This window comes from Triturus cristatus, chromosome 5_1 (assembly GCF_964204655.1).
Source record: "Triturus cristatus chromosome 5_1, aTriCri1.1, whole genome shotgun sequence".
Classification (NCBI taxonomy): Eukaryota; Metazoa; Chordata; class Amphibia; order Caudata; family Salamandridae; genus Triturus; species Triturus cristatus.
The window spans coordinates 191,837,878-191,909,966 of record NC_140587.1 but is presented as its reverse complement, the minus strand read 5'-3'; positions in this window follow the sequence as shown (position 1 = coordinate 191,909,966).

Sequence of the window (72,089 nt, the reverse complement as noted above, 5' to 3'; positions counted from 1 at the left end):
TCCTTTCTTAGTAAGGATAATGGCTAGCCACAGGATTACTGCTCAGCAGGTTGTTGGTATGCTTTTTGAGTCTTCCTCTGACCTTGGTTCAGAGACTGACTCTGATTCTGAGGCAGAGGTGGGAGGGGATAATTCAGGCAGTGAGTTTTCTCTCCACATGGAATCATCGGATGATGAAGCTTCTCTCAGTGCGGATGAAGTGCCTGTGTTAGAGGAGGACATTGATGTGCCGATAGTGCGGCAAGAGGCATCGGGGCTGCAGCCTGCGGCTGCAAGGCTTCACGTTCATGTAGTGCGGCAAGAGGCATCTGGGGCTGCTAGGCTTCCCGTTGGTGTAGTGCGGCAAGAGGCATCTGGGCTGCAGGCTTGGGCTGCAAGGCTTCCCGTTGAAAGTGATGACCTCTGGGTCATTAGGCAATACATTCCTAGTAAGAGGGCATGCTATGGAATTAAGCTGTATATGCTGTGCGACAGTGGGACTGGATATGTCTCTAATTTCAGGGTGTACACCGGTAAGGAATCCAGCATTAACCCCCCTGGTTGTCCGTCCACTTTTGGAGTGCAGGAACTTGGTAGAGGATTATTTAACAATGGCCACCATTTATATGTAGTTAACTTCTACACTGGTGTGTGGTTGTTCAGGGAATTGGTCAAAGTGGGCACTGTTGCTTGTGGCACAATCCGCTCTAACCGTAAAGGTTTCCCAAAAGAACTTGGTTGTCAAAAGCTTGTGCGGGGACAGTGCAGTGCATTGCGTTGCGAGGAGCTTCGAGCTGTGAAGTTTTCAGACAGGAGAGATGTCTACATGCTGACTACCATCCATGATGAAAGCACTGCACCTGTGACTGTTTGGGGTCAGGTTGCTGAAGTGCGCAAACCTGTGTGCATTTTAGACTATAATAGGCACATGGGTGGTGTTGACAGAGTAGATCAGAGGTTGGAACCTTACGCTGCTCTTCGTAAGGCTTACATTTGGTATAAGAAGTTGGCTATCCATCTTTTCCACTTGGCAACCTTTAATGCTTTTGTTGTGTTCAAGGATTCTTGTCCTGAGTCAAAGATGACTTTTGCTAAGTTTCAGGAGTCTGTAATAGGCAGCCTTGTTCTAGTGGAACAGCCAAGTGTTCCTAGAGTTGGAGTGGTGGAGGATGTGGCTAGATTGAAAGATTGCCACTTTCCTGAATACCTTCCTCCCACAACCTCAAAAGACTTTTCCACTAGGAGATGTAGAGTCCGATGGCGAAAAGGTGTGCGGAAGGAGACTCGTATGTACTGCCCCGACTGTCCTTCTAACCCTGGACTGTGTGTGTCTGCTTGTTTTAAATCGTACCACACGCATAAGAATTTTTGGGAGCATCCATGAGTGGTAAAGTGAACTGCCTGGCCTGTATTGTTTAACATTTTTTATTCTGTTTCAAGGTTGGCATTAGTGCAATCTATTTAGTTTCAGATTTTGTGTTAGTAGATTTGTATCTGTTTGCAATTTGTTTGTGTTTTTTTTGTATAAATAAATCCTAAATGTGATGGCGGTGTGTGTAGGCTGGGGCTTGGCTGGCGGTGTGCGTGGACTGGCGCTTGGCTGGCGGTGTGCATGGACTAGCGCTTGGCTGGCAGTGTGCGTGGATTGGTGCAAGGCTGGCGGTGTGCGTGGACTGGCACGTGGCTGGCGGTGTTTGTGGACTGACGCTTGGCTGGCAGTGTACGTGGACTGGTGCTTGGCTGGCAGAGTGCGTGGATTGGCACTTGGCTGGTGGTGTGCGTGGACTGGCGCTTGGCTGGTAGTGTGCGTGGATTGGCGCTTGGCTTCCGGTGTGCGTGGACTGGTGCTTGGCTGGTGGTGTGCGTGGATTGGCGCTTGGCTGTCGGTGTGCGTGAATTGGTACATGGCTGGCGGTGTGCGTGGACTGGCGCTTGGCTAGCGGTGTGCGTGGACTGGCGCTCGGCTAGCAGTGTGTGAGTAGTGACTTGCTGCTGGTCACTATACACACTGCTAGCTGAGCGCCACTCCACACAATCCATCAGCTTGTGTGGTTGCTGTGTCAGGAATGTGGGTGTGTGAAAGTGATGGGCCCTTGAATGGCGCTGTCTGCTGGTGTGAGTGTTGTAATGTGCTGGGCCCGCGGCTGGTGATGTGAATGGTTTTGTATGTGTCACACGTATGAAAGGTGTATGAATGGCCTGTAAATAGGTTGGTGCCTTGTCATGGCTTTACAGCTCACGAGCTGTGAGGCAATGGCTCAGTTTCTCGTCCTTTCAACTATTAACAGTGCATTTCATTTTTGTGAAATAACTCGCTAATACAATTGTACATACTGAACCATCACTCACCCTCATGCCAAATCCAACCAGTATGTGTGTGTGCTTGAGGATTAGATGGCTGTGCAGTTATATATATATATATTTCTTTCTGAAGCAGAGTGTACCTTGTCCCTTTTTGTGACTGTTTTAATGTGTTGGTTTCATGCCTGGTGGTGTGAATGGTCTTGTGTGTGTCATGTATGAAAGGTTTGTGAATGGCCTGTGAAGCGGTTGGTGCCTTGAAGTGACTTAACAGCTCACAAGCTGCGAGTCACTGGTTCAGTTTTTTGTCCATTCAATTATTGACAGTGCATTTCATTTTTGTGAAATCTCTTGTTAATACAATGTTATCTATCTTGTATTTCCTTTCTAGGTACCGATCAGGAGTGGCGAATACTACTACGCTGTAACCACAGTGAGGGTATACAGGTTTCTGCCCTGATCTACTTGGAGGGTATTTTTATTTTTACTTTTATGTTTCACGTGCACCTTCACTTTAGTTCTGGTCCTGAGGAAGCGCACACGACCGTTATGGCGACAGAAGCGCGAAACATGTCGACCTATGACCTAAGATACCTGGGCAAAGTCTATCACCAGGGGAATATTTTATTAAGCAGTTAGACTCTGCTAAGGGTACATCTGTTCTACATTGGCTGCATGATGATCCCTTTCTTAACCTTTTTACACAATTGCACGCACTGTTTTCACCCTCCACTGAGGACCCACTCACCACACACCCACATGCAACATCCGGCAGTCCTCAAAAGATCTCCGATAAAGTGACCCTTCGGGGGGCCCGTAGGGGATTGCAGCGCCGGCCCTACGAGGAGCACTGCCCAATGATGAAGCATGACACCCTTCGGGGTGTGTGAGGGCATCAGAGGACAAAGAGTGGTCTTCCATTAGCTGAGTGGGTCCTTCACCTAGGATCTTTTTTCACTCTTCTTTCTCTTTTTTCTTTCTTTTTGGGCCTGGGTGACATTTTGCGCCTGGCCGTAGGAACAGTGTCCTCTTGTGCGTTTAAATATTGTTACAGGGAGCATGGACACTGGACCTTAATTAGCTCTCCGGTCCCCCCCCTCTTATTTGTGATACATATTAAGTACGGCGGCTCAGCCGTGGGACCTACTTGTTGTCTTTTTCCTCTTTCATTGGTTCACGAACCTTCACTACATTGTTGCTGGTGCATTGTTTGTGGACGCATATGTAGCGATACGACCCGGTTAGACAGTGTTCAGAGGGCATAGCACAATAAGCCTTACAAGATGTGGGTTTATGGGTTTGCTTCGACCTTGATGTCCTGTGTAATCCTATGTTCATTAAGGATAGGACATGGTTTTTTTTTTTAAATAATATAGCACTGAATGATATGAAATTTTATTTATATACAAATTGTGTAGCAAGGGTATGTCCAAGATCTAGATCCCCTTCTGTTCTGCTATGTGTTCATTATTACGGAGCACGCGTAGCGTGGGCACCCCCACGACTATGCATAGATCAGAGGTTATTACAGGACAATTTTTTCCTACACGGCAGTCCAACGCCTGATACAGGCGCTTTGTAGTACGTGTGACATCTCACATTGCTCCCCTCTGGATATTGCTGGTAGTGACAGACAGATGAGGTTTTTTAGATCAGGGTGTAGCGGAACATTTTTCCGTCTACACGCATGCGCCCCTTTGCACTTCAGTTGCACATGCGCAACTCGTTTTCAGCTTCCGGTTCCCCCGGTAAAGGTAACCGCCCTAGGCCTCTCCCCTTTACTATTTTTAGCCGCGTTTGCTGCTACTTGCAAGTTGTTAACCGGCAGCCGCATTGATGGGGTTGGCCATTATGGGCTACGACCGGGGAAGAACCGTGAGTTGACTACCAGTCTCAGATATTTTTTAAAAAACGGAGTTTGTACTGTCAGCTACTCATTGATTAGTTGATATGTAAGTTACAGACTTAGTATTCATATCTTTTTGTTTGTTCCAATAGCTCGCGGACAGCCCATGCTTCTAGTTTGTGGAGCGACCGTCTCAATATCACCTAGTAAGAACTCTCTGCTCCCTACATGTGGCATATCCTTTTTGGGCTGTAATTGTCAGGGCTCAGGCGCTTTTTACCCACACCGTATCTTGTACCTTTTACTTCACAATTTCATGCACTGTCATATACATTCTAAAGCAGTATTTCTGTTATCCAGGGTTGTTAATCCACTCAGCACCATCAATGTACTGGTGTATCTCGTGCCCCTATTTTATTTTTATGTGGTTGTTGTGCACACAACTGTGGCACACATATGATGCATCAAGTTTCACTGATGCACATGCCTGTTATCTATCTTGTATTTCCTTTCTAGGTACCGATCAGGAGTGGCGAATACTACTACGCTGTAACCACAGTGAGGGTATACAGGTTTCTGCCCTGATCTACTTGGAGGGTATTTTTATTTTTACTTTTATGTTTCACGTGCACCTTCACTTTAGTTCTGGTCCTGAGGAAGCGCACACGACCGTTATGGCGACAGAAGCGCGAAACATGTCGACCTATGACCTAAGATACCTGGGCAAAGTCTATCACCAGGGGAATATTTTATTAAGCAGTTAGACTCTGCTAAGGGTACATCTGTTCTACATTGGCTGCATGATGATCCCTTTCTTAACCTTTTTACACAATTGCACGCACTGTTTTCACCCTCCACTGAGGACCCACTCACCACACACCCGCATGCAACATCCGGCAGTCCTCAAAAGATCTCCGATAAAGTGACCCTTCGGGGGGCCCGTAGGGGATTGCAGCGCCGGCCCTACGAGGAGCACTGCCCAATGATGAAGCATGACACCCTTCGGGGTGTGTGAGGGCATCAGAGGACAAAGAGTGGTCTTCCATTAGCTGAGTGGGTCCTTCACCTAGGATCTTTTTTCACTCTTCTTTCTCTTTTTTCTTTCTTTTTGGGCCTGGGTGACATTTTGCGCCTGGCCGTAGGAACAGTGTCCTCTTGTGCGTTTAAATATTGTTACAGGGAGCATGGACACTGGACCTTAATTAGCTCTCCGGTCCCCCCCCTCTTATTTGTGATACATATTAAGTATGGCGGCTCAGCCGTGGGACCTACTTGTTGTCTTTTTCCTCTTTCATTGGTTCACGAACCTTCACTACATTGTTGCTGGTGCATTGTTTGTGGACGCATATGTAGCGATACGACCCGGTTAGACAGTGTTCAGAGGGCATAGCACAATAAGCCTTACAAGATGTGGGTTTATGGGTTTGCTTCGACCTTGATGTCCTGTGTAATCCTATGTTCATTAAGGATAGGACATGGTTTTTTTTTTTAAATAATATAGCACTGAATGATATGAAATTTTATTTATATACAAATTGTGTAGCAAGGGTATGTCCAAGATCTAGATCCCCTTCTGTTCTGCTATGTGTTCATTATTACGGAGCACGCGTAGCGTGGGCACCCCCACGACTATGCATAGATCAGAGGTTATTACAGGACAATTTTTTCCTACACGGCAGTCCAACGCCTGATACAGGCGCTTTGTAGTACGTGTGACATCTCACATTGCTCCCCTCTGGATATTGCTGGTAGTGACAGACAGATGAGGTTTTTTAGATCAGGGTGTAGCGGAACATTTTTCCGTCTACACGCATGCGCCCCTTTGCACTTCAGTTGCACATGCGCAACTCGTTTTCAGCTTCCGGTTCCCCCGGTAAAGGTAACCGCCCTAGGCCTCTCCCCTTTACTATTTTTAGCCGCGTTTGCTGCTACTTGCAAGTTGTTAACCGGCAGCCGCATTGATGGGGTTGGCCATTATGGGCTACGACCGGGGAAGAACCGTGAGTTGACTACCAGTCTCAGATATTTTTTAAAAAACGGAGTTTGTACTGTCAGCTACTCATTGATTAGTTGATATGTAAGTTACAGACTTAGTATTCATATCTTTTTGTTTGTTCCAATAGCTCGCGGACAGCCCATGCTTCTAGTTTGTGGAGCGACCGTCTCAATATCACCTAGTAAGAACTCTCTGCTCCCTACATGTGGCATATCCTTTTTGGGCTGTAATTGTCAGGGCTCAGGCGCTTTTTACCCACACCGTATCTTGTACCTTTTACTTCACAATTTCATGCACTGTCATATACATTCTAAAGCAGTATTTCTGTTATCCAGGGTTGTTAATCCACTCAGCACCATCAATGTACTGGTGTATCTCGTGCCCCTATTTTATTTTTATGTGGTTGTTGTGCACACAACTGTGGCACACATATGATGCATCAAGTTTCACTGATGCACATGCCTGTTATCTATCTTGTATTTCCTTTCTAGGTACCGATCAGGAGTGGCGAATACTACTACGCTGTAACCACAGTGAGGGTATACAGGTTTCTGCCCTGATCTACTTGGAGGGTATTTTTATTTTTACTTTTATGTTTCACGTGCACCTTCACTTTAGTTCTGGTCCTGAGGAAGCGCACACGACCGTTATGGCGACAGAAGCGCGAAACATGTCGACCTATGACCTAAGATACCTGGGCAAAGTCTATCACCAGGGGAATATTTTATTAAGCAGTTAGACTCTGCTAAGGGTACATCTGTTCTACATTGGCTGCATGATGATCCCTTTCTTAACCTTTTTACACAATTGCACGCACTGTTTTCACCCTCCACTGAGGACCCACTCACCACACACCCGCATGCAACATCCGGCAGTCCTCAAAAGATCTCCGATAAAGTGACCCTTCGGGGGGCCCGTAGGGGATTGCAGCGCCGGCCCTACGAGGAGCACTGCCCAATGATGAAGCATGACACCCTTCGGGGTGTGTGAGGGCATCAGAGGACAAAGAGTGGTCTTCCATTAGCTGAGTGGGTCCTTCACCTAGGATCTTTTTTCACTCTTCTTTCTCTTTTTTCTTTCTTTTTGGGCCTGGGTGACATTTTGCGCCTGGCCGTAGGAACAGTGTCCTCTTGTGCGTTTAAATATTGTTACAGGGAGCATGGACACTGGACCTTAATTAGCTCTCCGGTCCCCCCCCTCTTATTTGTGATACATATTAAGTACGGCGGCTCAGCCGTGGGACCTACTTGTTGTCTTTTTCCTCTTTCATTGGTTCACGAACCTTCACTACATTGTTGCTGGTGCATTGTTTGTGGACGCATATGTAGCGATACGACCCGGTTAGACAGTGTTCAGAGGGCATAGCACAATAAGCCTTACAAGATGTGGGTTTATGGGTTTGCTTCGACCTTGATGTCCTGTGTAATCCTATGTTCATTAAGGATAGGACATGGTTTTTTTTAAATAATATAGCACTGAATGATATGAAATTTTATTTATATACAAATTGTGTAGCAAGGGTATGTCCAAGATCTAGATCCCCTTCTGTTCTGCTATGTGTTCATTATTATGGAGCACGCGTAGCGTGGGCACCCCCACGACTATGCATAGATCAGAGGTTATTACAGGACAATTTTTTCCTACACGGCAGTCCAACGCCTGATACAGGCGCTTTGTAGTACGTGTGACATCTCACATTGCTCCCCTCTGGATATTGCTGGTAGTGACAGACAGATGAGGTTTTTTAGATCAGGGTGTAGCGGAACATTTTTCCGTCTACACGCATGCGCCCCTTTGCACTTCAGTTGCACATGCGCAACTCGTTTTCAGCTTCCGGTTCCCCCGGTAAAGGTAACCGCCCTAGGCCTCTCCCCTTTACTATTTTTAGCCGCGTTTGCTGCTACTTGCAAGTTGTTAACCGGCAGCCGCATTGATGGGGTTGGCCATTATGGGCTACGACCGGGGAAGAACCGTGAGTTGACTACCAGTCTCAGATATTTTTTAAAAAACGGAGTTTGTACTGTCAGCTACTCATTGATTAGTTGATATGTAAGTTACAGACTTAGTATTCATATCTTTTTGTTTGTTCCAATAGCTCGCGGACAGCCCATGCTTCTAGTTTGTGGAGCGACCGTCTCAATATCACCTAGTAAGAACTCTCTGCTCCCTACATGTGGCATATCCTTTTTGGGCTGTAATTGTCAGGGCTCAGGCGCTTTTTACCCACACCGTATCTTGTACCTTTTACTTCACAATTTCATGCACTGTCATATACATTCTAAAGCTGTATTTCTGTTATCCAGGGTTGTTAATCCACTCAGCACCATCAATGTACTGGTGTATCTCGTGCCCCTATTTTATTTTTATGTGGTTGTTGTGCACACAACTGTGGCACACATATGATGCATCAAGTTTCACTGATGCACATGCCTGTTATCTATCTTGTATTTCCTTTCTAGGTACCGATCAGGAGTGGCGAATACTACTACGCTGTAACCACAGTGAGGGTATACAGGTTTCTGCCCTGATCTACTTGGAGGGTATTTTTATTTTTACTTTTATGTTTCACGTGCACCTTCACTTTAGTTCTGGTCCTGAGGAAGCGCACACGACCGTTATGGCGACAGAAGCGCGAAACATGTCGACCTATGACCTAAGATACCTGGGCAAAGTCTATCACCAGGGGAATATTTTATTAAGCAGTTAGACTCTGCTAAGGGTACATCTGTTCTACATTGGCTGCATGATGATCCCTTTCTTAACCTTTTTACACAATTGCACGCACTGTTTTCACCCTCCACTGAGGACCCACTCACCACACACCCGCATGCAACATCCGGCAGTCCTCAAAAGATCTCCGATAAAGTGACCCTTCGGGGGGCCCGTAGGGGATTGCAGCGCCGGCCCTACGAGGAGCACTGCCCAATGATGAAGCATGACACCCTTCGGGGTGTGTGAGGGCATCAGAGGACAAAGAGTGGTCTTCCATTAGCTGAGTGGGTCCTTCACCTAGGATCTTTTTTCACTCTTCTTTCTCTTTTTTCTTTCTTTTTGGGCCTGGGTGACATTTTGCGCCTGGCCGTAGGAACAGTGTCCTCTTGTGCGTTTAAATATTGTTACAGGGAGCATGGACACTGGACCTTAATTAGCTCTCCGGTCCCCCCCCTCTTATTTGTGATACAATACAATTTTATATCCTGATCCATCACTCGCCCTCGTGCCAAATCCAACCAGTATGTGTGTGTGCTTGAGGAATAGGGGACTGTGCAGTAATCTTTGTCTGTTTTGTCTCTCTGCCAAGCTGTACATTTCATTTAAGAATAACCTAACAACCGTAGTTTTTGTGTTAAACTAAACACCCATGGGAGTGCATGGTGATGTCTCTCTTGTGGATCCCAACAAGTTATCTTACCCACAATGTCCTGTAAACCTCAAAATGTGACTGTGACATTTTCCTTGCATTTTTGTACCCACATTTTCACACGGCGGAAAGTAACAACAAATTTCCAACCCCCCAGCATTTCTACAAGTATCCCAATAGAAATGGTACCTTACTTGTATAGGTGGGCCAAGTACCCGCGGAAGGGAAGGGCCCACAATCTATTAATGCGACATCAAAATTGCCTATCTCAAAACCACCTGTTTTCCAAGAGGTTCTCCTGGGTTTTTGGCCCCGTGCTCGGCAGCCATCTAGGCAAACCTTCCAAACCTGCACATTTCTGAAAACTAGACACCCGGGAGCTTCCAGGGAGGTATGGCTTGCGTGGATCCCCCAACGTTTCCTTACCCAGAATCCCCTGCAAACCTCAATTTTAGCTGAAAAAAATCACTTTTTTCACACATTTTTGTGTGGGAAAGTTGCGGCATCACCGTGCTCACACAAATTTCCCACCAGCCATCATTCCCCCAGGTCTCCCGGTAAAAATGGTGCCTCACTTGTGTGGGAGGCCCAAGTACCCGCGACAGGCAAGGGCCCAAAACGTAGTGAGGCGACATCAACATTGCCTATCTCAAAATCAACTGGTTTTGCAAGAGGGTCACCTGGGTTTTTGGCCCGTGCTCGGCGGCCATTTAGGGAAATCTACCAAACCCACACATTTCTGAAAACTAGACACCCGGAGGCTTCCAGGGAGGTATGGCTTGCGTGGATCCCCTAAGGTTTCCTTACCCAGAATCCCCTGCAAACCTCAATTTTAGCAGAAAAAATCACTTTTTTCACACATTTTTGTGTGGGAAAGTTGTGGCATCACCGGGCTCATACAAATTTCCCACCACCCAGCTTTCCCCCAGGTCTCCCGGTAAAAATGGTGCCTCACTTGTGTGGGAGGCCCAAGTACCCGTGACAGGCAAGGGCCCAAAACGTAGGAAACTTTGGGGGATCCACACAAGCCATACCTCCCTGGAAGCCCCCGGGTGTCTAGTTTTCAGAAATGTGTGGGTTTGGTAGGTTGCCCTAGGTGCCGGCAGAGCTAGGGTTCACAAACTACAGCTAGGCACTTTGCCAAAAAAGGGTCAATTTTCACTGCGAAATTGAGGTGTGACCACATTGCGTTTTGCGCCGTTTCCTGTCGCGGGCACTAGGCCAACCCACACATGTGAGGTACCATTTCTCTCGTAAGACTTTGGGGAACGCGGGGTGGGTGGAAATTTATGGATCCACGCAGATTCCAGAACTTTCCACCACAGAAATGTGGGGAAAATGTGGTTTTTTTTAAACGTTTTTAGGTTTGCAAGGGATTCTGGTTAACAGACCCTGGTGGGAGGCAGTAAAGTCACCCCATCCTGGATTCCCCTGGGTATCCATTTTTCGAAAATGTATAGGTATGCAAGGTTTCCCTAGGTGCCGGCAGAGCTAGGGTTCACAAACTACAGCTAGGCACTTTGCCAAAAAAGGGTCATTTTTCACAGCAAAATTGAGGTGTGACCACGTTGCGTTTTGCACCGTTTCCTGTCACGGGCACTAGACCGACTGGCAAAAGTGAGGTACCATTTTTCTCATAAGACTTTAGGGAACATGGGGTGGGTGGAAATTTATGGATCCACGCAGATTCCAGAACTTTCCACCACAGAAATGTGGGGAAAATGTGGTTTTTTTTTTTTACAATTTTTTAGGTTTGCAAGGGATTCTGGGTAACAGAACCTGGTGGGAGGCAGTCAAGTCACCCCATCCTGGATTCCCCTGGATGTCTAGTTTTAAAAAATGTATAGGTTTGCTAGGTTTCCCTAGGTGCCGGCAGAGCTAGTGTTCAAAAACTACAGCTAGACATTTTGCAAAAAAAGGGTACATTTTCATTGTGAAAATGTGGTGTGTTCACGTTGGGTTTTGAACCATTTCCTGTCGTGGGCACTATGCCTACCCACACAAGTGAGGTACCATTTTTATTGGGAGACTTAGGGTAATTCAGTTTGGAAAGCAACTGTTATTACCTATTGATTTTGATGCATTTCTGCCTTCCAAATGAAAGACATTGTGTAAAAAATAATTCATTTTGAAAAATGACCGATAATTCTCTTGCTAGTATGAGTATCCCAATTTCGAAAATGTGCAAATATGTACTGTTTCTAAACTGTATAATTTGTTCCCATTTCAGAAATACATAGGTGTCTTTAATACCGACTTTTCCATGTATACATTTTCCCACAATAATTGCTATATACCCGGAACATAATAAAAAACCATTGCAAATTGCTGCTCAGTTTTTGACTCTGGGTTCGTCGGGTTCTTGGTGAAACTACAAGTCCTATATATCCCCACAACCAGGAAGGTCCAGCAAATGTAACGGTATATTGCTTTCAAAGAGCTGTCATAATTAGAAGAAGTTACAGGTGAAAACGTTGACACAAAAGGCTGTTTTTTTCAACTAATTTTCAATTTTTCCTATATTTAACTGTTAGTTTCTATAAAGAAACATTGATGGATCTACACAAATGACCCCTTGCTGAATTCAAAATTGTATCTACTTTTCTAAAATGTATAGCTTTCCAGGATCCATTATTGCTTTCACACCTCCTTCCAGTTAATGGCAGAAAGCACAAAAAATAGCAAAAATAGGCGATGTCCTAGAAAAATGCCAATACTGTGTAAAAAATCTTGGTTTTCTGACAAGAGTCTGTCAATCCCTAAAAGCTGGGAAAATGGTGATTTCTGCCCCACAAACCCGTTTTTATACCATTTGCAGAGAAAAACCCAGACGCTTTCATTTGCAGCCCGTTTTTCCCATTTTTCACAAAAAAAAACAACTTTTGCTGTATTTTGGCTAATTTCTGGGACCCCTCCAGGGGAATCCACAAACCCTGGGTACCGTTACAATCCCCATGATGTTGGAAGGAAAGGACGCAAATTTGACATGGATATCTTATGTGGTCAAAAAGTTACAGGGGCCTAAGCGCGCACTACCCCAAATAGCCCAAAAAAGGCTTAGCACAGGGGGGAAAAAGGCCTGGCAGCGAAGGGGTTAAAGAATAAATGAAAATGTAGTGCTTAAAAGCCTAAAGCGCCAACCAGGGCCATCTGGTCGCACTAGATCATGGTAAATCCAAAAGTTCAGGCCGAACTTTATGGAGGCCGGGTTGGATACAGGGACCGGCTTTAGCCCAAACTAAAAAGCATCTTAGATGCATGTCGACGGACTTGAAATGCGAGAAGGAACATAATGATGCATCAGCTTCGAGCTGGGCAAAGTCGGAGATGACTCAGAAACTGGAGAAGATGTGCCACATAGTCAACGATGTGATGTCCAGGGTCTGTGCAGCAGTGGCAATGTGGCGGCGTCAAGGGAGATTCGCCAGTTCCGATCGGCGCAATGTCGTTGATGCGTGGATTCTAGCAGTTGCAGCATTTTATACCCACTTCCAAGGGCCCAGTACTGTATTGGCACCACTTGGCAGAGCAAGACTTGCAGCAAGCAAAGTCCAAGTGCTTTAGCAGGTTGATGAAAAGTCTTTGATGCCCCTGAGACTTTCAACCCTACGTGGTCCACCCCTTCTTGAAAGATTCACCGGGCTTCTTTACTGGCCAATCTATTCTCCATATTATGTCCATACCATCGTGAGCATACGCCAGGGTGGTGTGAAAAGTACACATTGCAGAAATCACACACATCCCCACGAGGTGGGTTGCTGGTATGCATATTATTGAGGGCAAACACCCGGTAAATATTTGTATTATTGATGACTTCTGAACAATAGATACTCGTGAGGCGTGGTGTTGTTTAAAAATATGGTGTGATGTCCTAACTGTTTAGCATATGTTGTGTCTTGTATGTCTGTCTATCTTCCCAGGCTCAAAGAAAGGAATACTAGTGTGGTGAAGACTGACTACGAGCCCTGACAAAATCGCCATAAGTTTCTTGGTGGCAATGAAACATGTTGGCCTTCCTTAAAATAGAAATGGTTTGCAACATTGTATGGTTTTAAGTAGAGTCGGTCCACGTCATTGATTAAAGTTGACAGTATCGCCAGTGGGTCCTGTCTCCTTTTTTATCTTGGAGAAGCAAAATATCACATTTCTTCTTTTCACGATGGGGTCACCACAGGGCAGCACATAATTTGCGTGTGCAGTCTGCTTTCATTCACACACTATTAGAATATCCTAGCTTCACATTAATTTTGTACACAGTTTAAAAAATAATTTTGGTCTTGAAATCCACTGATGATGAAGATGTGAGCACACTGGTGAGTACCAACCAGCAGCTCCTTAGATGGTGCTTCCGTGAGGTGCTTTCAGACCGTCACACATTTTTTTCATTTATTTGTTTTCATATGGGCACTTGTAATGGGATACAAGGAGCAAGATAGACACACATTTTTCTTAAATAGTGGACAGAAAACCCCTGATGGAAATAGCATCTCAGTAGCTGTCCGTTTAGTCCAATAGCTAAGTGTAGCTTGTCTAGGGTTTTTTGAAAGCACCAGTCCAATAGTAGAGCAGGCTTTATTGATATAAGTGGTTTTGAGTGAAGGGCAGACTGTTCTATTGAACCCTCTGTTGCTCCTTATTTGGTGTGATAGTTCTTCATAGGTCCAGTAGTGTATAAATTTGGTGAGGTCCAGGACCCAGTACTTACACTTAGTTGTCGATTTGAAATGAGGGATGACGTTAAAGAGGGGTTTTAAAGTGCGCAGAGGTTCTCCCTCCTGGCTCTGACTCCAGACTCACTACAGGAAGGTATGCAGCCCTTTGTTTGGAGACAGGACATAGTCCATTCAGGTGTGTTAGCTCCTGCCTCCCATCCTGCACAGGATGACCCATCAGGATGTGAATGGCCACTCACTCACCAAAGCTTCCTTTGTTTGTGGCTGTCTAGAGGGAATGCACAAGTTCAGCTGTCACCCACCCCAGGCATGCATTGTAGACAGGCTGTAGACACACAGGGCTAAGAGCAGAAAAATGTCACCTTTCTAAAAGTGTCATTTAAAAAAAAAGTAATGATAAATACAACTTTACCAGTGAACAGGATTTATCATCACCATTGCAGTGATATGAAACATGACAGATGTAGTCCTTCCCAATCCGTAATTACAACTTATATGTGTAATAAGGAATTCCCAATGTTGACCTATGAGAGAGGTAGACCCCACAGTAGTGAAAAACTAAATTGGGTGTTTTCACTACCAGGACAAGTAAAACTTAAAAGCACATGTCCTACCTTTGGATTACACAGCACCCTGCCCTATGGACTACCTAGGGCCTATATTAGGGTAATGTATATGTAATAAAAGGGACGTTTAAGGTTTGGCTAGGGGTTTTAAATGCCAAGTAACATGGCAGTAAAACTACACATACAGGCTCTTCAGTGGTAGGCCTCAGACATGTTTAACGTGCTACTGGTGTGGGTGGCACAATCAGTGCTGCAGGGCCACTAGTAGAATTTAATTTACAGGCCATTGGCACATGTACTGCACTCTTCTAGGGACATATATATCTAAATTAAATATGCCAATTGTTGATAAGTCAATCAAACCATGGAGAAGCACATGCCCTCTAGTACTGGTTAATGCAAAATCAACAGTTGATGGACAGAATGCAGAACAATGTCATACATTCACCCCAGTACAGAGATCTGTGCCTAAATCCATCGTTTTTTTGCTCACCATGCCATTCCAGTTTGAACCCAGCCATATGCAAATCAGTCTTGACCCTGTGCCTCATGGGAACAGTCCAGCCCGAACTTCCAAGCCAGGTCCTCCCTGGACTGGAACCAAGCATCCTAGGACCGGTTTCGGGGTTTTACCCCTCTTCAGCCAGGATAGCCTGATTCCAGTGGCATGGAGAGCACGGGACTCACGTCTGAGCATACCCGTACCACTCGGGGTGACAAATGCAAAATCAACAGTTGATGGACAGAATGCAGAACAATGTCATACATTCACCCCAGTACAGAGATCTGGGCCTAAATCCATCGTTTTTTTGCTCACCATGCCATTCCAGTTTGAACCCAGCCATATGCAAATCAGTCTTGACCCTGTGCCTCATGGGAACAGTCCAGCCCGAACTGCCAAGCCAGGTCCTCCCTGGACTGGAACCAAGCATCCTAGGACCGGTTTCGGGGTTTCACCCCTCTTCAGCCAGGATAGCCTGATTCCAGTGGCATGGAGAGCACGGGACTCACGTCTGAGCATACCCGTCCCAGTTCGGGCTGGACTGTTCCCATGAGGCACAGGGTCAGACTGATTTGCATATGGCCATGTCGTAACTGGGGTGGCAGAGTGGGCTAAAGAACGGCGATGGATCAAACCCAGATCTGTTGACTGGGTGTGAGTGTTTGATTGGTTCTGATGCTCCGTCCATTACCACCCCCTTTTGTACCGCTTTGTTTGCACTAAGTTGGCAGGGTATGCTCAGACGTGAGTCCCTTGCTCACTTTGCCACTGGATTCAAGCAAGCCTGGCTGAAGACGGCTGAAATGCCAGAAACCGGTCCTAGGAAGCTTGTTTCCGGTCCAGGGAAGGCATGGCTTGGCAGTTCGGGCTGGACTGTTCCCATGAGGCACAGGGTCAGACTGATTTGCATATGGCCATGTCTGAACTGGGGTGGCGGAGTGGGCTAAAGAACGGTGATGGATCAAACCCAGATCTGTTGACTGGGTGTGAGTGTTTGATTGGTTCTGATGCTCCGTCCATCACCACCCCCTTTTGTACCGCTCTAGTACTGGTTGGCAGTGGTAAGGTGCTCAGAGTCCTAAGGTCAACCAAACTAATTCATCAAAATTGAAGGCAAGCTGGCAGACAGTCTGGGGGAAGACCACCCTAAGGGTGACAGGTCTCACACCAAGCTCACCAACACAGCAGAGTGACAGGGGTGTGACAACATAAAATACATGGCATTTTTCCACCCTGCATATCCTCATTTAGCTACTTAGAAAATGGTTGGAGTATCTGAGGGCTATCCACAAACTGCATTTTATGGTATGAGAAGTAGTATTACACTGGTCCTGCTCACACAGCACAAAATGCCATCCACTAACCTGTGTGAGGAGGCCTCTGTCATGGTTATCTTTTCTGTGTGGAGATTGCCACTGATTGTATAGGGGAATTCCCACATGTGTAGGTCTATGTGTTAGTAATCAATCAATCAATCAATCAATCAATGAATTTGTAAAGTGCGCGACTCACCCGTAGGGTCTCAAGGCGCTGGGGGCAGGGGGATCCGCTACTGCTCGAAGAGCCAGGTCTTGAGCTGTTTCCTGAAGGAGAGATGGTTCTGGGTCAGTCGTAGGTGGGTGGGGAGGGAGTTCCATGTCTTGGCCACCAGGTAGGAGAAGGATCTTCATCCGGCGGTGGTCTTGCGGATGCGCGGGACGGTGGCAAGGGCGAGGCTGGCGGAGCGGAGGTGGCGGGTGGGTGTGTAGAATGTGAGGCAGTTGTTGAGGTATGTGGGTCCCATGTCGTGGAGAGCCTTGTGTGCGTGGGTGAGGAGTCTGAACGTGATCCTCTTGCTGATGGGGAGCCAGTGCAGGTCTCTCAGCTGGGGAGAGATGTGGCTGAAGCGGGGGGTGTCCAGGATAAGTCGTGCAGAGGTGTTCTGTATGCGCTGGAGTCTTTTCTGTAGTTTGGCTGTGGTTCCAGCGTAGAGGGTGTTTCCGTAGTCCAGTTGGCTGGTGACGAGGGCCTGGGTGACCGTCTTCCTGGTGTCGGTGGGGATCCACCGGAAGATCTTTCGGAGCATGCGCAGGGTGTTGAAGCAGGATGACGAGACGGCGTTGACATGCTTGCTCATCGTGAGGGAGGAGTCCAGGATGAAGCCCAGGTTGCGAGCATGGTCCGTTGGCTTTGGAGCGGAGCCCAGGGCAGGGGGCCACCAGGAGTCGTCCCAGGCGGAGGGGGATGTTCCCAGGAGGAGGACTTCCGTCTTATCTGAGTTCAGTTTCAGCCGGCTGAGCTTCATCCATTCCACGACGTCTTACATTCCTTCCTGGAGGTTGGCTCTGGCTGTGGCAGGGTCGTTGGTGAGGGAGAGGATCAGCTGGGTGTCGTCGGCGTAGGAGATGATGTTGAGGTTGTGTTGGCGTGCGATGGCTCCGAGGGGGCTCATGTAGACGTTGAAGAGGGTGGGGCTGAGCGAGGATCCTTGCGGGACGCCGCAGATGACTTCGGTGGCCACGGACCGGAACGGGGGAAGGCAGACTCTCTGGGTTCTGCCGGCGAGGAACGAGATGATCCATTCCAAGGCCTTTCCTTGGATTCCGATGTTGCTGAGGCGCTGTATCAGGGTGCGGTGGCATACGGTGTCGAAGGCTGCCGAGAGGTCCAGGAGGATGAGGGCAGCTGTTTCCCCGTTGTCGAGCAGGGACCTGATGTCATCAGTGGCTGCGATGAGGGCGGTCTCAGTGCTGTGGTTTGCTCGGAAGCCGGACTGCGAGGGGTCGAGGGATCCGTTGGTCTCGAGGAAGGTGGAGAGTTGTTTGTTGACGATCTTCTCGATGACTTTGGCCGGAAAGGGGAGGAGCGAGATGGGGCGGAAGTTCTTGAGGTCCGTGGGGTCCGCGGTGGGTTTCTTCAGGAGGGCGCTGAGCTCGGCGTGTTTCCAGCTCTCTGGGAAGGTGGCGGATGCGAAGGAGCTGTTGATGATGTTCCGGAGCTGGGGTGCGATGATGGAGTCGGCTTTGTTGAAGATGTGGTGTGGGCAGGGGTCGGTTGGGGAGCCGGAGTGGATGGCGTTCCTCGTGTGGGTGGTATCTTGGGTGCTGACCGTCGTCCAGGTGCAGAGGGTGGTGGTGGGGGGCACCGGATCGGTGGTAGGGTGCACGGTCTGTGCGCCGAAACTGTTGTGTATGTCGGCAATCTTGCGGTGAAAGAACGAGGCGAGTGAGTCGCAGAGGCCCTGCGAGGGTGTGATGTCGTTGTTGCAGGTGCTGGGGCTGGAGAGCTCTTTGACGATGCTGAAGAGTTCCTTGCTTTTGTGGGAGTTGTTGTCCAGTAGTTCTTTGAATGTGGTCCTTTTGGTGGTGCGGATCAGTTGGTGGTGTTTGCGGGTGGCGTTCTTGAGGGCTGTCATGTTTTCTGTAGTCGTGGCGCCAGGCTTTCTCGAGGGTACGGCAGGTTTTCTTGGAGTTTTTGAGGTCGTTGGTGAACCAGGAGGCTTTCTTGCTGCCATGTCTGCTGTGGGGGTTCTTCAGTGGTGCGAGGTCATCGGCGCAGTTGGTGAGCCACTGTGTGAGGTTGTGGGCTGCTTCGTTGGGGTCCGTCGTGTTGGTGGGGGGGTTCTGGCTGAGGGAGGTGGTGAGCTGGTCGGCGGTGATCTTGCTCCAGCTTCTGCGTGGATCCTGTTGAGGGTGGTTGTGGGTCGTGGTTCTCCTGAAGTTGAAGTGGACGCAGCTGTGGTCTGTCCAGTGCAGTCCGGTGGAGTGGCTGAAGGAGATGTGCTTGCTGGAGGAGAAGATGGGGTCAAGCGTGTGGCCGGCGATGTGGGTGGGGGTGTTCACCAGTTGCTTGAGTCTGAGGTTGGCGAGGTTGTCCAGCAGGGTGGCGGTGTTGCTGTCATTGTTGTTCTCCAGGTGGAAGTTGAGGTCTCCTAGGAGGATGTAGTCTGAGGAGGTAAGGGCGTGCGGGCTGACGAAGTCTGCGATGGCTTCGCTGAATTGTGTGCGTGCTCCCGGGGGTCTGTAGACGAGGGTGCCTCTGAGGGTGGTCTTGGGGTCGGTGTGTATCTGGAAGTGAAGGTGTTCGGCGGCGGTGAGGGTGTCGTCGGAGTTGGTCGTGATTCGGATGGTGTTTCTGTGGACGATGGCGATGCCTCCTCCGGCTTGGTTGACGCGGTCCTTCCGGGCGATCTTGTAGCCATCCGGGATGGCTATGGTGATGTCGGGAGCTGAGGAGGTGTTCATCCATGTTTCTGTGAGGAAGGCGACGTCTGGTGATGTTGTGTCGAGAAGGTTCCATAGTTCGACGGCGTGCCTGTGGATGGATCGGGTGTTGAGCAAGATGCACTTGAGGTGGTCGTTGCTGGAGCCTGGCTTGGTGGGTGCAGTGCAGGATCGGGTGCAGGTGAAGTTGTAGGCGTGGCAGGTGAATGCTCCTTGGGTGCGTTTCGGGTTGGCTTGGTAGCAGGCTGGCTGTCGGCCGGTGTTGAGTGCGTGGAGGGTGGCGGCGTCGTATCTCTGTCGGGTTGGCTGGCTCCGGCGGGGTCCAGGGGTTCTGGCGCTGGGCGCGGTCCAGGGGTGGAGGGGCGTAGACGGGCTTGCCTTTGGCGCGCCTTCGGCGCGCAATCGGCGCGCCCGCTGCGTATGGTCGCTGCGCGTACGCGCTGTCCCCGCCATATATGGCGAAGTGGGAGGGAGGAGCTGCTGGGAGGCGGGAGCGGGGCGGCGAATGGGGAGCGGGTGCCAAGAGAAGGGGCGGGGCCGCAGGAGAGCAGCGGCGGGGAGCGGAAGGGGGGGTGGAAAGAGCGGGAAGACGGAGCGGGAGAGCGAGGGCAAGCCTGGGCAAGCCTAGAGAGCAGGGGCCTTAAGGAGAGGCGGCAGCAAGAGAGGCCAAGAAGGCAGCAGCAGCAGAATCTGGGCACACGGGGGCCGTGCGGAGTGGAGTGACCAGGTCAAGAGTAATAAATGTAGAAGAGATATGGTGCAGTGGCTAGAAAATGGGCAATACTTATACTTAATTGGAGGGGTTTAGGCAGAAGTAAGGAAATATTTATGTTATGTTATGTTATCTTATTTTCATTTCTAACACTCGCAGATGCTACAAGAGTGTCCAGGCGCGAACCTTGAGCGAATAAAGAGGAGCCAAATTTAGGGAAATAGGTACGTTTTCAACTTCTTTTTGAAAAGACTAGGGTCCTGAGTGCATCGGAGAGCAAGGGGCAGAGCATTCCAAGCCAAAGTGGCCTACACAGCCAGAGAGCTGCCGCCCGTCCTTTGCAAGCGAAAATGCAGGACTTGAGCCAGGAGTTGGGAGGAGGAACGCAGGTGTCTTGCGGGGTAAAAAAGGAGAACCGTTTCTGAAGATAGTCTGGCCCTGTGGAGGGACATGCAAGTTCAACACCCACCCACAAAAGAGTAAGCCCATTGCTATTCACAAACTACACGTTTAAAGTCACTACAGCCAAAAGGTTCCCAAAAGAGTTATAAATGTACCCCAGCCTTGGAGTACATCCAGCACCACACAAGGCCACTCACAGGTACCCTAACCAACTCCCATATAAAACAATGGTGTCAGGGACTTAAAATAATACACCATAGAAAATAATGTTAAATAAATTAAATAATTTTGACTTTAAGTCCACAAAGCATGTACTCACTCAAGTACCATTAGGAGATCTCTGCAACAGAGGCAAAAGGCTCCACCTATGCATAAATTGGTATGAGTAGTAACTATGCAATCATAAATTCTGGAGTAAAAGTCTCCATTACAGAGTGGAGACTTGTAAATCTGCAGCTAGGAGTAACTTTACACTTGGAAATCTACAGTAGTTGATTTTAACATTAGTATACTTACATGTGTAAACTTGCATTTGTGAATAAGTTCCTAGGGGCTTATTTATGAGCCCTTGCGTCACTTTTGCTCCGCCGGTGCGTCACTTTTTGTGACGCACCAGCGGCGTAAAAAATGCACCATGTTGCATCATATTTACAAAATGACGCATCTAAGCAGATGCATCACTTTGTAAACCCCTGCGCCACATTATACCTGCGCCAGGTATAATGTATGCAGGGTGGGCGTTCCAACGCAAATAAGTCTCATAGAAGTAACGCAGTGAAATCTATGAGATTTCACTGCGCCACTTGCAGGACTCTAACGTGTCATTATATAACGCCTGCCTCACAGCAGGCGTAAGACTGATGCAGGCACATATGAAATGGGACTTGCCTATGTGAAATGACCCATTGCTGGAGTTGCGTCACTTTTGTGACACACTCCAGCAATGCGGCATTTTTATGCCTACAGATACGTCAGACATACTGACGTATCTGTAACTCCTTGCGACATGATGTATCATACTGTAAATATGACGCATCCAGCATGTGGCAAGGAGGGCGCAATGAAAAGTGACGCATCGCTGTTTTCACGCAGTGATGCATCACTTTTCATAAATGAAGCCCCCAGTGTTTTTAGGGTGTGAATAGAATAAATCCCTCAGAAATCTTAGGGAAATATGGAGGGGCTTCCGCATCAGCAACAACACTTTCCTGGTGCAGAATGAAAAGTCATATTTCTGCTGATCTTTTGAAGATTTTCCTTCCTCCTGACAATATTGAGAAGTGATTTTAGAAGAAAAGATGAACTTGTGTAAATCTAAAATGTGTGTAGCTTACCCTGAGTACATCTAGGGATTTTTGTGATTTTGTCAATGCAGTGAAAAAAACAAAAAGAATGGTTTTCTATACAAAATGCATATAGGAGATAAAGAATGGAATGTGACAGAGAGTTTGATGATTGAATGTACTTTTTAGATGTAGAATTGTCCCGATGCATTCTTATGAAAGCACTTTCTGAAAAGTGGAATCATACTAGGGGTGGGTGTAATTATATGTGGCATAATCACGTGGAGTTACCTAGAAATTTCACTAGATTACGCTTGAATTACGTGAGACGATAACGTTTGTGTTTAGCACTATTTTGTAGCTCAAAAATGCCCCTTTGCTTCCAAAATGGACATGAGGATGCCTTGTGCACCAAGAAATAACATGAAATGCATCAGAACATAACATGAAGAGTGTAGGCAGCCACTCACAAACACTAAGGGGCATATTATCAAGACAGGCGATAAAATTATCGCCGCTTTAGCGGCAGAAAACTGCTGCTAAAACGGCGATAATGGGCTTGATGATATGCTCAATGGAATTCCAATTGAAGCCCATGTTAGATGTGAAGGACATCTAACCTGAGCTTCAATTGGAATTCCATAGAACATATTATCAAGCCCATTATCGCCGTTTTAGCGGCAGTTTTCTGCCGCTAAAGTGGCGATAATTTTATCGCCTGTCTTGATAATATGCCCCCAGATGTACTCTTGGGGTAGGATTTTTCTCCAACTTACTACCGATATTTAGCACTATTTTATGAGCGAAATATACACCCTCATGTACAATACGGACACGAGTGCGCATTGTATGCTGAGAAACAGTGCTAAATGCAGCAGAACATGAATAGCAAGCATGAGCGGCCACTTGCAGTCGCGAAAAGTGCTATTTCGTCAGTATGTTCACCCCCAAATTGCTCTTAATTATGCAAGGAGGAGTAATCACATAATTTTGCATAGACCTAAATGATACCCCAAATAGCCAATATTATGCAGTGAGAGGCTAATACTCCTCTGGGTGGTGCCAAAGCTCACTCTGTGTATATTTAAAAGCATTTGAAACACTCTTGCAGACAGCTGCTCTGTCAAGCCAGACCTAAAAATGGGAGTAGCTAGTGTAATTACTCACAGTTTCTGCAGCACTTAGCTCTGAGTCTTTCATCTTTAATGTAGATATACTGGAAGGTGTGGGGAATGCATTTAAAGTTGTTCTGAAAACTCACGCATTTAGAAGAAAAGTGGGCGTGCAAGATATTTCGGATGGCATTTCCCTGGCAACACCTCTGAGAAGCGCCTCGGAAGGCGCACTGATAAGTGGAAAAGGAAGCCTGCGTAATATGCTCATTGGTGGGCACTCTAATCTGCTGTATGCTGCCTGTAAAGTTGCTAAACATATCGCCATAAAAGTGATGGAGAAATTACTCCTGCCCTATCTCTCCTTGGACCCATTCCCGTACATTCAGCTGAAAGAGCTATCCATTGTGTGCCTCTGGCAGGCTGGGCGTATTTATGTCATTACATATGTGCTCAGAACCAACCCATCTTAAAAGGTGAATTTTAAAACTAAATATTGCTTCATTAAAAAAGTAAAGACGAGACGAAATGGGAGAAAGTTTCTACTGCAGTTAAAGGCAATTACACAACTTCAAATGCAAAGAGGATTTTTACACAAGTAACTAATAAACACGAGTTCTCGCTCAGCACCTCCTGCTGCCCCCCCCCCCCCCGCCTCCTCCTCACAATCCCAAGTGGGAAGCACGAGCAGATACAGTGTCAGTGTCTCACTGTGCCCAAAAGGAGTGCAAAAGCTCCTCTCGCAACTGTCTCGAAGAATTTGTGACAGACAGAACTTTTTACTTTTCCGATGGAATTTACAATTCGCTACAGGGATGTGCACTTCTCTACAGCACCGCCTTTTGATATCAGTCGGAAGCTAACACAAATAATACAACCTCCTAGTGCTGGGACTGACTTCCTATCAAAAAAGTGCAACTATCAATAAGCGGAAAACAAAGAGCCCCTCTACATTCGTACAGAAAACTACAATCACTCTCCTGAGCACAAGTTGAGCCGCTCACAGGCGTGCTGGCAAGTGAAGGCTTTCACAATCGTGCACAGAAGCACATGTTCACACATTCTGCGGAGACGTGCAGGTATCCACAATCCTACACTTAGGAAAAGACACTCATGGTCATGAATAGCAGCACAGGAAGTCACAATTGAATTATTTCGCAAAGAGAAATTCACCGAGAGTCCAATAAAGAAGCACGCATGTTCCCACTACAGATGACCACCTTCATCGATGAGAACTCCATCCTAGACTCCTCCCAGTCCGGTTCTCGCAGCAACCACAGCACAGAGACTGCCCTCCTCGCTGTCACCGATGACATCCGCATGCTACTCGACCAAGGCCACACCGCGGCCCTCATCCTACTAGACCTCTCCGCAGCCTTCAACACAGTCTCACGCAGCACCCACGCAGCCAGACTCCACAACGCCGGACTACGAGGAACCGCCCTCGACTGGATCCGCTCCTTTCTCTCCGGCAGAACACAAAGGATCAGACTCCCTCCCATCCTCTCCGAACCTACAGAGATCAACTGTAGAGTGACCCGAGGATCCTCGCTCAGCCCCACACCTTTCAACATCTACATGGCCCCTCTCGCCGCAATCGTCAGACAGCATGGGCTCAGCATAGTATCTTACGCCAATGACACCCAGCTCATCCTCTCTCTCACAAAGAACCACGAAAACACCAGACTAAGCTTTCAAGAAGGAATGAAAGACGTCGCAGCCTAGATGAACGACAGCTGCCTAAAACTGAACTCGGAGAAGATTGAGGTCCTCGTCCTTGGTCCCTCCCCCATGGCGTGGGAGTGCGCCTGGTGGCCCCCTGCCCTTGGTAACCCACCCACCCCGACGGACCACGCCCAGAACCTCAGCATCATTCTAGACTCCTCCCTCACCATGACAGGCCAGATCAACGCCGTCGCCTCAACCTGCTTCAACTCCCTCCGCATCCTCCGCAAGACCTTCAAGTGGATCCCCCACAAATGCAGAAAAACTGTCACCCACGCACTTGTAACTAGCAGACTGGACTACGGTAACACCCTCTATGCCGGAATCAACAACACCCTGCTACACAAGCTCCAAACCATCCAGAACACCGCAGCCAGACTCATCCTCGGAACCCCACGCCACGAGCACATGATCCCACACCTACGAGACCTCCACTGGCTTCCCATTGAGAAGAGAGTATCCTTCAAGCTACTCACCCATGCCTACAAATGCGTCCACAACATCAGACCAAAATACCTCAACGAAAGAGTCTCCTTCCACGTACCCAATAGGAACCTCCGCTCCTCCAACCTTGCCCTGGCAGAGACCTCATGCATGTGCAGAAGCAGAGCAGGTGGAAGAGCCTTCTCCTACCTCACAGCGAAGACCTGGAACGAGCTCCCAGTCAACATCAGACGCTCCCCCTCTCTTCACACCTTCAGGAAGAACCTCAAGACCTGGCTCTTTGACTGATCCAGAGCTGCACCCCCCCCCCCCCCCCCCAGCACCTTGAGACCCTCTCGGGGTGAGTAGCGCGCTTTATAAACCTCTGATTGATTGATTGATTGATTCTCAGCAGAGATGCAGGTGCTCACAGCCATGCATAGAGACCATATAGAGTCTTGCATAATAGTGCAGTAGGGTGCAGGTACGTATAGTTCTGCAGAGAGTTGCAGAGATCTGCAGGTACTCACATTCTTACAGAGGTGCAGGTCCTCACAACCCTGCAGAAAGATAGACTAGCGTACAGTTCCTCAAAGAGCTAGAGAAAAAGGTGCAGGTACTCAAAGTCCTGAATAGTGTCAGGTACTCATAGTTCTAGAGAGAGGTGCAGGTATTCCCAGTCCTGTAGAGACATGCAGTAACTCACAATGCTGCAGAGACGTGCAAGTACTCACAGTCCACAGAAAGGGGCAGGTACTCAAAGTTCTGGATCGAGTTTCAGTTAATCATAGTCGTGCAAAGAGGTGCAGGTATTTAGAATCCTACAGGGAGGTTCAGAAACTAATAATACTGCAGGGAGGTTCAGAAACTAATAATGCTGCAGAGAGGTGCGGGCACTCTCAGCCCGCAGAAAGGTGCAAAGCATGAAAGAAACTCACAGTTTTGCAGATATACAGGTGCTCACTGTGCTGTATCGAGATGCTCAAATACTCAGAGAATGGAGAAACAGAGATTCACAGCCTTGCAGGAATGTGCAGATTAGGGGCAAGTTTACTGTCGTGTAGAGAGGTGCCGGTTTTGTAGCGGTGCATCGTTTAACAATCCTGCATAAAAGCACACCGACACTGCTGCAGAGGTCACAGACCCATAGAAAGCTGCTGCATGAGGGCCCTTTTCGCCAAACTCGCAGAGAGGCCCAGATACTCAGATTTCTGTACAGGTGAACATATGATATCCACAGATACAGGCATCCAGAGTACCACAAAGAAATGCAGGCAGTCTAAGTTTGCAGAGCGCTGCAGAAACTAAGCAGATGATATGGCACCAGAAAATCGACACTGCTTGTACAGCACTTTTAAAAAAACCCTCAGGACCCAGAAACAAACTCAGAGCAATTTTCAAGGATTAATGGAGGAGTTTTAAAGTCACTATTTTTACATGTGTTTTTAGTTGGCTACATCTTTTCTATTTATTCCTAGGGAGAACACACTTGTCGTGATCTTAATAGTGCCAAGACGTGTTGTTTGCTACACTCTACAAGTAAAGTCAATCAGTATACATGTATACTTTTATTGATGGTAGAATGCCTCTGAATAAGGTTTTATTGAATTGAATTGAAGCATGCATATCTAGTTTCCTACAGGGGATCATACATTTTAAAAGGGAAATGCTCCCATACTAGGAGGGTCACCACTGTGCCATTTTCCAGAGAGCCATTTTAGGACTATTGTTTTAAATCCCTAAACTATCAATCAGTGTTTTTATAATTCATGACTACTTACCCGTGAGGGTCTCAAGGCACTTTGGGGGAGAGGAGGGGTCTGCGGTTCAGTCAGGGTCCTTCCTGAATTGCGGCAGAGATGGTGATTGACTGAGGTGCAGGGGCAGGGAGGTCCAGGTCTTCACAGTGAGGTAGGAGAAGGATCTTCCCCCAGCCCCGTTCTTGAAGATCCGTGGGGCGGTGGCCAGGGCCAGTAGGGCGGAGCAGAGATGTCTGTTGGGAGTGCAGAAGGACAGGCGGTGGTTGAGGTATGCAGGTCCGGCGTTGTGGAGGGCTTTGTAGGCATGCATGAGGATCTTGAAGGTAATTCTTTTGTTGATAGGTATCCAGTGAAGATCTCTCAGGTGTCCGGTGATGTGACTGCAGCATGGGATGTTCAGGATGAGTCTGACAAAGGCGTTCTGGATGTTCTGCAGTTTCTTTTGAAGTTTCTGGGTGGTGCCAGTGTAGAGCATTGGAGAATAAGTAATAGGGTAAGGGCTAGGAGAGGTAGAGGAGGTAGCCTGCTCACAGACAAGGTGCACATTGTATCAGCATGCATTAACACAATAAAGCCAAACATGTGTTTGCCACTGGTGGCTTATAAACTGGCTTTTGTGTATCAACGCCTAGATGTATGTTTTTACTGAGGGTTACATAAGCGACATTGTATATATGCTGCCACATATTAGGCACTATGAAAAGGTCAGACCTATTGGCTTTGCCAGTCCTTGTTTTTTTCTGTGGTCATTTCTATAAGTAGTGTTAAGAGATAATGGACCTGATGTACTAAAGAATTTTGCTGTTACAAACCATACTGTAATGACTTTAACACCGATTGCAGTGCTAAGATGAACCGGAAGTCACACCTTGTACTTCCTCTGGTCAGGCGTGGCCCGAGGCTATATAATAAAGGGGCTAAGACTGCATGTTGTCTTTAGCCCGTAGCGTACGTATGTGTCAGTGGCTCCATCATTTGTGTGCATATCCCTCAAGTGTGGCCTTTGAAGACCTGTATGGCCAAGACTATCATGAGAATGATCTTCTACTTCATCTGGAGCTCGAAGATGGACAGATTGAAGAGGGAGGTGATGTTCAAGACCCCCGAAAAGGGAGGCAAGGGAGTGCCAGACATCGCCACCATCCTGAGGAGACTCTTTGTGTGCAACTGTGTGAGGAGCACTGTGAGGACCGAAGATGAGAGCCATGCCGGCTTTCTGATGGCACGCTTCTTCCTGTTGGTGACGTTGAAGCACCTCGGATGGGCAGAGTGGGTGTGCGCTGTCCCGTACAACTGGGAGACCCCGTGGTTCTACAAAGAAGTATAGAAGTTCATCAAGGAGTTCGGACTAGAGGCTGCCGCCCTGCCATGTGGACCTCGAAGATTATCCAGCTCCAAATACCTGCAAGGGACATCAGCAAACTGATCGGTGCCGTCCCCTCTGCCACAGCAGATCACGTGTGGGCAAACGTCACATCCAAGCGCCTGACCAACTAGCACAAGGAAATCGCCTGGATGGCCATCCAAGGAGGAGTTCCAGTGAGAGCCTTCATGCATGCAAAAGGACTCAACTGATACAAGTCATGCCCGGGAGGGTGCAGCATGGACGAGACAACATACAATCTGTTTTGGGAGTGCGCGTATACACAGGATCTGCTGAAGGCCCTAGGCACAGAGCTTAGGGCCTGGATACCTACCTCATGCATCATTGCAGTCTCTGTGATATATGCTCTGTTTCCATGGACACATGCACTAAGTGTCCTCCAGGACTGCTGGAGGCTCCTGTGCTGCTTTAAATAGGTTTTTTCTGTGTCCAGAAACTGCCTGGTAGTAGGGAAGAAGGAGACATTGACCCTGGTGTGCTGTAAGATGTTCCACTGCTTCCTGCATCACTACACAGCACTGGACGGATCAGATGAAGACGACAACTGAGAACCCAAAGGGGTCCCCTTGTAACCTTACATAGGGGCCCTGGAGGGGCGAATAACCTGTTTTGTCCTTTTTTCTTTAACCCAGGAACCAGTTGGCAACATGGGAGAGGAGAAGGCGGATCACGACAGGTAGAGTAAATGTAGTTATTTACGGTATGTATTTAACTAACGTGAACTTTTCCCTTCACAGGCAAAAGGTCAATGGGATAGCACTTGTTGCCAAGTTTCTTACCAACAAATGAAGAATAAATAGGGTGTTGTGGAAAGTGATGATTGATGTATCTGAACCAGAGACAACTCCCTGACAAAAGGAAGAAAAAAAAATAATTTGTGCCCACAGCGACACGGGCCCGAATACACCCTCACACAAGGTTACACTGCACGTACGATTTGAAAATACCATTTCAAATATAATTACCCCACTTTGTGAGTTGAAAATGTTTTTCAGAATCGCACAAAATGGGGTTACCCAACATTATTGAAACACAATTTGGAAGGGGCAGGCTTTGGGTGTTTCTCCCAAATTGCGAGTCAGTAAGGAGGCTGCATACCATATACTAATCGTTTGCAACCACAATTCTAGCCGCAACCCATTGAACATTTATCAACTCCCTAATTTTACCCTTGATTTGCAAAGGGTAAGCATACTACATATACAATGCTGATGACATAACACGAGACTTGCTTCAAGCAGAAACTGGATGAGTTCCGCGTGTGTTGAAATAAGCAGCGTTCACCATGTAACTTACACAAGTTGGATGGATGTACTCACCTTTCTGCCTTGCTGCAACATTTTAGATGGACTTGTATTAGATGCTTTGTTTTACTGGAAATGAAAAAACCTATTGTTATTGCTTTCAAGGTTTTAAATGTTTGTTTGGACGTGTATTTCTATGAGACAGTGTCTTGGAAATAAAATATATATTTATGCCTAAAAACAATCTCTCACATAACTAAGAAGAATCAGTTGCTGCCAGTGAGAAGTCTGGCAGCTCTGAAAAAGCTCCAGAAATGACAGTCCCTACTTTCACCAAAGAGCTGTGCACCTCAAGCACCCTTTCTGGGCAGCAAAAGGTTAAAAGTGACGTGGACCCATTGTACCGCCAGCACAATCATAGGTCAACTAGAGACACAATTCCCTTACTCTCTGATGTATTGGGTGAGAGTGGGACAGAATCATCGTAACAAATAGAAGAGGAACTAAAGTCTGACACATCTGAGGTATAAGAACATTACTTCATCATCAATATCGTCTACTTCAGCATCTCCTCCTGGAAGAACAAGAAAGCTGACACCTATGGTCCTCTTGGGGTGTAGGAGAGGAGGGGGAGATACTAAGAGCTCTGTAGCTGTAGGAGAGGGGTAGACAGTAAATGTTGCCATTAAAAATATGGCAGCCATCACAGTGACAAAGATGAGTCTATCATTGCTCATGTTGGCAGTGGCACTGAAGAAGTGCAAATCACCTGTACTGGCACTTCTGCTGTACCACCCGCGGCCTCCGTCCCCTCAAAAGAAAACAACCCCCAACCAGACCTCATCATTCCCTAATCCCCTGTGTCTGGGTGCACAACATTGGATGCTTAAAATACCTCATCCTAGGTTTGGAATTGGAATCAGGGACATCTTTTAGTCTGCTCTATTTTCCACACTAAAGAAGCAAGGCACATATCTTGGCCTCAATGCGCTTTGGCCTATTTGAGAAATATACATGCTATCAAATAGAGAGACCACCCACGAAAGGTGGCTGCTGGATCAGCTCTAGAATCCGAAAAGACTGAAGAGAAGATAATGATGTTAGGGGTGTTCAAGGCTTCTAAGCTCGAGATTTCAGGACACCAAGCCCTGCCTCACAAAGCCTGCATTTATAATTAGTAAACTCTCGTTGGCACAATGAAAGGATATCACAGCGGTGCCCATAAAGCACCACACCTTCAAGGTTGGCACTTCACGTGGGGCTTTCACAGCTCCAGTCCTACAGGGAGACTGATCCTTTAAACATTGGAAAACTGGCAGAATGTTGAACTCCAACTTTTCTTGGGGAAAGAGAGGACTTTCTAGAATATGTAATGACCATTTATCTGAAACTGAAGATTCCAACCTGGGCATAGTTTGCATCAGCTAGTCTGCCACGGCTACACAGGCATATAGGATTGGTTGCTGAAGCACTGAAAAGGCCTGGTCGTCCCAAAACAAATGCTGGGCTGTAGTCAAGCCACAGACATTAACTTGCCTCTCTGCACACTGATCCTCTTTTGAAGGGAGTAAAAAGAGGGTGTTTACATCAGAACTGCTTTCTAAGATAGTCATCAATATGTAAAAAACTGCAATGATAAAACACACATCCATCTCACTGCCAACATCCTGCAAGAACTCACTATCGAAGTATGTGAACCACTTGAGCACAAAGGTAATAGGACTAGAGCTGTTGCCCACTTGAACACAAAAGTCACAGGACTGGAGTTGTTGCCACTGAAAATTTGCAATAATTAATATTGGGCATGTCAAGTCAGATGATGGCTCCTCCAAAGTGCTCGGTTGAGCCCTGAGCCCATTGCATGAACCTGATGGTGCAGGAATCCGCAAAAAGAAAATTAGCAGTCAATGAAATAATAGTCATCAGTGACATGATCTGCACACAATGTAGCCATGTGTTTAAAGACTGGAAGCAGCAGAGGACCCGTCAGTGATCTAATGATGCCCCAGTACCTGTGCATACAGAGGAGGTTCTGACCCACTAGAACTTCACCTACATCTGTTTGAGCAGTTGAAATCTTCCAACAATTAAGCTATGTAAACAAAAAGGGGGATGCACCAACCAAAACTATTCTGTTGACTTTTAAGAAAGGAGGACTAATAGAATGCATCATCAAAAAGCCAGCAGGGAAGCTTGTTTTATGAGAATAAGCCTCCCATTTCTCATACTGTCGCACAAAGTGGAAGGAGTACCTGAAGCTGGCAGGGTAATGGTGGTGCTTTTTTTGCCTAGTTTCCCAAAAATATATCTGTGCTACTGGACTAGATCCATTACACAAATATGGGCTGCCTACTTTTGTTCCATTTGGCAGAGCAGGATGTCTCTAAGATAAGAGTGGGATAGTCATGAAAGAGTACAAAAAATCAACAAAGAATAACTCAAGTACTCTCTTCACAGACCTCTGCAGAGTACAATGGTTGTTCCGACTCCATCACAGTTACATTACCTTAGCAACCACCACTGGTGCTTTTAGCTAATAGCAAAATACCTTTCCAATTTCCACCCTCCAGTACAAAAACAATATAAAATCCTGCCTTACATCAAACGTACAATCACAGGAACCATTGATGAATTGGCATGTGTATGTGGAAAGGCACAAGAACTCAGCAGGCTGGCATTACAATATGCATCATTTCCTGCAACCAGTGGTTATGAGTTTGACTGTAGCAATTTGTACTGTCAGAAGTTCAAGTCTGTCTTCTTAAAATGCAGTGAGACTCCTGATCTTCAGAATGAACAAGGATTTCACCCCAAAAGAATATAAACTGTACAGAAACATCAGAGCTGGAGTAGGGAACTCTCCAGGCATCGTCTTGGCTGATCTTTTAGAAAGAAGCATGTTCTGTTAAAGACAGCACCTATATTATGAACTAATACAATGACATCTGCAAAAAATTCAAAAAGAATATCTGGAGGAACTGGTAATCTTAATCTGACTGGATTATGGTCAAAATGTCCCAAATTCATCCACTTCTTATGCTATTGTAAACCATTTTTGTGCACCCGGGTTTGTAACACATATGTTTGTAAAACATAAAAAAGAATAGGACTGATCCTAATGTACTGACTTGGAAAATACAGGAAGTGTGATTTCAGTTAAGGACTCTGGGTTTTATTCGGAAAATATAATCCAACAAATTTGTGGTTCCTAAACTCTATTTAGAGTCAGGAGAACCCCCATGTTTTTTATGGCAGACCCTGCCGATGGAAACCTTTGACCAATGACATTGGGGCATCCACCAAAGCACCTCTGACCCTCTGCCCTTTTTAGGGTGGACGTTTGAATATACCTCTGGTTTTACTGAGATTTCTAGGTAAAGGTTGGAGTTCCCACAGAAGAAAACAAAGAAATTACCCCCACCTCCCCGTGCACTAGGAGAAAACCCCAACCTTTATCTCCGCTTTTTTGGCTTACAAAGCCAAAAAAGCGGAGATAAAACCAGCGCCCTATTTACAAGAGAGTGCTAACATGCATAATCGCATGTTAGCACCCTTTTTCCCAACGCCTTACTTTGCATCTCCAATGAGAGGCAAAGTGGGCATTACTGGGTGTACCCAAGATGGACTACCTTGCAAATATCACTAATGTTTACATCGCGATATTTACAAGGCAGCCCACATGATTTTAGCACACATTAGATTTTGGCAAAAACTGCAGTTCTCGCCAAACCCTAACGTCTGCTAAAATCCTGATTTAGCCATCCCTAACATAGGGGGTGGATTATGCTGATACAACGCTGTGGGTCGTATCAGCAAGGTTATCGCCCTTTTGCAAGGAACATTGCTGGAAAACCAGCGATGTTCCCTGCAAAAGGACGATAACCTTGCTATCTCTGGAATTTTTATCACCCTGGAGTAACGCGTTGTTAATAACGTGCTACCAGGGCGATTAAAACCAGAGATAACCTGCGATAATATAATTATCGCTAAGCACGGCCAGCGATAATTATCGCTGGCCATTGTTAATATGCCCCCTTGTCCGGGCCCTTTGCTCTTTTGTTTTCTCCCAAAAAACTCCAGCTTTTTTGGAGTTTGCATTTTGAAACACAAGAAACTTTGCTGCGCAGGTGCATTTAACATGGAGCCCACACAATGATTCAGTGCCTTCTGTGGAGTCATGGCAGCAGCTCTTCTGAAGCCACAGAGATCTTTGCTTCTCTGGGGCAGAGTTCTAAAGAGGGCAGGCTGTAGTGCACCGGGTAACAGAGTGCATCCTTCCAGTGGCCTAACAGAACAGAATACAGCCTGCCAAACCCTAAATAACCCCCACTTTCTTGTTAATGGACTATTTCTCTTAATGCTGCCCTTTGTTTTAAATTTGCCACTGATGTTTTCTTTCATTTAACCGCAGAATCATCTTGCTGATTTACCTAGGTAAAAGGAATCTTGTTTCAGTCTTTGGGGAAATCCACATAGGTTTAACAGTACTCCTGCACTCATACCATACCAACACTAAAATAAACACAGGTTGGCTTGTGCAATTCCCTTCATTGTGTCCAGCTGCATTCATGTAGCTATCTCCTGGTCTTCCCAATGTCATTCTGCTGCCTCGGTTACTTGGCCTTCAATGGATGTGGGCAGTGGAAGTCCTAAGGAGAGAAGAAAAAGGGCACTCATTAGTAGCAACCACTTCATTAAGCAGAAGTGTTTGTAAAGTCATATAAATGTTCTAGTTCTTTGTCCTGACCCTACCCATCCAAGTCTCTTCCTTTCTTATCCTGCCTATAGTCCAACGAATACTATTCCAGCGTGTGTGCGGGTCCACTTTACGGCTTGAACTTAGGTAAAGGTACGGGATGGTGTAGGCAAGGTGTGATACTATACAGTTAAGGGTAGAATAAGGAGTTTGTGTGGGGGGATTAAGTTTGGTTAGAGGTGGGTTAGCATATAAGAAGGTGTACGTAATGATACAAGTGATCCTCAGGAAGGTGTGGCTGAAGTGTGGCAGAGAAGCCGGTATGGCACTGCACCCTCAAGCCATACACTGGCAGAACCACAACACTGTGTAAGTGAAACAGGATTAGGATTTGTTTTAAGTGTAGAAAGGGAACTAAGATGTATTAGGGTTAATATATGTCTAATCCTTCTTTAATGTTTGTTTTAGAAATGTAGTGGTAATCAAACTGTGGGTCTGATTTAGAGTGTTGGGGGTGGGTTACTCCATTACAAAACAGACAGTATCCCTTCCCCCGTAATACAAGTTCAGCATGTCCCGTGGCACTTGTAATATGGCAGCTGGGTTATCGCACACATTTGTGATGGCATACTCATCCACCAAACTGTAAATCAGAACCTTAATATTTACTTCTATACTTCTGTATTTCAAAAGATATACAGCCAATCAGGATTTATAAAGCGCGGCTAATCACCCAATCGAGTATACTGGCGCTACATGACAGTCATAACTTTTTTATTTTGGAAATCTTTTGTACACAAAATCAGAATAAAGACTTATGATCATGGTGATGATACTGGTGTAAAGCATTTAGAAGTGCCAAAACAGTTAGAAGTCAAAAACACAACACAATAAATAACCCACTCCAATGTATAAAATTTGAGAATATTTGAATGAACAAATTGATTTCAATAACAACAAACATCCAATAAGGGGAACCTGAGATATTAATTTTCAAATTTCTAGTTAAAAAGGCACCAAGAAGTTCAAAGTGCTAACTGCAGCCAACTGATCATGCTGGACTGGGACAAGGTTACGTTTTGAGCCTAACTATGATGGAGAGTGTGTCAGATAGAAGGACCAGGTTGGTCCCGGTTGAAAAGTTAACTTCACACTTAAAAGCTTTATCCAGAAGGTAGAGTCCTCTGCTGGGCAAGGCTGCAGGCTGGATCCGAAGATGGGTGTGTGCTAGACAGGTTGATGAAGGAGGAGGTCTATGTGAAAGTTTCACTGGATTTGAGAAATGTTTGGAACGGGAAACATCTGGAGTTCACACCCGGGAAGCCATCAAAGTTGATTGGATGTTGTTCGGCATAGGACCCGGTGAAGATTTCTCCCTTTGGACTTAGACTATTTTGTGGAAGTCGGATTTCCACAGGGGGGTAAGATGGCAAGTTCTAACTCAAGAGGGTTCAACGTCTTCATTAGGATGGCTGCAGGCTCTGGCAGTAGGCACTGTGACATCTAAACTCAACTGTAATAACCTTATGACAGTCAAGAACTTTTGTTCACAATCAGCGACTTAGTGCGTCACAAGTTGCCATAAACAGGACTTCCTGTACATGGATTTTTTGTGTCCCGGACTTCTTCAAGATGGGAATTCTTTTGCTTCTTGCGTTGAGCTTTCTCCTTTCAGGAACATTGTGCATGGTAAACAGTGAAATCACAGATACTGTCTGCAATGATGTGCAATGTTTCAAAGTACTCACTTAGTACTTTATTTACTGTATACTCCATCATGTGCAGCCAATGGAGAAGACGCAAATGAGGTTTGTGCAGTTGACCAACCACTGTCTCATGAAATGGACTACAGCTGTCAGTAGATATAAAGACATGATGGCTGTTAGAAATGAGGTTCCTGGTTGACTGGGGTGTGAGCTCTGGTCAAGCAGTAACCACAATCCTAGTCAGGATAAGGCATTAGCAATCCCCAAATTAACCTGTGCTCACTGGCCTAAGTTCGGGAAGCAACTGACCCCTTAGGTGATGGCAGAGACCACGCTAGCTGTGGTACAAAAGGGTTCCAGCGCACTGATTCATCGGTGACCTACTCCTTCTCTTTCCACCCTAGAGGTGAACTTAGGTTGGGTCTTTGATATCCCCAGGTATACTTTACTGTGGGGATTTGGTTGCATAAGTACCTTTTGCTAATGTTACATACATTTTTCCCAACCACAAATAGATTAGGTTTCATTTTCCTGTCCTAAATAATTGCCCAGAGTGATAGCGACACTTGAGGCAAGAAACACACACACTACTTTATAAGCTAGATATGACCTTTACGTCCACATTCAGCCACCCATTGCCCTTTAATCATAACAAGAGAACACACCCATTACATTTATTTTGGTCTCTCTTAGCTATGTTTAATACCACTGATTCACATTACACCAATCTCCACCTAGAGCCCATCCCCCATACACCTCACATTGGCATCTCTTGCTCAAAAGTCCTCCGACAAAGAGCACTCTCGAGGGGCCTGTTTGGGCATTGCAGAACCGGTCCAACAAGAAGATGCCAGATGATGAAGATGGCATTCACACAGGTGTGTGAGGGCTCATGCTTCTGAGCAATCAGATCCCCAGATCTGTTGTCTCAGTTTCACTGAACTAGATCCTCTAGTTTTTGCCTCTACCCAGGAACTGCATATTTTTTGTATTAACAAGTGTCTATGGAGAATAGACAGTGCCCAACTGTCACCCACTCCAGACATGTGATCAGAAACAGGCAGCAGGCACCAAATGGTTAAAGCAAGTAAATGCCAACTTTGTAAAAGTGGCATATTATGAATTGCAATTTAAAACCCAACTTCACCATAAGTTTGGATTTTAAATTGTGATGTGATTCCAGAGACACCAAACTTGGAAAGTCCATCTCTTTACAATTGGGAATTATACTTATAACATCTATAAAATCTAATAAGGTAATCCCAATATTATTCTTTAGGCAAGATAGGCCTTGCAGTAGTGATAAACGATTTTGAGAATTTTTCACTACCAGGACATGTAAAACTAAAACGTCCATGTCCAACCTTTTACATACACTGCACCCTGCTCTTGGGGCTGTCCAGGGCCTGTTCTAGGAGTGAAATATGAATTAAAGTGAAAGGTTTGGGTCTGGCAAGAGATGTAACTTGCCAGGTCCAAATGACAGTTGAAACTTCACACACTGGCAGACCTGAAACATATTCAAAGGGCATCTTAAGTGGGTGGCACAATCAGTGCTGAAATCTCACTAGTAGCATTTAAGTTAAAGGCCATGGGCACAAGTAGTGCACAGTACTAGGGACTCATAAGTAAATTAAATGTGCCAATTGCCCATAAGCCAATGTTACTATGTTTTAGGGAGAGAGCAGAAGCACTTTACCACTAGTTAGCAGTGGTAAAGTGCCCAGAGTCCTAAAGCCAACAAAAACAAATCCAGTCAAAAGGGAGGAGGAAGGCAAAAATGTTTGGGGGTGATCCTGCAGAAAGGGGCATTTCCAACAGTGGTAATGAGTGGTCTAGTCAACACGGTACCCAGAGTACAATTCAGAACAACTGGAAACCTTAGTTTCAAGTCAAGTTGTCTGTAGGATGGGACAGTGGCATTATTCCTGACTGTTGCTAGTGTTCCTATTTCTTTGGACAACTGCACTCACTGTGTTGCATGAAAAGGGGATAGTAGGAAGTACTGCATCTACAAAGATATGGTGCTGCTGCTCTCTTCCCAGGCACACTTTTTGCCTGCCTAGCACTATGCACACCTGTGCGCCATAGCATCAAGGTATTTGCTTGAGTCTATCATAGGTTTTGTACTAGAAGGGGACCCTTCCAGTACAAATTACCATGCTTAGACTTATTTTTAAATTTCCCCCACTTTGTATGTGTGCTGTGCAGTGTGATGCACATGTAAAGTTAGATTGTTTTAGAGCAAAGATTACTTCTCTTTCTTTACTCCTACCTCAAGGATGTGTAATTATTTGGCACAACGCCCTGGCTGCAAATTGTATTAAATAGGGGGTCTGTGCATCAAAAACCATGGGAGATTGCATGCTTAAAGTATACCACGAATCAACACTTTTCTCAAGTTTGTATAACTTTTGGTGACTCTACACCAATGCAAGGCATTGATAAATCAGACCCAGAATGTATGCAGCAGGCTTGTGCACTGCACTATCAACATTCACTGCCCACATACAGAAAATGGAAGGACATACCTTAGCACTTGTGGGAGTTGCTTTGTTCTTACTCATATAAATGCATTTCGAATTGAGCCTATGCTAACCTAAACTGTGTTTACACTGTCCCAGAGCTTTAAGTGGGAGGCAAACAGTCTGGATTATCTAAAAGGAGTGTTGTCTAAGTAATTAAGGCTGTTACTTAAACATGCAAACTATCTTTTTGGGATCCCTATATCATGCCACCTAACTTGTATTCTGGTGCAATATTTAGTAAAACATGATATATAAACAGGAAATACATCACTGACATAGAATACTTTAGCGTTTTCCCGTGTAATATTCAGAAATAGATCAAAGGAAATGAATATAGGGCCCAATTTCAATGTCCATTTTTTATGACTAATGGGTCTGAGACCCAGAGGGACCTGGCCCACTTAAAGGCCTGCACTGTCCTCCCTCTTGCATCCATGTCACAGTACATTAAGTGACGATTGCTGATGGTGTTTCTCATGTTTCTGTTCTAAATAATGAAGTATGAGATTCACATCAACAGAGTATTTATAGAGACTTTCTGTTGCTTCACCTAACCATGGACGTCCCGACAGTCCCAGGCTATTGAATTACAATGGATCAGTAAACATGCTTGAAGAAGCTGTGAGAATGACCAAAATCCCAGGTACGACTACCATGAGTGACTCTTATAAAATACGTGCAGTTGTCTGTACCCCGGAGCCCCTTAGCAACCACTGATAGAAGGCGAATCTATGCCGGATTACATATAGAACTGTACTGAGTTCTTTGTACTTTTGACCGGTACGCTTTGCCACTGAACCTATCAGTGGCATATTTCATGTATATATTCTCTACATAAACGACAACTCTTGTCTCTCATTCTTATGAAAATGTTCCAGCATTGATGATTGAATTCAACCATAATTATAGCAGTGAGGGGTTCAATCAAGGAGCATAAAAGTCTGTTGCAGGACTACACCACCCCCAGTCCTACTGTTGCAGGGATTCTGCTCATGCACAGAACTATGCACAGGAAACCAGGACCTCAGTGAATTACGGTGTACTGAAAACTCACCTCAGTACCCAAAACCCCTATCCGACTAGCATCAGTGTCTCGTTCGTTCTCCGTATCATCTCGAAGCTACCAATGATTAGACAACCCAGAACAAGCGACTTAGAGTACTCTCAGGAATGGTGGGAATCAGAAACACCTTTTCGTTATTATTCTCATATCAGTCCACAACAAGAGTAATCAGAGACAGGGTAAAGTTTAAAATGTTTATTTTTAACTACGTGCCCTAAGGTGCAGTACTTTGGCTAAAATAAGCAGACAAATGATTAAAAACAAAACCAACAGCATTGTTACAACACCATAGAAAATGAAGGGAGAAATCATGTTATAAATGATAATGGAATACAGCCACCCTCCCTTCACAAGTAAGCTAGTATTATGAAACTAATAGAAGGTCTCTAGGTTTGAATGGGGAACCCCATACCGTAGATATCAGCCTAGGTTAATCACATCACAGGATCAGCTCTGCTCTGTGTCTGGAAAAGGTCTTCTCCAAAGTGCCTGAATCATGCATGCAAATGCAATATTAAAGGCACCCGAGTTTCAGATATTTGCAGCTGTGTGCGTGTTATGGCTAGAGCGTGGGCAGATCAACATGAATTCAAAAGCATACATTGTTATTTGACCTTGACAGTTTCTGCACACAGTGTTCAGACTAAGGTCGCGGTACAGGTCTAGTGATGTGAACAACAGACCGTTCTCATGTGAAGGAAAAGCAAGCAAGCAGTTCTTCTTGTAATAACAGCTACCTGCAGTGTCGTGTGCAAAAGCAGCAAAAGTGACAAGATGGCGTTTTACATCTAAGACGCTTATGCTAACATAGCAATGTGCGTACATGGAACTCTGTCTCCACTACACCCTCCCTTGATCGCACCACGAACAAAATAGGGAAGCAAAGTAGGAACGCAGAGTTCAAGTTCGATAGAGACAGAACCAAGTTTATGTATTGCCAATCCATATAATTGGTAATGACAGTTCGAAAAACCTGTTCGAAAAAGGAAAAAAATATAACATCTCGCAAAGGCATGACAGAGCCTAGTGTGGAGTAAAAAAGGAAAAAATGTAAAAATTCGGGGTTGGATTATTGGAAGATGGACAACTCCCAAGTTAATCCACCAACATGTAAGCACAATAAGTAGCAACAGCCTCCAAGAGGAAGTCACTGTAATGTTCTGTAAAAGATTCCGCCATCCAGTCTAGCAAAGTAAATGAACATACATGTTCTTCGATAACTGGAGCCTCTATCACAATCAGAGGACAACTTGCGTGTTCTTCAAGATAACTTCTCGCCAAGAAGTCATTTGCTGCCGTATATATATCCCAATTCCCTAGGACTCCATGTGCCGCTCCACAGGGCATAATCCCGATGCCAGAACAGTCCAACTCATGAGCAACTAAGGGACTCATCAGTCGATCATAATCCGGGGCAGGAGACGCCGAGTTCGACAGGCACAAATCCAGAGCCCATTCGAAAGGACAATCTAGGCAATGGAAAACAGGTTGCACGCAAGTAAAGTAGGAGAACCGGAAGGACAATCCATAGGCTACGCTTAAAGTGGCCAGTGGTAATGTTCCATAGTATTCAAGCATCCAGTTACGAAGTTGAAGCAGCTGGGGCAGGCTGTCGTGTGATACATATCGTGCAGCCATTGCGCAGCAGGCAGACCAACAGGAGCACACCAGCCGTGAGGGCGAGAATCAACGGAAGCCTGCCGAAGACGCTGGAAAAAACAGAATGAAAAAATGCCGGTATCACACCAAATATTGTTTGAAACGAGGTCACGATGCCGGAGCCCACAACCTTGAAAAAATGCACCAAGCCAGTTGTTGACGAGGCATTGAATATAGTATGAATTAGAGCACCGAAATGAAGGGGGAGATTAGTATTCAGACGTGCATGCACCTCGGTGCGGGTGTTTGCCACGTGAAGGACGAATGTTTCACGGGAGGAAGTCAGTGCGACTTCTTTTTGAGACAATAGAGCCCTTATTCTGCTCATCTTGTTGAACTCTGCTTTCGAGGTTGGGATGGAAGGCCAGATGGATACATCCAGTCTCCCATGCGGGGGCGGGAAAAAGACATTTTTACAGCAGACTACGCGTTGTGAGACAGTTACAATGTACGGGATTCCCACATTAGGCCTGGGCGAAAATTTCGTTCCGTTCGCGGAAATTGCGATAATTTCACATTTTCGCGTTCCGCGGAGAGCGCGAAAATGTCAAAAATTCCGGTTTCCGCAGCTTGGCAATAATTTGTTTCTTGCTCGCGCTGTAAAATAATACATTCTCGCTCGCGCGCAATCGCCTTACCTGAATCCCTGCGTTCGCCGACAAGTTTTCTTGATCCGGTCGCGTTCTCCATGAGATGTTGTATTGTTTTTAGCCATTTGCGCTGTCTTGCGACAGTGATGTCATGCGTCGCGCGATCAAGTCTTTCTTCTCGCGATCATGCACCGCGAGACAACTCAAAACAAGATGGTCGCGCCCGCAAGCAACCACTTGGGTAAGTTGGCGACCCGCAACCATGCAGAAAATCTCGCGAACATGCCGGAAAAAAACTTCTGCATCTTCGCGATATTTCCGCTTGTTTGCGATAATTTTAAACATTTTCACGATAATTTGCGAAAGTTAATTTCGCAAATTCCGCCCACCCCTACTAGCATCCCACAGCATACCTCATTATTTAAAAGCAAATAACTACCGTTAGCTAATAATAAAAAAGTGGGCGTAATTGCTGCACAGGATTTCCCTTCAGAATGCAAGCTAAATTCGGTGCCTGAACGTTGCAGGCGCCATGCAACTGTATGTGCCTACAGACTACTGAGTGATCAGGTGTGGAAGTGCATTCCTCTCCTTTCAAATAAACTTCTTAACCCTCTCTCATGCATCTGTATGTAAATGTGAGTGATCAAACTTCATGGAAGAAAGCAGTACCCAATGGTTGATATCTACCTAGGGCATAATGTTTCATACATGAACTGAACTTAAACAATGGAAACGGCAAGGTGATTAAACCGTGGATAAGCCACACAGCTGAGTTCGATTCGGCCACAGAGAAAGGTAAAGGTTCCAACTTTTCAATATGCAGTAATGAGTATGTTGCATCTTTCATGGACATGAACTGTTGTTTTGCTGTCAGATTAAACGGCAGGAATAAAGATGATGTATTCATGTAGTCCTAGGGAACCTTCCCAGCCTTCAATGTTTGCAAAGTCCATGCAAACTGCATTATGGAATGCAATTGATTTTGACCATGGTATAAAACAGACATATCATCCTGTACAATATCCACAACAGATGAAACAATATTATCTAATGTATAAATTCTGGAAGAAAGGGTGTTAATGCTATTGTCGATGACAGCTAGCACTTTTTCCAAATTTCCTGGAGGTAGCTTCAATTTGAGATAATTTCCAAACTTCGTTATAAATAGCATACACCCATCATTTGGACCTGCCACCCACAGGACCCTAAACAAAATCATTCAAATGTACTTTGTCATTTAATTTTGATAAATGAAGTTTAACAGATGCCAAGGTGGAATGTTTCACCCAGTTCTGGCATAATTTTCCGACAGAATAGGTAGTAACAGAATGGAAAGATTCAAATCGTGGGTCCATTCTAACCTGTGTGTAGGCAGGGTAGAGATCTAGAAAACGATGTTGACAGGAATCTGAGCTCTTCTGCCATATCAACCATCCTTCAAGATCTAGGCTGGAAATGTTGAAGGATGTATTAGTGATATGGGACTGCAACACATCAAGGGTCAGATCAGTGTGATTATTCCATTTTGGATAAGCTCCCAGATCAGGAATAGAAGGGGAATTAATCTTTTTAGAAGTAGCCAATCCAAAGCAGGTGGTTTGAAAAATGGTAAAAGTCAAAAACAACATGTGGTTTGGGATAAGGCAAGCATGATGCAGAGCTTCTGTACCTTGTACTTGCCATGCTTTAGAACCCCAAACGGATTTAAGATCAATGGTATCTTTCCACAGCTCATAGCCCCCTATAGCCAATTCATCCATAAATGACTTGGAATACAATAATTTAGTGTGGGTCAGTCTAACTTTGGAAGCTGACTCTGCCGCCATTTTGAAATGAAAGGCTTCAGGTTCAGATACACTGAAATCAGTCAAATATGTAAATTTGTTCACTAGAGTTTTGGAGCTGCCTTCAATGGGTGCCGGGCACTGTTCCCATTGCGTAAAATTAACAACATTTCTAAATGTATTTGCTTTATGCAGGAAATGATTGCCATAGTGTTGGTAGCAAAAAAAACTCCACATAATTAGCTGTGTCTAAATACAAATCTTTAGCATCAAAAGCAGCATAATATTTCAAATCAGAAAAAAGAGCCGCTATGACTTGGACATCCCAATCGTCTGAACGGATGTTTTGTTTAACAACATCCCCCATAGAAACACGAAGTACATTGGGGACATTAATCACCTCTGTGGGACCATGAATTTGAAATTTAACAGCATCCCATACAATCCCATCCAACATAGGCCAGGCAGTAATATTCACAAAAGTCTGGTCCCTTTTCATGATGTGCGATGAGGAGTGGGGGGGGGGCAAAGTTTCCATCAATTAATCTAATTGCAGATCTTTCGGTGAGATAGTGTCAATTTACTAGACGAAAAAATACCACCGCAAATCCAATGGACATGAACAAAAAAATACTTATGAGCACCAGCCAAATGTAAGTCCAAGGGGGAATTAAAAAATGTCTTTTAAACCAAGCAGCAAAAATAGAAATTTTCGATGGGGCATTGGAAGTCATAGAGTTAGTGTCAAATGAAAAATGCAACTGGTCAACTGCAGTTGATTGTAAAACAGGCAATGACACCTCTGTGCGATAAGCATACTCAGTATCTTCAGGCGGACCACCAGCCGATGGTAGCAACAAAGGATCAGCAACTGTATGCATCTCAATAGCAATATCAGGCCTGGTGGTAGAAGCCGGAGCAAAAACAGAATTTCTCACCATCGCAGGGCAAGAAACCGCTGGAGTCATACTAAGAAGAATCGGCCACTCGCTGTAGTTTGACATTGCCAATGGAGATGTATCTGTTATCCTTGCGACCAGGAAGTGGAGGTAAAATTACTGTTCTCGTACCCTGCACGCCAAGCACTGGTACTGGAGCACGATAAGGTGGCCAAACTCCTTCTTGTTCTCCACCTTCTCACGGACCAGGTCACCAACTCGAGGTAGCCAGCCAGCTACCGGAATCTGAAGTGCAGCATCAGTCGTGGAGGGCAAGTGTTCCTTTGCAAGACTGTCTCTGGTCTCTTGTAGATTCTGTAATACAGCACAGTGATCACCTACGTCAAAGGATGCGGCTGACGCTGCCATGTCTAGACCATCAAGGTCCGGAACAAACATCTTTATGCCAAAGAGAATTTTGTATGGGGTCTGCCCACCCAGAGACCTTATAGGGAGATTATTAAGTGCACATTGAACGCTATACAGCTGGGCCAACCACTTCCTGCCAGTACCTAAAACCCTAGCTGTCAGGGATTGCTTTAAGTCACGGTTCATTCGCTCCACAACACTATTGCCCTCAGGACGGTATGGAGACGAAAATTTGACTTGGACCCCCAAAGATCTCATGGCTTCTTTTTACGTCTTAGAGGCGAACGCAGAACCTTGGTCAGAATGAAGGGTACCACATGCGAAAATTCCTACAAAGACACGCAAATCCCTGATGACAGTTCGAGCATCAGCACTCTTTTGTGGCAATACCCAAAGAAAACGTGTGCACAAATCCACTGCAACTAAGATGTACTTATACGCAGTATCAGAGGAGAAAGGACCGCAGTGATCTAAATAAACACACCCAAGTGGTTTATTAGAAATGTACAACTGTGTTTGTGGTGGGCGCGCAGCAGTCGAAGGCTTAATCTGCTGGCAGATGTCACAATTAAGAACATAAGCTCGAGTCTGTTTATGCAACCCGCGCCACCAGTAACGTTGTTGTAAGAGAGTAACAGTCGCTGAAATGTCGGCATGTGCATAAGCCATACCTTCGTGAGCCGCTGTTATCAAGGATAGTCTGCAGTCCGCGTTGGGAATCAATCTGTCACCAACGTCATTAATTCTCAGATAGGGAACTTTATCAGGACTAAAATGATAAGAGTATTTAGAAGGGAAACCTCTAGGGTAATCACTTCCCTTCTCTTGTTTGTGCTACCCTTGGAATCACGATATTCATTTTGAGACCAAAAGAATAAATTGTCGTTAAAAGACTGAACACAGTAAAAAGAGTCACTCACTATAAGAGTAGTAACTCGAGGATCAGCAAACTCCAGTGCGAGCACCAGAGCACGTAGCTCTGCCAACTGGGCGGTACAATCACCCAATGACTGCGTGTGCATGAAATCAGACTTGAATTCACCATTCATGAAAGTACCAGCCACTATTGCGCAGGTCGCTGAATAAGCATGCTTAGATTCCGTTGCCGGTTGCGCCAAACCGTCAGTGTAAATGACACAATGGTAATCCTCAAGCGGGCGCAGTGACAGAGGAGTTGGATGAACAAATTCATACTGCAAGTACTCCTGAGTCTGTAATGAGGCATCAAAGATGTAGGTGACATCCGGCGATGTCAAGGCAGTGGCCCATTGTATCCAACGTGGATGCAAAGAATTAGGTACACTGGCTTTCGTTACTGCCTCTAGGGCAGGATACGGTGTGACAACCAACATGCGTATCCTTTGCGACAGCGCTCTTTCTTTCACAATCGCCATCTGCACTGCAGTCAAAACTTTCTCGACAGTGGGAAAGCGCATTTCAGCCGCAGTCTACAAGTGTGATTTGTAAGCAATGGGGACTGTGTCGCCCTCATTGAACGTTAAGTACGTGAAACCCACTGCACCAGGCACAATTCTTATTACCAAGTTAGTGTGGTTATCACGTGTCAGTAAGTATTTTGAAGCAAGAAGATCAGCCTGCAAAGATTGCAAGATAGCTGAATGTTCTGGCAGCCAGCTCGATTTGGAAAAATTAGGTTGTACAAAGGCATATAGCGGCTTAATACGTTGGGCATAATCGGGAATATAAGTACGCCCGAAATTTTAAAAACCCAGTAAAGATTGTAGCTTCTTCAGTGTTGTTGGAGCACGCAAACATGCGCACTTCTCCAGGAAGTGAGGGGCTCATCCTCTGCCTTCGTTGTTGAGTTCATAGCCCAAAAACAACACTGTATACTCTGCAATGTGTGACTTTGCAAAGTTGAATTTGTAACCGAAGTCCGCAAACATGACAATGATGCGGTCAACGCGACACAGATGCGGTCATAATTCGTCGTCTGTGAGACAGATATCATCAACATACAAATACGCATCAGGGTCTATGCTCTCTAACAGAGAGACTGCACGTGCGGCAAAGACGCCTGGACTGTTTTTATAGCCCAGGCTAATCTTTTAAACTGTTTTTGTTTGCCGCCAGAAGTAAAGGCTGTCCACTGACTACTAATCGAGGACAGATTATGGCTATAAAAGCCATTGGAGATGTAAAGTGTGGTCTTAATCCTTTTTCTCACGAGACTATCAACTAGGGCAGAACTGTGGGTATTCTGTACAGCACAGGTCCGACAATGAGAGTTCAAATGCCGGTAATCCAAAACTAGGCGGTACGACCCATCAGGTTTAGTTACAGTGAAGAGAGGATTATTCATCGGTGACACACGTTTCAATAACACCTTGATATTCCAATTGTTCAAGGATTTCTGTGACGTGAGATCTTCCCTCGCGGCGCATGGGATTTTGGGGTTGCGGCAGAGGCATGGACCGTAATGGTATCTCATGGCTAGGTGACAACTTATCCCACCCACCCTGAGTACGGTACAACACCGGAGCAAGTACCTGAGCCCACTCTTCTGCAAAGTTCTGAGCCTGATCCTTCGGCACAGTGTGCGCGAAAGATGGGAGGGTTACCTCCTCCCCTCTCGGAGCAGCCAAAACGAAAGCTGGGGGCCAGTCTGCCTCTGCTAACAGAATGTCATATGTAGAGGTCAGTATTCCCAAAAAATCCCTTTTATGGTATGTTGTATGTCACCTTCTATTAAAAGGACTATGTCATATAGTCTGTCAGGGGGAGCCACTCTAGTATCAGCAGTTTCTACAGTAATAAAAGTGTCAGTTGCTGTCGCCTTCAGATATGGACGCAGTGCTTGCCGCACTACTGTAACCTCCGTTGCGCTGTTGAGCAGCGTTAGTGCCCATGTTAGGTTCCAAAGCTGCGTTCTCACTTTCTGTGGAATACCTTGCTGTTAGTGCAGCAACTTTCTTCTTTTGAAATGGGGGTCATTGACGTGAAAAGTCATCCTGCTTGCCTTTACCGTCAGTCTGGCGGGGCTGCTCACGTCCTTGTTGGGCACCCCGACCTTTGCCACGTTCTCCTCCACCGGACTGTGAGACCAATGTTTCCTGTGAAGAATGAGGAGAACGTTGTTCAGAAACCTGAAATCTATCAGGAGACCTAATCCTAGTGCGATCACGCAAATCATATGAGCGCTCAGTAGTCGCCTGGACAGGCGACGCAGGACGAGAGTAGACCCCTGTTTCTGTTGCTGCTTTCCCTGTTTCTTAGCTTTCCAATTTTGTTTCAGAAATGCTGGACGTTGGTCCTTAGAAGACGTCCCTGACTTAGTTTGCGGTTGTGTAGTTGTTGTTTAAACAGAAGGCTTAACCTCTAAACTATTGCGGCCTCCGCAATAATCTTTGGTAACTCCCGGGGTTTATCGACGTCGTCGACGAGGTGCCGTACATTCGATACTTAAAAGTTAACCGCATCTCCCTTTACGTTACCAAGGATGAGCGTGGCAACTACGTCGAACACACCGACAAGCCTCATTCCTAACTCGACCGCCGCCTCCGGACCGTATTGCTCTTGAACACGTTTGATCACGGAGGACAGTACAGCCATAGATGGGGTGCCGAAGCACTTCGAGTAGACTGCTGCAAATACTTTACCCCAGTTATCACAATCGGCTACCTCTGGGACTAAGCCTTTCTGAATACTAATGGTGAGAATCCTGTGTTTTTCCACAGGAGTAGAATTTGGAAAAACTGCTTCCAGCTGGTCAAATTTCTCAGCAAGCCAATAAGGCAAATCGTCGTTATTTTGGGGGCGCTTGCCCATTACCGAATTAACCATGACGGGACTAATAGTAATCCCGGCCAGGCCAGTTGGTTGCCCCGCAACAACAGGTGCCCCTACCTGGACATTGCGTGAAACGTATTGCACTAAAGCCCGACGTACTGTAATCAGGACGGTATGGAGTTGACGTAACTCATCCACCGTGGCCTGCAAATAACGTGGATGTGGTGTGAACCCGGCAAGGACTGGCCAAGTGGCCCCTGGAATAGACAAGGGGCCCAAATGAACCATGTAATCATGTGGGGGATGGCGCCATTGAACCAAATACGATGCTGCCAAGCGGAAATAGGAATTTCATGCGTCCTATATCGCGTATAATTTGCCGGGACTGCCGTAGAAGTGTAAGAGTGAAACGTACCATTGTCCGCATTCACCGCCGGCATAGTAACCCAAGAGTAAAACAACTCATAGGGATGTGATGCATCGGCACTCACTACAAAGATAATAGACATCCCATCGTCAGGCACCCCGAACTGCGTCAAATGACGCCAGAGAGGTGCACGGCTATGCGCTGCAATAGCGACTTCAGCCATAAGGACGCAGAGAAGAAAAACAATCTATATTAACAGTAGCACAAAAAGGGTGTAAGATAAAATAGAACCTTTTTAATTGTCAAGCTTGAGAGAACCTATATATTAAATATTCAGGTAGGTTTAAACCGTCACTCCCATCACCCAGAAACAAGAGTGAGGGAATTGTGGACTAATATAAGCACTACTAAGGCGTCTCAATCATAAGACCAAAACGTTGGGTGCGCCATGTTGCAGGGATTCTGCTCATGCACAGAACTATGCGCAGGAAACCAGGACCTCAGTGAATTGCAGTGTGCCAACAACTCACCTCAGTACCCAGAACCCCTATCCGACTAGCATCAGTGTCTCATTCGTTCTCCGTATCATCTCGAAGCTACCAATGATTAGGCAACCCAGAACAAGCGACTTAGAGTACTCTCAGGAATGGTGGGAATCAGAAACACCTTTTCGTTATTATTCTCATATCAGTCCACAACAAGAGTAATCAGAGACACGGTAAAGTTTAAAATGTTTATTTTTAACTACGTGCCCTAAAGGTGCAGTACTTTGGCTAACATAAGCAGACAAATGATTAAAAACAAAACCATCAGCATTGTTACAATACCATAGAAAATGAAGGGAGAAATCATGTTATAAATGATAATGGAATACAGCCACCCTCCCTTCACAAGTAAGCTAGTATTATGAAACTAATAGAAGGTCTCTAGGTTTGAATGGGGAGCCCCATTCCGTAAATATCAGCCTAGGTGAATCACATCACAGGATCAGCTCTGCTCTGTGTCTGGAAAAGGTCTTCTCCAAAGTGCCTGAATCATGCATGCAAATGCAATATTAAAGGCACCCGAGTTTCAGATATTTGCAGCTGTGTGCGTGTTATGGCTAGAGCGTGGACCGATCAACATGAATTCAAAAGCATACACTGTTATTTGACCTTGACAGCTTCTGCACACAGTGTTCAGACTAAGGTCGCAGTGCACGTCTAGGGATGTGAACAACAGACCGTTCTCACGTGAAGAAAAAGCAAGCAGGCAGTTTTTCTTATAATAACAGCTACCTGCAGTGTCGTGTGCAAAAGCAGCAAAAGTGACAAGATGGCGTTTTACATCTAAGACGCTTATGCTAACATAGCAATGTGTGTACATGGAACTCCGTCTCCACTACACTACCAGTTGGCGCAGTGGCATAACAAAACTTGAGGTGGTGCCTCTGCAAAGAACATGGAGGGCCCCTCCCTCCGGGGTCAGTCAGGTGCTCTCAGGCCAGGGTACAGTGCTAAGGGGGCCCCCTGGAGCTCAGCCCCCGCCTATGTTACGCCACTGAGTTCGTGCGACTCATGAGGGGGATCATTTAGGACAAGGTGTGTGCAGACACAATGTGTAGGTTAAACCTTTTGTACTCTTGCGCAGACATACTTCAATTATGGTTGCCTCGTAACTGACTGGAGAGCCAGGGTCGCAGCTTATGGGGGGTGTTTGGGGTATTACACCCCCTATACAATATATTCTGCAGTAAACAGTTGGGTACAGGTGCTTTCAGTCGTGTCTGGTGAGGTGTCTGCTGTTGGGTTTCACCCTGGGTTCTTACTTTCACACCCAGACAAAAACACACACATACACACACTCTCCCTAGTCTCTGCCTTAAAACTTGATCAGTTTGAAAACTATTTTCATAAGTTCCCCTAAGAATCCACACTCCTCTTTTTCCACTGCCTCGTATGACCTGTCGTGTCCTGCTACTTACTCATAATGTATTTTAACAAGGTGTGCCCGCGTGATTGTTTGGAAATCTGAAGTTTACACCCTCCCTCCCCCCCCCCACTCCAAATCTTACTGACCAAGCCACGCCCCCGTGGGCAGCGTGCAGCCAAGACGGAAAGCAACCTAACATTATTCATACTTAAGAACAGATTTTGAAAATGGGGATCTTTCGTGAAAAACCGATGGCATTCAAGAGAAATTTGCTAATTATGCGAGGAGAAAACTATGCAGCTTCACTTCTTAATCTCCATTCAGGGGGAATCGGCATTCAGGGGGTATAGCGGATAGAATGCGACCCCAAGAGCTTGAATGCCACAGTGCGTCCATAAAACAAATGCCACTGATGAGTTACCGTCCATATCAGACCTGTAGTGCTCCGGACAGTGCTTTTTTATGGCTCTCATAAGTAGATGCATGCTTTCCTAGGAGGCTCCTCTAGGTGTCGCCAGAGAGGCATTCCCTTGTTTCATCAGTAACCACACCACCTGCATCTGCAGCATTTTCAGCTTCACGGAAAACTCCGAGCGATATGCCAAGAACACACATCTCCCCACTGCGCAAACATTAGCACCTTGTGTGACTCATGCCGCACTCAGAACGGGAGCGAGAACTCCCCGTCGACGAACATTCAAGCCTCGGCACCCACACAATACTTCAGCTTTCGTTTGCAATCACCGGCACATGCATTAATCCTTCGCTGCAGACACCTCCGCCAACATTTCATTTAGCATTCAGAGCACAGACCTCGGAACCTCCCTGTAAATACTTCAGAATCCAGCTTTTCATTTTGTGCTAATTTTCAACAGTAAAAATGTACAATTCCTTGAGTGCTCTCCACGTGTCGGCACTTTCAACCCACACACCCAATTACATTCCAAAGAGCGGTAGAGACGGCGTAGCTAATAGTGCAGCCAGTGCAGTGGCACCGGGGCACAGGGTGAGAGAGACCCCGCACTCCAGTTCTAACTGTCTTTTACCATCATATCGTGGACAGGGGATCCTAGTTTACCCTGCTTGACCGCTATTGACCAAGAGCCCTGAAAGAAGATGAAGGCACATTGGACACAACGGGATATATTTACTAAGGGGCAGATTTATGTTCCCTGGCGCATCCCTGCAAATCAGCATGGATGTGCCAGGGAAGATGCGTCACGCAAGTTTGCCCTTGCGCCACCGCAGATGCGCCGCATTTACAATGCGGTGCATCGTGGCGCAAGGACAAGCAGATGCGTGACGTATCTGCTGGCGTAAGGTTGGCGCAGTGCTGAAGTTGTGTCGCAAGCGCGACGCAACTTCAGCACTGTTCCAACCTACCCCATACCTAACACGGTGCGTCAAGCCTTACGCCTGCTTCAAGCAGGCGCAGGGTTTTGACGCATCAGCGTTGGGAAATCACTGAGTCACTTTTCAGGGGCGTTCCTGCGACGGAACACCCCCCCTGCGTGGAAACGCCCACATGAAACCTGACGCAGGTTTCATGTGGCGCAGGGCTTTCCACCATGACGCATCTCCATAGATGCGTCACGATGTAAATAGGGCGCAACGTGGCGCAGGGTTTACGCTGCTGCTGCGTCACAAAAGTGACGCAACGGCGGCGTAAAAGTGGCGCAACTGCAACATAGATCTGCCCCTAAGATTTTACGCCGTGTTTGCATCACAAAAGTGACACAAATCGATACAAAATCTTATTTGACCTAATAACTTTCCATTGCAGAAAACGGTTTTGTGCTGGAAAATCACTTTAAGGAAGGCGCTGCTTTGCATTACTTAGCGCCAAACGGTCATTCTATGAGTGTTGCATGGACGTTTCCATGCAACCACCCAATGTTTTTGACATAAAACCTTATTTATTTAAAAAAGTAGGTAGGGTTTTACAGCAAAAAAAAAGGCTCCAATTCCAAAAAGGCGCTATGAAGGAGAAATGCTTTCATTTTCCTTTTTGTTTTCGGACTTTGCATGTGTCCTGCACAGTACAGCACCACATGCAAAGTGGGAAATGGTTTAACATTAGTTTAACCACAGTATTTTGTGCTGGAAGGGTACTCATCCAGTACAGAACCTATGCTAAACTCACAGAGACACCCTTGCACTATGGTGCAAAGGTGTGCCCGTGACTCACAGCAGCACATTTCAGCGCCGGCGCTAAGGAGAGGGGAGGAGAGTGCTTTTTTCTGTAAATATGGCGCTCTCCTGCTCTCTCCTCACGCAGCACAGCATTTGTGGCTGCTGCACTGTGCTGTGTGATTATCTAGTAAATCTGGACCAACATGTCCTATGGTCAGCCAGAGAAGGTAGACTAGGGCATTTTATGCAAACCCAAGTCATATAAGAAACAAACATGCACAGAGAATGTACATCAGGTCTTGCCAATGAAGGCACTGGGGTGCTGGATCCGGACCATTACCAGTGACCATGCAAAGGTTATAGTTAAATTAATGTGTGTAAATATTTCTCACATGGATAGCCTGGGGTCTGGCAGAGATTTGACATTCCTACACATCCCTCATTAGCTTCACAAGGTTTTTCACACACTGGAGGTAGAAGAGTAGGCACTCTTTCCCCTGTCCCGCCAGCCTGGCGTTGAGAGGTCACAGATGCTGTGTAATGCTGCTCCTGCTCCATGTGGAGGGATCTCCTGGCCTGGGTGGGGGACAGTGGCAGTGAATGTCCCAGGGTAGATCCAGCATGGCATCCACATACACTAAGAGGGAGTGGGGCTGCATTTTTTCATCAGAAGGGGTGGTGTGCCAGTGAGGAGGAATTACTGATTTTGATGCCCACATTCTCAGCTCCATATGGTGTTCATTTCGAGGGGCCTGGTGTAGAGTAATCGTTACTCTCTCTAGTTACGAGTTTCCATGTAATGGGGAGGGGGAGGTGGTGGGGGAGTATTCCACTCACATTTTGGTGCTTACGGCACCAAAATGAACTTATATCAGTAATAATAAGGCATTTGCCCCTGGTGGATTTCAGCAGGTTTCAGAAGCCCAAATTGACCTTGCGAAAACTAAGACGGTGATTGGTTTTCTCAGCATTGCTCAAAATTCTGATATGTGTGGCGAGAAGATGCATCGCACATATCAGAATTCACCAGGCCCCTCGTGATGAGGACCTTTATGTTTCTCTAGTTCACCCATGTAACTTGACATGTATAAGTATGTGCTGTTTCTACCTTTTTTGGTATCTATGCTTTATATAGCAGATGTCTATTGATAGATAGCTCATTTTATCAACTGTTGAGGGATGAAAGTCTTGAACCTGTGACCATGAGGGCAATCACAGATATATCAAGTGTATGCAATCGTGCACAGAGCCACCAGGTTCTTCCATGATGAGGAAGTATGTTCCCAGGAGATTAATTCTCCTAATCAGGTGTTTCGTAAGTTAGAGGGACCTCAAAACTATGAAGCACCACTGGAAATAACTGGAAGGGCATTGGCGGCACTCTCATAACCACAGAGGCTGAGCTACCTACAAATCAGCCCTTCGTATTTACCACCAACACATCAAAACCACCTAAATCCTGGCCATATCTTCATGTAAACTCAACAGCTCTAACTCCTCCATAGAGATCTTTGCCACTGTAAAAAAATCACCTCTTTCCCCACCACCTCCACACTTATCATCCCCTCAGTTACTCTGCAACAAATTAGCCAGCCACTTCTCAGAGAAAATCAAATCCATCTTCTGAGAAAGTGATCCTTTTTGCCCTGATCATCCCCATTTTTTGACCGATAATGGTGGTTACTGACTCTGATTCAGTGCTTAATTTGTAAAAAAAACACATAAGTGCCAGGACTCTGGTTAGGAGGCAACTTCAACTTTCACCACACATTGCCCAAACTATTCTGCCAATGATAGTGACAACACAACTACTAACCATCACACTCCTACAAATGTGACAATTCGGACCATTTCAGTCCCCCAAAGCTATAAGAACGTATATTACATTAATAATTAACTGTTGGTGTGGTTATCTCTAAATTATCCAGACAGCGCCATCTTGTGGAAGACTGTCACAACCACTGTGCTGACAATCAAGTGCCGATGTCGAGCACCGGAAACCACCTGCTCAAATTAAGCACTGGGCCCTGCTAATAAGGTCATAGGTTAGTGGTCTGTTTAAAAGGTAAATGACAATTAGGTGCAATTACAATTGGTACTGATAACCTACCTGTAAACCCCACGTATATGGTAGGGCATGTAGGTTTAGAGGCCCAGTAAATTTATTGCACTTAAGTGTACAATGCTGTGTTGCCTGCTTTTCAAGCTGCTCTTAAAATAAAACTATGTCCAAATTTGACTTTGGAATTAAACATTCTTCCAAAGTCTTAAACAACCTTAGTTTTACATATGAATTATCCCTAAGGTCTAAACTAGTTACACCAAGGGTAGGGTGCTATCTTAAAAGAAGCAGGGATATTATAAAATATGTTTTGTAAGCCCTGGTGAGAGAAAAACCTCAAACTTTGCTTTCCCCCATTGTAGTGCCTTAGCTCACTAGGCTAACATTGGAAGGCTTTATTAAAGTTTAATAAATTCTAACTAATAATAGTAGTTAGCTAAAATAATAATTCAAAGAATCTTAATAATAGTTAGAATAAATCCAACAACTTGCCATGGTTAGATTTTCATATAACTATGACACGAAATACGTTATAGAACTTGCTTTTATGATGTGCCTGAATCCAGCCCTAGCGCAGCCTCTCCTGATTAGCCAGCCATTGACAGGCTTAGCCAAACTACTCTGATGAGGGGTGAAGTGGCCTGAAAGGAAACAAAGAGACATCTGGTGGGAGGAGATCTGCAAGCTGCATTGCAAAATGCAGGAAAGGGGCTGGGTAGTTAAACTGGTCTTCAAAGAGGGAAAGACACTTAGGACAGGACCCAGGTCACCCCCACTTCCTGCACCCCAGCCAGATGTGTGCCAGTGTAATTGAATTAGCAGAGGGGCAGATGAGGAGTGTTAGGGAAAGTTAGACGCACTTGTAAATTGGGTTAGCTAGACCTGAAGCTCCAGGAGACATATTCTCCATTTTGTCTTTTTACAGAAGAGTGCTTTCTGGCACAAGCATATGCCACACTTCAGAGGAAGTGGTCATCATTGGGGGTGGCACCCTGCTGCCATAAGCAAGGCATTACTGTAATCCAGGTGACTGATAATCAGCGCCAGAACCAGTGTTTTCCTGGCTGAAGCAGGAAGCCAAGTATAGCCTTTCTTCAGGATGTGCATAGTAGCAAATCATGTCCCTCCTTGCAGATACATGGTTTTTCATAGAGAGACCATGATGGATTTGTACCCCTAACCTTTTTGCTGAGTGACTAGGGCATGGGGGGGGTACTCATTTCCACAGGCCACCAATCAGAAGACCACAGATGTTGCGCCATGTCAAGCAACATGACCTCTGTCTTCTCATAATTCAATTGAAGACATTTCTGGGACACTGAAGCAGTAATGACTCTGATACTGTTTCGGAAGCAATGCTTAATACTCTCAATGTCCTGTTTCATCGAGATGATCAGCTGCGTATTATCGCCATTCAAGATGTTTTTGAAACATTTTTAAAAGGGCCCAGCATGATAATTTGGGACTGATCATCTACGAAATCAGCTAACCACTACAGGACAAAACCTCTGACAACGATCCTAAACGGCCCGCAAATCAGAACTGCAAAGGAAACTGCGTCCAAAGCCACCAAGAGATTTAGAAGAACATGCATGGCTGGAGCACTAGCATCCAAAGAGAGCCAGATGGAGTCAATGGCTGCCACCAATTCAGTCTCAGTGCTATGAGCTGCTCAGATTCCACATTGAGAAGGGTCCAGAATTTCATGATCCTCCATGAACTCCATTAGCTGTGTGTTTACATGGCTTTCAAGTATGTTTCCCGATGGGGGAATAAGGAAAACAGGGCAATAGTTGCTCAGGTTTTTGGGGTCTACATTGTTTTATTTTTTTGTATGGGAGCCACCAAAGCAGTCTTCCATGCCAAAGGAACTTTGGCCATCTCAAGGGAAAGATTGAGCAAAAGCAGAACAGATGGGGCTAACTCAGAGACTGCAGTCCTAGTGGGACAAATATCCAACGGAGAGTCTGATTTGACATTCTGTAAAGATGTTGAAACTTACTCTAGTGTAACAGGAGTAAACCTATCCCACTGAGTAGAGGGATTGCTGTGAAGCTACATCGAGAGGGGAGAGGTAGGTAAATCCTGATTCAGAGGACGTTTCCTATAGATCACCTCGACTTTTTCCAAAAAAAGAAATCTGCTAACGAATTGCAGAGTTGTTGAGAGGCAGGTATATCAGAACCACATGCATAAGGGTGAATAAACTCACTTCAGCACTTTATACAATTCTTTAGAAGAGTTACCAGCATTCATTATTTGATTGCAGAAAGAACTTTGCCTGGTCTCTCTGATGAGAGCATGATATTCTGTAAGGACTTTATCTTTTCAAAGCCTTTGAACTTCACCAACCTCTTTCCAATTTCCTACACTCTGCCTTCAGCAGGCGTAAGACATTAGTAAACCAGAGGGTATGGGGCCTAGATGAAGTTTGTTTGGAAATTTTAGAGGGTGCAAGTTTATCAAATGTTTTAGTGCCAGTAGTCGCCACTGCCGTTGGGCCGCTGACCAAAGTGGGAGTGTCCAGCAGACAGTGGGGAGCGACCTGCCTAATCCTGCCCTCTCCACTCAAACAGCATGTAATTACCATGCTGTGGCAGACTGGAGGGCTCGCTAACAGTGACACAGGGGCTTATTTACAAGCCCCTTGTGCCGCCGGTGCGTTACTTTTTTCAATATTAAAAGTGACTCACCGGCGGCGTAAGGGGCGTGTAAATAAGTCCCACAGAGTTTAACAAGTGAACTAAAGCAAGATTCCCTCCCAACACAAACCCAGACCTTAAAATACAGCGATTTTAAAAATGCATACAGGGTAAGGCTGAAAGAAGATCTAGAAGTTTGAGACCATTTGTAAAATGTTTGGTAAAAAGGTTGACCGACCCGTCGTAGAGAGTCAAGACGTTGATTTTGAACCACGACCTGGCCTGAAATTCAGGTTCGTCCAGCTGAAGGGGCCAGGGCTCCAAGCCCGCCAGGATTTCCCCAAGGAATTGCACTGAAGGAAGCCGCCGCCGTCGGCTTTCAAGCTGGCCATATGAGGAGCCTCCAAAAAATGTGACTAAGTCAGAAGGTAAGTGATCGAGCGCACTATAATTTATAAAGTACAAACAGAATTAATTACTTACAAGCCTAAATCTTTCAAGAATATTTTGTAAACAAACATGTGCATGAATAACGTCCCCATTATTCTTCCTAGTGATAGCATTACATTCGGTAAGTCGCAGTGACCTTTATACCATCAATACATAACTCCACTCTGTTTCATGAAACTCTAACATCACATTTCAAGGTGCACTGGGTCAACTGTGTCTACAAAACATTCCATTTTGGAACCTGATTGAATGTTTTTGCAGCAGGGATGATTGCAAAGTGGCATGTTAAGGAGGAGGCAGGGAAGAAAAACTTTCCATATTAGGAGCAGGCTGCTCGGAAATATATAATTAAAGAAGCTTAACTATTTATATGCGTAAAACGTGGAAATATGGGGTAGTATGGTAGCAGGTGCTAGAGACCTGTTTTCGAATCTCTGTTTCAACACACAACAGAAGTGAAAAATATCCGTTATTTCCAGCAAATGACTGTACATTCTGTGCTTCGACTGAACAGTCTAATTTTGGTGTCCCTTTTGTTCCCTGGTGTCTCTTCATTTGTTCTCAGCTTGTGCCTCTATGCACGGCGCCGTCTCTGCACCAAGTGCCTGTTGCTTGAGAAGCTTTCACTGTCATGCCAATGTTTCCTGTGAAGCTCCATGGGTTCGTGAGTGTTAGGGAAGCACTATATCAAATGCCTGAAAATGTACGTAAATAATGGTATATGTATAGCGCACATACATTTGTAATTACAAGAGATTTGGGCATGGAGACGGTAGTTAAAGATATATTTGCCGGTCTAACGATGCACATGTCGATGTGAAGCCCCCTTGGAAGCAGCACTCTGTTCCCTGGGTGGTGCATTTATCTGACTCCAGAACACTCTAGAAAAACAACTTACAGGACTAGTTTGTGTCTTCTCCCTTTTCTTCTTTATTCTGCTTTTTGCTCAGCTTGGCGTAATGTCCTCCTGTTGGTTTCTGCCTCGAATCTGTGCCTACTCATGTCCCAGAACCCTGCATGCTTCTGCCCAACTATAATTATGCAGCATGCACCATTATTTCCGCCTCTGGGTCACTGCAGGAGGAGCATGTTGTCACATGGTCCATAAATTGGCATAAAGAGGGAATGTGGAGGACAGCCCTAGACATCTCTCCCAGTTCCAGACACACATCGGCGGTTGTCGGAGCTTTTACCGAACTCTGTGCAATGAGCGGAGAGCAGATTGGGAAAAACTGCAAACTCTGCTGGCGAGTTTCCGTCCCGCCCTTACCTTATTAGTTGTTACTAGTTGTAGGTACCTACTTGCACCTTCTAATAAACCACCTTCAAACACATCCACAACAACCAAGTCAGCCAACCAGATTTCTCTTCCCTCGTCATCCTGGGAACCATCATGGGTTGCTAGCCCACGATCACCAATACAGAAGTCGCCACAAGCATGTGCACTATCAAATCTAGAGCTCCGTCCAACTCTTGCTTCCTCTACATCTACACACTTGAACTCAAACTCATCTGCACTGCTTTCACCCCCATGCTTAACCCACTGCTTTCCACCGCTACCTTACAAGACTCCTGGAAACACTCTACCATCTTACCTCTACTCAAGATACCATCAGCTGACCCGTTAAACATGTCTAACTAGAGGCCTATCTGCCTCGTAACCTATCCAGCCAAAGTCCTTGAAAAAATCATCATCTCCAGCCTCTCTACCTACCTCAAATACAGCCACCTACTGGACCCATCACAATCTGTCAACAGATCCAACTGCAGCAGTGAAACAGCCCTCATCACAATCACAGACGACATTTGCCTAATCAAAGAAAAAGGTACCACTGAGCCCCTCATTCTCCTGGACCTCTTGGCACCTTTGTTAAAGTCTACAATCCCATCCTCTACAAAGTTGGGGTCCACAAGCCAACTACTGTCTGGATCGGCCCCTTCCTCTATGAGCTCACGCAATTCACTAACCTAAACACATTTCTTTTCTACCAGTGAGATCATCGGTGGCGTACCCCAGGGATCCTCTCTTAGCTCCACCAAGTGTAATGCCTACATGGGCCTTCTTGCCACAATTATCTGCTCCTTTGGCTTTGTCCTATGTGGATGATACCCTGTTGATCTTGTCCTTCTTGAAAGACATGCCCACAACCCAATCCCGCTTCAACAAGTGCATCTCCTCAGAAGCTGACTGAAAGAGCAATAACTACCTCAAACTCAACGGTAACAAAACTGAAGTACTGTTCTGCAGAAACACCTCACTCTGGTCACCGGCTTTGTGGCCCTTCCCATTAAGCTGCTAGGAACCTGGCGATTGCAATCAACAACCAAATCATCTGGGTCAATCAGGTCAACACGGTTGCATCAACATGTTTACCAACCCTAAGAATGCCAAAGAAAGTATTCAAATGGTTTATGTTTGATGTCCACAGGACGATGATAGAAGGCCTCATCACCATCAGGCTTGACTAAGGCAGCTCCCTTTGCATAAGCATTGTGGCACTGCTTACTAACAGACTCCAAGTGGCTGAAAATGAAGCCTTTAGACTCCTGCTCAGCTTACCACTGCAGGCTCGCATAATCATCCCAAGAGCCCTTCACTTGTGTCTGATCAAGAAATGCTCCTTCTTCAAACTTCTTACCCACATCTACAACCTGAGCCTCTCGTATCTCAACGACCGCATCAGTCTCCACATCCCAACCAGACACCTCCGCTCAACTGGCCTGCTACCTGCCCATGCCCCCCACTTCCGGTAAGCCAAAGCCAGAGGAATAATTTTGTCCTACATTACTCCCAAAGCCTTGGAAGAGCTCCCCCTTCCCATCACATCAGCCAGCTCAAACCTTCAGATCAGAAAGAAATAGAAAATCTGGCTTCTCCAATATGCCTTTATCAGACATTTCGATCAGACCTTCCATATGGCTCCAGGATACACTCTAAGGTGATATGCGAGACATAAATACTAATAGCTTAACATGCAATATATAAACAAATGTAACTTTCAGAAGTTACTGATGTTCATTTATGTGACAATATCGATCTTGTATTCATTTATTCATAGACTTTGAACCACAACAACAATATTAGGCATGCAGTGTTTCACAATGGCAGAAACACAGAGGTAGTACATCATGCATACTAGAATATGCTACCTACAACAGGTGTTTCCAGCCATCCATGCAGACCAAACCATCTGGCTGTGAGCATTCAAATCTCCTTCAAAAGACTTGAACTAAAGTCCCATACTTATGTGTGTATTGGGAGCAGGCGTAGCATTAAAGTGATGTGCGATGTGCGATGTGCTTTGCATGGCTCAATATAAATGTTACAGACATTAAAGATACAAAAGCAAGTGGAGACCGGTTTCTGCTCAGATTCTAATTGTTTGACCTGACATCCTTAGAATGGTATTCCCCCCAACGTTTTGCCTACCCCCTCCATTTGTCTGACCACGTTTTTGCTGGCTTTAGGACTCTGTTTACTTTACCACTGCCAACCAGTGCTAAAGTGCTTGTGCTCCTCCCCTAAACATGGTAATATTGGCTCATTACCAATTGGCATATTTAATTTACGTATAAGTCCCTGGTAAAGTGCACTACAGATCCCCAGGGCCTGTCAAGTAAATGCTACTAGTGGCCCTGTAGCACTTGTTGTGACACTCACTTAAGTTGCACACTGACCATGGCTAAAGCCTGCCATTTGTGAGCCTGTGGGTGCAGTTTACACTGCCATTTCAACATGGCAACATAAACCTCTTGCTAGGTCCAAACTTTCAGTTTTTAAACATATGTCACTTCTAAGGTAAACCCTGGGCTAGGGGTGGGCGGAATTTGCGAAATTCACTTTCGCAAATTATCGCGAAAATGTTAAAAATCTCCGCAAACACGCGGAAATATCACGAAGATGCGGAAGTTTTTTTCCCGCCTGTTCGCGATATTTTCTGCATGGTCGCGGCTCGCCAACTTACCCATGCGGTTGCTCGCGGGCGCGGCCATCTTGTTTTCACTTGTCTCGCGGTGCATGATCGCGAGAAGAAAGACGTGATCGCGCGACGCATGACGTTACTGCGGGCGCGAACTGTTGCGAGACAGCGCAAATGGCTACCAACAATCCAACATCTCGTGGAGAACGCGACCGGATCGGGAAAACTTGTCGGCGAACGCGGTAATTCAGGTAAGGCGATCGCGCGCACGCGAGAATGTATTATTTTACAGCGGGAGCAAGAAACAAATTATCGCTAAGCTGCGGAATGCGGAAATGTTGACATTTTCGCGCTTTCCGCGGAACGCAAAAATGCCAAATTATCGCAATTTCCGCGAACGGAACGAAATTTTGGCCCAGGCCTACCCTGGACAACCTGGAGGGCAGGGTGCAATGTAATTAAAAGGCAGGGCATGTACTTTTAAGTTTTACATGCTCTGGTAGTGAAAAACTCTTAAATTAGTTTTTTCATTACTGCAAGGCCTTTCTCTTCCACAAGATAGCATAGCGATTAACTTGTTAAAGTCTTATTCCCAATTATGAAGAGATAGGCTTTTCAAGTTTGGTGTTTCCGAAATCACAATTTAAAATCACAACTTATGGTGAATTCAGATTTTATATTGCAATTCTGAAAATGCCACTTTTAGAAAGTTGGTTTCAAACTAACAGTATTCACCCCGTCCCACTTGAACCCTACACCCTCCGATTACATGTATTCAAATTAACTTTCAACAATAATGAGATTGAACGCTTATACGAGCAACGAACACTTCAATTGTCTTGTTTATGTTTACTTGTTTTAAACGTTTTATTGGTATGTTTAGTTGTTTCTTGTAATATTTGAGTATCACGGAACAGTTACGTATTTCAAATAGGATTGTTTTTTTCCATTGGATTTGCCTTTATTGTTTGCACGTAGGGAGAAATCACGTGTTGGTTTGGGTTACGTTTCATGCTATAAAGGGAGGTACTTTTTTGGTTCACGCACGATAAACTAACATCGAGGGGGTTTCCAGTTGATTGATTTGTACGTTGAAGGTAGGATGAAACTGCGTTTCTGGATGTGAGGGTGGTGGTTTTGAATGCGGGGACATAGAGTTTCAATTGAAGGCACGTTTTGGATGAGTGTGGTTGTGTTTCACTTTTCTGGTTTAACCCGTAGTATGATTTTTGAATGTGAGTTACTGAGCACGTTTTTACTTTTGGTGGCACAATATCGAACGCGAGGATCACTGGGCTTTAATTGGAGATGTGACTCAAGGGGCACGCTTGCATTTTCACTTTTTGAATGACAGGTTGTATTATTAGAGAGGTTTATTTTTCACTTTATATGTTTTACAGACACTGGGCATTTTTTTGCAATTTATTATACAATGACAATGACGTTTTCTGATGTGCGTTTTTTCTAATACTTACAGCCACCCCTGAAGAAGGGCTAAATGCCCGAAACGCATTGGGTTGTAAGACTTCTTGTGATTTAAAGGATGGATCATCTCAACATGCTGTAAAAAGGCAGTCCGGCATTACACAAGCACTTGAATATTGGGATTATCTGTGTACACATTACACAACTCAAAGAGAATCAAATAAAGAGTAAATGTTTAAAAGGATGAACTTTGGTTTAGGATGATTTTCCATCTGATTTGGAGAGTGCTTCCTTGGACTGTTACAGTATTGTATCAGCTTCATTAGACTTTTAGAAAGTTTCCATTTTCATACTTTAGCCATTTGGTGCTGCTGCCTCTCTCTGATAAACGTCTGGGGAGAGTGACAGGTGTATTTTCCCTAGACAGCCACACACAATAGGAGCTTAGGGATGACTTTATGCCCATCCTGAGTGGATGGGAGGGGGGACACTGGATCCACCCACACTTACAACTGAATAGGCTGTCCCCTGTCCCCATACAAAGGTCTGCAGATCACCCCTATATTGAGTCTGGAGCCAGGGCAAGAAGGGAGGACCTCTGTGCACTTCAAAGGAATGCATTTAAAGTGTCCCCCACTTCAAAGGCACAACTTGGTATAAGAACTAGATCGCTCACACTACCAATTCAGTACCCTTCTGTACTAGTCAAGACTCTACCAGGAAGAAGAACTGCTGTGCTGCTGAAGGTTTGCCACTCTGATGGACTGCTGCTCTGCTAGACACCTGCCTTGCTGTACTGCCCTACTGTCTGCCGTTCCCCTGCCTAGGTGAGAATGATTGGACCTGAATTAATTTAACCAAGAGTGACTCCAAGGACTTGCTGGCTTGCCTCCTGACCTGAAGTCTCAGGGGCATAAAAGACTTTCAATTCATCCACTGCTGCACCTGGACTCTGCCATCTGAGTCTACCTTTCCAAGTGGTGCCACCCCAGTCCTGGACCCTTGAAAGTGAGGTTTGCTCCAGTGTAACCCAAGCACCTGCTTTTGAACAGGCACATCATTGCTGCTGTGTGGATCTGTACTGGTGCATCGCCCCTGATTACATGACCAGAACCGAAGCATTGACCTCAGTTGCATGGGCCAGAACCAAAACATCACTGCCTTTGGGTGGATCAGAGACCCTGTTCTGCTTTTGGAACCAGAACTGCACAATGCTCTTGTCTTTGCATCTCTATGGCTTCAACGAAAATGGCAAGAACTCCGCATCGCAGCCACTGTGCCCATTGGAGACAAAGCATTGTCACTGTTGCGAGGATCAGGACAGCGCATCGCAGCCATGGAGAGGTTCAACATCGACTGCATCTCGTATCTTCCTTGACGCAACTTGGATCAAGGTACTTTTGTTCAGCGGGACTGAGTTGATCCCTATACCCGGCCCGCGCTCCAGTCGTGGCCAGCCTAAACTTTTAACGTTGTCCCAGTCCAGCACAACCAGATACCCAAAAAGGGCTTATTACTTCTAAGCGCTAAATTTCAATGTATTCTTTACAAATTTATATCTTAAGTTCTACTTGTTGGAATTTTGTCATTTTGGTCTTGTATTATTTATTAAATCAAGTTCGATTTTTCTAACCTGTTGTGGAATCTTTTTGCATGGTGTTTTAATTGTTTTACTGTTTGAAGTGTTGCACAAATACTTTACACATTGCCTCTTAAGTTAAGCCTGAGTGCTCTGAGCCAAGCCACCAGAGGGTGAGGACAGGATAATTTAGAGTTTGTCTGCTTCTTACCCTGACTAGGATTGTAGTTGCTGCTTGCTTAGGGCTCACACCCCAGTCAACCGACAACTCAATTACTAATACTAATATACTGAGTGTGCCTTTCTAAACCATACAACCCTGAATTATATTCGATTGGCAAATTACAGTTAACTGTGCTGCAATTGTACAGTTGGAACAGATAGGCATGTTTCCATATATTGCATCACATTGACAATATGTGCATGGTTTCACATAAGATGTGAGAGACTAAGTGCAACCTTTGTAGATCCACAGCATAATACAATGTTGCTACAATATTGTGATAATGTTGCCTTAGATGGACTTTGACAACAATTTGTAACTGTCCAATCAAGTATTCACTACCTACACACACCTGGCAGGTCTTGCCCTACAATCATAAATTTTCCTCCGAAAATAAACTGGAAGTGCACACCCTTCAAACTTGTGGGTTATGTACAGTGAATACTTACATGTAGCAATAAATTAACACTAGGAGGAAAATGAGAGTTTGTACAGGGATCAGATTTCTGAGTAATGCAGTAATTATCTGAACCCCTCCCTCCGTCCCCCAGTAAGTGTTTTACTGGGGAAACAGCGTTTACTTTTCATGCTTTACATCGCATGCCATTACAATGTGGTCGTTACAACGACAGCGTCGTTACATCGCGAACCATTACATCGCAAGTCGTTACAACCACTTGCTTATGGGGAAGAATGTGTTGGATTAACAATCCAACACCTTCCCTGCTGTTGCACCAACTGGAGTAGGAATAGTAAACTATACTATTCCTAAGTCCAGAGAGCCCCCTACAGCAAGTCGTTGTAACGACTTGCGATGTAATGCTTCGCGATGTAACAACGCGGTCGTTGTAACGACCGCGTTGTAATGGCATGCGATGTGAAACATGCATAGTAATGATATATATTTGTTCCCCTGGCAAATGTTTGCAAATCAAAAATGCTGTGAAATGAGTGGTACATTCTGATTCAAGTAGCATGTGCTTAAAACAAAATACTTATTCTGCCGGCAGCTCTACATTTCCAAAGGGAAAACTCAAAGGTATTACTGCAGCTACTAAATGCCACACCTATTTCCTTCATCCTTTACCACCTCCCTTGTATTTAGGGCCATGGAGGGTGAAGTCAATCTATATTTTTGCTGTGCACCACTATATCAGGTAGGTTGCCTGGCAAACTAGACCATCTGTGACGGGACGAGCTGCGAAGACCGACAGGAGTACCCTGGGGGCATGAGCCGACGAGACTGGTGCTGACTCTGGCGACCGCCAGGGGGCGGAGCTTGAGGGAGCAGTTAAACCCGGAAGAAGAAGCAGCCGGCGTGGGACATCAAAAAGCGAGGAGCCACGGACGAGACGGCCGGGACCCTATCATCGGGTCTCGGTTTCAGGCAAGTGATGGGAAAGACAGGGCGCACGCTGGTAGGGTGGTGGCAAGCGCAGTCTGGCTTCTCTGGTCTGTAAAGGGGGTGGGGAGGATGCCTGGACAGCAGGAGAATAGAGGAAGGAGCGGGAGGTTTTCTTTGCATTTCTTTTTTGTTTCAAGGGCGGGCACAAGCGAGGCCAGGGACCACCCACATTCACCTCCAACGGGACTCCACCTGAAGAAAGGGCCCGGGGATGGGAGAGAGGGGCTAAGTCCGAAAGGCAAACATAGGTTCCGCTGGGAGACGGGGAGATAACAGCTATAAATAGCACAAAGCCTATGCGTGTAAGACATTAAAAGGGAAAGAATAGACCCTGACCGTCTCCTCTTTTCTTTACCGAGGGGGACGCCCGGCAGGACAGCCCACGGAAGCAGGAACATCGCGGAGACCGACATCGGCGCGCAAGAACCGACAGAGTCCATGGGATACAGACCACGGCGGAGAGCCGACCTCAGCACGGACGAGTTCCACAGTCCTTCATTTGTATATGCTAATAAAAGTTATACACCAAGCTCCTTTGCCTCGTCCGGTCTGTGGGGGCGTGACACCATCTATGATTGATGTTGATTCAAAGCTTTAGTAAATATGCTGACAGAAAAATACAATTAGTTCACTATTACAGTGTCAACAATATGTAGGCGCATAGAAACAACATCCGCAAAACAAATCAAATTACTTAATAATGAAACTTTCTCCATGATTATCATAACCTACCTAAGGAATGCCGGGAGCTCATTGTCACAGTTCTCCAGCTCTACAACTTGGATGTTATAAGATTGTTCCATATAGGCTTGTATAGCACATCTTACAGTGATTCACTTATGAGCACTTTCTCAGTGTCACTGATGTTGTAGTTCCTCTAAACTGGGATTTCACTTAATGGCATGTGTTTACCTTTTTGATGAGGTACAAGTCCTTTCCCGAACAATCACATCTTTGAAAATGTTGAAGTGATCAACTAGTGTAGGAGAATGGGAGCCATTAGCAAACACACATATATTGGCTTAAGGTTGTGGACAGGCTTATTGCCTCGGTTGATGCCTCCTGATTTTATATTGGCCTGCTGCTCTTCCCTCCTAGGAATCTCAAGCATCTAGAATGGAGTTTTAATATTCTTAGAGCACAAATTCTCAGGGGAGTGGCCTTTATCATATGTGGGGTTAGTAACTCATTGCTTACAACCACTAATTTATTCAACCAGGAGGACACAACCTGAGGCCCACATCTTAAAGTCGTGAACTATCACAAGTGATTGACTTGGGGCCAGGATTAAATTGATTAGTTGTGCAGGTTTATCCTCAGAGGTTGTTCCTCCCCATTATGGTGTGTAAATGCAGAACACTTTCCAAGATATGTGTGGTATAATGAAAATGTGCAGGTTTTAACGATAAGTATCTGGCTAGGTTTACCTCAAATGCTTTAAGGAAATTTCTCACTGTCAAGGTCACCCTACCACCCTCTATTCTCCATCAGTGACATGCATCAAAATGAAAAATTGCGAGTCCTTATTTGCGATTTTTAAGGAATCGCAAATAAAGACTCGCAAAACACGATGCACCAAAAAAATTGCGAGAAACTTGCGATTCGTTAAAAATCGCTAATTTAATTGCGATTCTGGCATTTGCGAACTCGCTATTAGCGATTTCGCTATTAGCGAAATCGCAAATACCGAAGTCGCTTTTTGATGCATCCTGATGACATCACAACCAGGAAGTGAGCAGCTCCAGCCTCATTTCCAGTGCACAGTCTCAGGGAGAGGAGGGAGCTGGCTCTGGGAGCTGAACAGGAGTGTGACAGAGACAGTAGAACAACTTACTCAAACAAATGGAAGCCTCACAAACAGCAGAGGAGAGCCAAACAGGCAGGAAACGCAAAATTAAATTTGCAGAAAAAAGAAATTGACACCCTCATTGTTTGGAAAGGCAACATTAAAAGTGGCAGAGCAGGAGAAAAGGAAGATCTGGCTCCGGATCCAAAACAGGGTCAATGCCATTGGGGTGACACACCGCACCATTGAAGAACTGAAAAAACGATGGTACGACTTGCGCAGTCGGGCTAAGGTGCGCATTGCTGACCGGCTCAAGGAGGCAAAGAAGACAGGAGGGGGAACACCAACAGACACTGGGAACACTCCCATGGAGGACTTGGTTGAATCCACCATCCAGCCAGAAGCTGTTGTTGGTGTGACCCAGCTGGACACGTCCGGAGCAGCAAACACAGCTGAAGGTAAGATGAATGCATGTCACCATTGTTTTAAATGTAAAGGTAGAACATGACCACAGTACAGCCCAAGTGCAGACTTTCAACATCCACTACACAATGTATTCAGTAGGTGAGGGGCATTATGGGAGATGTAGTCAGGTCAAGCAGTTACAATGTCAAATCTCAGAGTAACAACCCAAAATAGTTTAATAGATTATAAATTCATTAACAAAGGCAAAAATGTATCACTGTGAAATTTTGTATCTCAGACATTAAATAATGCAGTTTTGCACTGTTTCACCTCACAGATGCTCAACGTGTAGAAGCTGTGGATAGCGATTCCCCAGACATGCAGGACACCAGCGCAGGTGAACAGATGGACACACCCGTGGTGCAAATAAATCCCTCACGTCCAACAAAGTCACGCAGGGCTACTGTTCCATCCCTTGTCACCATGGAGTGTGATGATGAGGCTGATGCAACACCAGGTGGCAGCCATGCCCAGACAACTTCCATCCCACAACCACAACCACAGGTCCCCAGAACCAATCACAGAGTCCGGCGTAGGAGAGGAAGAGCACTCAGGACACAGCAGGAGGAGCAACCAAGTGATGTCTGGGGTGGTCTTGAGGGACAGATGCTCCGTATGCAGCGCCTGCAGACAAAAAACACACGTTTAGTACAATTACAAATTGGCAAGATGGCTAGCAACATAGCAGTACTGTCTGAAAGTGTGCAGCAACTGAGCAAGGTGATGCATGAGGGAAATGTATCCCAGAAGAGACAGCATCGTCAACTAATGCTGCACCTGAAAATGTTTGCAAAATCAAACAATAGGTTGGCCACGACAACTGCACTGCTGGCACGTAGGTCTGTGACCATGCAAACTGAAATGTGCCATTGGAGCGGGGATGTGGCTAAAGCACTGGACCAGGTGACCAATGCAGTTGAAATGCTTAATGCCTCCACAATTGCGGCAAACATGTCCACGCCGGAAGGGGGTAGTGAGGGTGGCTCAAGCCTAAGTAGTTTGGCAATTCCAGTCAGCACTGCAGGAAGACGCAACACACGCAGTAGTACCCCCTCTGCTTCCAACATTACGGATGACAATGCTGGGTCTGACAGGCGTCTGGGTGTTCGTGGGAAAAAGCGATAGACTGGCATGTACAAGTACATTCCACTATGGTGACGTAACCATATATTTGGATTTGACTTTTCACTGACTTACAAGTATATTTACATTTGCAAACCACTTATGTCCATTACACTGGTCAGATTACAAGTGTGCTTGAACACTCATGACATTTCTATTTAATTAAAGAATACTTTGATAGCAATATTAAGTTTCTGTGTCATCATTACTCACCTCAGAAATAATTTTGTGTGATGTCAAATCTTCTCCTACGCCCTTCTGCTGCGCTTGCCCCTTGTGCTGCATGGTGGTGTGGCACTTGGTGGTTCCCATCCTCCGATTCGCTGTCAGACACCTCGATTTCCATTCCTCCCTTTGTCGCTATATTGTGCAGCATGGCACATGCTGCTACTATCTTGCAGCATTGTTCAGGGTTGTACTTCAGTGCTCCACCGGTCTTATGTAGACATCTGAATCGGCTCTTCAGCAGCCCAAATGTGCGCGCTATGATGTTCCTTGTCGAAATATGTGCTGCATTGTACCTCTGTTGATTGGCAGTTGTGGGATTGAGGTAAGGCGTCATGAGGTAATTACGCAAGGCGTATGCGCTGTCACCTACATGTAATGGAGCAAAGAGTCAGTGGCAGCTTGACATTGACATACATACAATGACAGTGATAAACTATTACACATATTTACCAAGCAGATGTCCCTCTCCAAATTCTCCCCTGACAAGACGGGTGTGTATGCCACTTTGCCTGAAGATATAAGAGTCATGTGCACTCCCTGGAAATTGCGCAACAATGTCAGTGATTATGTTTTTGGCATTGCAAACAACCTGAATATTGAGGGAATGGTAACATTTCCTATTTCTATATAAATATTCCTGTGCTGCAGGGGGACATATTGCCACGTGGGTGCAATCAATACAACCCAAAACATGTGGGAAGCGAGCTATCTGGTAGAACTCCTGTTTGGTTTTTGCAAGGTCAAGCGCGGTGGTAGGGAACTTGATGTGAGACCCGATCACGGCCATCATGGCATCAAGGAATGCTTTCAATATTCTTGAAAGTGCGCTTTGTGACACACCTCCCGCTACAGCAATGACCCCCTGAAAACTGCCTGACGCCAGGAGGTGTAGGCAACATAGGACCTGCACATGCGTTGGGATGGCATTGGTCCTACGTGTCTGTCGTTGCATAATGGGGTCCAATTCATTGATTAGGTCATGGATCATTGCTGCATTGAGCCTATACTTATCGTATATCTCATCCTCTTGCTGGCCTAGCAAAGTTATGCGGACTCTGAAGATGCGCTCATTTATTCGCCTCCGTCTCTGTGCGGCAGCCTGCAGCCTCATCCTCCTCGCCATCAGGTAAATCCCTGCCATTGTGAACAGTGCTAGCTCATTCTGGCTGTGTTTAAATGGGTTTAAGTTGGTTTTCACCTGTCTCTGATTTGCACTCATGATTACCACCTGGTTGGGATCCTTCTTATTTAGCTATCGCAAAATTGCGATTTTCATGAGAATCGCTATTTGCGATTTTTCATGCATCCATTTAGCGAATCTTTGTTTGCGATTCCCTATTTGGGAGACGCTAATACCGATTCGCTATTTGAATCGCAGAATGTTTTGCGATTCCTTATTTTTGCGAAAAGTTGGTTTTTCGCAAATATACAGTTGATGCATTTCTACACTATCTTTTGCGATCGCAAACGGCCAATTTTTGCGATTCGCACCGTTTGCGATCGCAAAAAGGTTTGATGCATGTGCCTGCATGTGTTTTCCAATAAAATGCAATTGGTCAAGTAGATTGTAGTTGATTTTACCTCTGAAGTTGGCTTTATGGGTGTTCATTTTGCGCTTGATGGTTTCTAAATATTTATGTTTTTAGGACCTGATTTTTGCCACTGCCATCCCTTCTTTGAAGGAAAGCCCAAGATCTGCCCTTCTGCCCCCTTTGACTCCACATGGCCTACTCGAGGCCTTCCCTACAGTTCCAGCAACCAGCTGCCTCTCTCCAACAGCATGATCGTCTACTCTGCCTGGGCTCCTGGTACCT